Source organism: Rattus norvegicus, chromosome 1 (assembly GCF_036323735.1).
Source record: "Rattus norvegicus strain BN/NHsdMcwi chromosome 1, GRCr8, whole genome shotgun sequence".
Classification (NCBI taxonomy): domain Eukaryota; kingdom Metazoa; phylum Chordata; class Mammalia; order Rodentia; family Muridae; genus Rattus; species Rattus norvegicus.
The window spans coordinates 231,293,314-231,364,944 of record NC_086019.1 but is presented as its reverse complement, the minus strand read 5'-3'; the positions used below and the strand labels follow the sequence as shown (position 1 = coordinate 231,364,944).

General features: G+C 45.5%; 2 protein-coding genes across 6 annotated transcripts in view; both read left to right on the top strand.

The window, feature by feature from the left end:
• Positions 1–33,109, top strand: part of Pip5k1b (phosphatidylinositol-4-phosphate 5-kinase type 1 beta) — a 278,257-nt gene extending 245,148 nt beyond the window's left edge. For 2 of the 5 annotated variants that reach the window (NM_001012743.1, XM_063264723.1), the window contains exons 14-15: positions 12,624–12,738; positions 23,598–24,341. In NM_001012743.1, the coding sequence (NP_001012761.1) occupies positions 12,624–12,738; positions 23,598–23,600 (118 nt within the window). In that variant the 3' untranslated portion in view covers positions 23,601–24,341. Of the gene's footprint in view, positions 1–12,623; positions 14,696–23,597; positions 24,342–31,085 lie in introns of those variants that run through there. The other 3 variants (XM_063264717.1, XM_063264730.1, XM_039080207.2) reach the window with 2 other exon arrangements.
• Positions 33,110–40,955: 7,846 nt separating this feature from the next.
• Fxn (frataxin) lies at positions 40,956–64,488 on the top strand. The gene is made up of 5 exons (NM_001395132.1): positions 40,956–41,139; positions 43,146–43,243; positions 47,485–47,605; positions 61,458–61,555; positions 64,191–64,488. The coding sequence occupies exons 1-5, from the start codon at positions 40,981–40,983 to the stop codon at positions 64,339–64,341; spliced, it is 627 nt and encodes a 208-aa protein (NP_001382061.1). The 5' UTR covers positions 40,956–40,980; the 3' UTR covers positions 64,342–64,488.
• Positions 64,489–71,631: the final 7,143 nt, after the last annotated feature.

Genomic DNA, 71,631 nt, shown 5'->3' with positions numbered 1-71,631 from the left:
TTGCAGCAAGGCTGGCCTAAGCTCTCGTGATTACCACAGGCCCTGGGTTGCTCTTGGCAATTGGTAGAGAGTCTTAGACAGCAATATTGCACCAAGGGGAGCTATTTGAGATCATCCTTCCCTCAACGGGAGGAAACGTCTCGAAGACAAAGTAGCTCGTTAACACGAAGACAGATGAGTTCTTATTCATCAAAAAGCCTCAGGGTTTATTTGCTCAGATAGGTTATGTCCTGTGTGTGAAGACAAATTTTTAAGTTTTGAGTTTTGAGAGCTGAAGAAAAAAGGACGAGCTATGACTTTTAAAAGATGGAAATGTCAGTGAGTTTTGTTCACTGAGCCGTATTCTTAGCACCTGTTAACGAACAAATCCCACCAGCCTATGGATGTGGGTGCCTTCTGGAGTTCCATCAGGATCTTCGGCTCCCTCACCAATATTCCCCTGTTCCGCCATTTTGCCAGTAGCTGCAGTTATTCTAATGGAAGCCGAGACTTCCAACAGCTTGTAGTAAAATTGACGCCTGATGTTTTCTCCTACCTTTCCTGCCACGGTGTGCCGACTGACTCTTCTCTTGACTTAGGAGAGTCAACTGTCACTTGTTTCAGTGCGACAGCTGTTACCCTCTGCTGCTATTAATCCCTATATGGCATGAACTTTCATTTGATGAATTATTACGTCTTTAGAAGGTAGGGCTCAAAACTGATCTCCTGCTAAGTTTCTACTTTATTTCCGAAACTATGTGTATGTGTCTATACAGAAGAAATACAATGTCATTGTGGGGGGTTGGGGATTTAGCTCAGTGGTAGAGCGCTTGCCTAGCAAGCACAAGGCCCTGGGTTCGGTCCCCAGTTCCGAAAAAAAGAAAAAAAAAACAAAAAACCAATGTCATTGTGAGCCACCCTGCATTTCTTCCTAGCGTTCGGTGACATGGCACTGAAGGGTTAAATTTAAAATTTGGTAAGCACTCTTGAGCCAGGGGTAGATTTATTGTCGTTGATTATCTGCCGTATTAACTTGGAAGCACCCTGTTTCATTTTCAATGTCACACACGAGTGGAGGAAATAATCTTCTAGTATTGGGAAATGATTCTCCCCTGCATCAACGCAAGCACTCATACCATTGGTGAATGGTATGGTAGAGTTCTCTGAGAGTCATTTATCTTACTTCCCTCTTGTTAAGGTAAAGTAAAACGCCAGCCGGTATCTTGTCGGAACTAGACACTCATCAGGGGCAGGCATGGTCTAGACACAAATACAAAAGTTCTACAAAGTATACACAGCACTCTGACACTTAAGGGGACCTTATAGGAAAACCACTGTGGATACTACTGTTAGTAATTTATATAGTATATATTTACAATAGATATATATAAAGTGGATAAGTGATATATACAATGACTATTTAGAACTTGTATATTTCACTATTTATAATTCACTGCACGATCCTTTTTAGCAAAATCCCTACATAGTAATGGTTTCGATAATGCTAACAATGGCTATTGCGAATTGATCCCAAGTGGCAGATATTGTAAGAGCTCACTTCACTGGATCTTCACAGAGGTTCTTATATTGCTGAAGACAAGGAGGTGACGATGGCGCTAAACCCAGGGACTTCTAGCAGTAGGTGGGAAAGAAGGCATTTGTTTACTGGATCCTATTAGCAAGAGACATGGCAGATACTGGGACTTATGTACTTTGTATCAACCCTGTGCTAACGAAAAGGATGCCCTACTCAGCTTCTGTCACGTCAGCAACATACGTTAGAAGGAAAAAAGATGGAGCTGGAGAGACGGTTCCATGGTTAAGAGAAATTCAGTTCCTCTAAGGGACTCAAGTTCAGTCCCAAGAACCCATAATCCCCTGTAGCTTTCACAGGAGGAAAGCCGATGCCTCTCTCTGTCCTCCACAGCCACCAGCATCCATGTGCACATCCCTCCACTCAGATACAAACATCTACATGTAATTAAAAATAACAAAAATAATTTTTTAAATAGAAAAGGTACCCAAGATGAGTCGGTTCCATTGCTCCGGTGGGCTTGACATGTGGCAAAGACAAAGAGCATAAGATAGAGTGATAGAGTGATGGCCCTCCCGGAAACAGCAACAACAACAACAACTAAAACAAAAAAAAACCCCAAAGAACCTGGGTCCAACTACCTCCTTTAATGGTTTGCTCAGAAAGAACTAAGGACCTCCCACTGTGTTCCGCCTTCCAAAGGTTCCACACTTCCCAACGCTATCCTGGGAACCAGGCTCTGGACACACGGGCCCTCTTCTGGAAGTTTCCATGCAAACCATAGCAAAAGGCGACTTTATCCCCCACTCCATGGACATACGGCTAGAGCGTGTGCTCCCAGTGATGGTGTAACAGCCTGTGTCCAGCTAAATAGCCCTGTAGGTGGGCACCCAGGAGACAAGCGCCAAAGCTTCTGAGATACTTCTAAATTAACTCATCCGTGAGGAGACAGCCTCTCTGAGGACGTGCTATTCTGGAGCTTCAGTGTGGATATTTTTAGAGCACTTGGATTAATTGCCAGCAAGCTATTTCATGCAAATAGGACGTAAACACGTATGTGAGTGATACGCAGTTATTAAACGACTAGAGTTTAGATCAGACTCAGAAACAGATACCCAAATGCTCCTCAGATACATGAGCATATGGGGTAATTCCAATGACAGATTTTGGGGGTTGGGGACTTAGCTCAGTGGTAGAGCGCTTGCCTAGCAAGCGCAGGGCCCTGGGTTCGGTCCTCAGCTCCGAAATAAAAAATAAAAAAAAAAAAATTTTAAAAAAGGCATTTGTCCCCACACCTGACCAATGACAGATTTTAAACTGAGCACCATACATCATGAGATACAAGATGCTCAAAGACAAAGGCAAGGCCTCCTCACTTCAGCATCAACCCTAGAGCGCCATCTCCCTCCCCTTTCTTGGCCATGTTCCCTAAGACAGCTCTTCCTGGCCCTGCCTCATTCTCAAAGGTGTGCCATAGCATTTCCAGACTAGACGTCACTGCCTTTTCCATGCTCCCTCCTGCTTTAAAAGCAGTGGTTCTCAACCTTCCTAATGCCGCAACCCTTTAACACTGTTCCTCATGCTGTAGTGACCTCAACCATAAAATTATTTGTTGCTCCTTCGTCACTGTAATTTTGCTACCGTTATGAACTGTAATACAAACATCTATGTTTTCCAATGGTGTTAGGTGACGGCACCCCCCCCCCCAAAGAATTGGTTGAGAATCACTGGTTCAAAGATTCTAAATTCACCTGCTTCAAAACCTCATTATTAAAAATGCATCTTCCTGGGGTTGGGGATTTAGCTCAGTGGTAGAGCGCTTGCCTAGCAAGCACAAGGCCCTGGGTTCCGTCCCCAGCTCCGAAAAAAAAAAGAAAAGAAAAAAAAATGCACCTTCCTGGGTCAGTTGGGCATTTCTGATGCACATTAAAGTTTGGGAATCTGGCTTATTAAGCAACTGGAATGAACTGACCTCTGATTCAAACATACCTGCTTCTGACCCGTAACTCACAGCTAATACTTTGCTCTATAAAGAGTTACAATCAGAGATTATTAAGGCTCGCCCGTAATTCAGAAACCAGAGCAAGTTCTCCATTCTTCCCAGCACAGACCATCTCTGCTGTGAGGGAAGCCAAGGCAGGCGCCCCTCCCTTTGTGGTCACCAAGAGCTCTGTTCAATTTATTTCCCCCTAAACTGTTTATGTCCCTAATGATTCAGGACACGGTTTTTGACATGCACCTCGGAGACTAGCAGTTACCGTGATATTTTCCCATTATTCAAGTTGGAACCCGTAATTAGTGTGGTGTTGGCCAAGCCATGCATGAGAAACCCTCCTGTCATTTTGCGCCTCTTTGATGCTAACAGGCTCAGTAAAGCCGGGACCTGCATATGGCGTTCCAGTAGCGGTGAACCGTTATAATTGCAGACCGAGTCTTTGAGAGCCATGATGCCCTTCTAATCTGATCTCCAGTTGTTTCTTCCAGCAGCTTTTGCAATCTTAGTATTGACAGACTAAATGATGCCCCCTCTGTGTGAACATCTCATCTTACAATTAGAACCAGAGTAAAGTCTGAAGTCTGAGGCATAAGCACAGAAAAATAAGAGGTTTTGTTGGGTTTTACTGGGAAAAGCTTTATGTTTTTAAGAACAAAAAATATATAGTGTTTAACACGGGATAGGAGTTGTACTTTTTCAGGTACTTAAAAATACTATTTTTTTCTTATTAATTTATTTGGTTCACATACAAAGTAATGGGTTTCCTTGTAATATTTTTACACAGTGCGTTGCAAAACTTCATTCTCATTCCTTCCTTCCACTGCCGCCCCCCATTTCCTTGCCCTCCCTCCTTTCTGATCCCTTCTCTCCCAGGTCACCCCACTTCTCCTTTCTTACCACACTGCAATACAGGTTTTCCTAAGGTTTATGTCTTCTTTCATATGTGAATTCATATCAGTAAGAGTTCTTCCCAGTCTTGCATGGGAGCACATGCCTTTAATCCTAGCACTCAAGAGGCAGATACAGCAGCAGGTAGATCTCTGTGAGTTCAAGTCCACCCAAGGCTACATGGTGCACTCCAGGCTGTCAGGGCTCCTGACAGTGAGGCCCTGTCTGGAAAGGAGGGGGAGGAGGATGTTCTTCCCCCAATTGGTGCTGTGAGTTTCTGGAAGGAGGGAGGGTTAGTGAATCTTTCCATTTCCTGAGTCCAGGCTTGGTATTAACCATTTAACCCACTGTGACTCGTGTGTGAGTCTGTCAGATAAAGTACCACTGACTCGGTGGCAGTAACGTGACAGAAATGTGTCATCTCTCAGTTCTTCGAGCCAAAAGTCCTCAATGAAGGTACTGGCGGAGTCTGTTGCTTCTGGAGACTGAAGAAACTTTCCCAGCTTTTGTCCCAGGTTTCTGTGTGGCTTCTGGGAGTGTGCTGGAAAGCTTTAGCATTCCTGGGGTGTAGCCCTTTTCTTTTATCTCCACGTGAAGTTCTCCTTGCATGTGTTACAGATTTCTCACTTGTATAATGACACAGGTCATGTCGGAACAGGCTATCTCTATGACTTCATCTCAACAACCCTGTGCCCATATAAGGTCACACTCTGAGGCACGCTGGGCTAAGACTGTTAACATACAAAGTGAGAGAGGTGCATCGGCCTGTGACGTCACCTCAGGAAAAGCATGCACGGTCTGGGTTGATGGAAGCTGCAAACTGCCACCCAGGAAAGGTGCACCTTGTGGCCTAAACCTGAGGGGGTAGGGAGTGGGGGTGGTTCCTAGCGTGGGAACCACTTCCTGCTCACCTGTCTTAAACTTTTATGGGTTCAGTTTGGCCAAGCAAAGGTGTTCTCAAGTCGGCATGTTGCATTTCTGAAAGGCCACTTTCCTCTCACACTTTGTGAAGACAGAACATCTAAGGCTAAGAACCAAAATTCTTGGGGAGCCAAAGCACCTCATCAAATCCATACCCCCGGTTTTACAGAAGAGGCAAGCTGGGGTCCAGGATGGTTCCGTGTCTTACTCTGTTTGGCATAGCTGGCCCCTCAGAGCACTTGTCTACCAGAGCTCAGCTACCCAGACTCTCACTCTAGCTCCTTCCTGTGACCTACTGCGTTAAAAAGTCCATGACTGATTGCCTTTGCATCCTATCTCTACCTGGGGAGGGCAATCATGTCTGTTTTCAGAGAATATCTCCCTTCTGAGGTATTTGGGGAAATTCCTGAGTTCAAGACTATCAGATACTTCTAAGCCTCTCCTACGGGACCCACTCAAATAGATCGTCTCTCAGCGCCACAAATATGTGCTCTGGCCAGGAGTCATATTTGATTGTTATGAAGAACACACTTTCCTAGACACCAGAAGCTATCCATGTTGCAAACTGTGATAGAAATTAATTTAATAACCGAGTATACATTTTGGTTTGTAGTTATTCTTGGTCTGGTTGGGGGCTGTAAAGATGTTACAATATCTTTGTTTATCTAATTGTTATGTGTTACAATAAAATACGTACCTACTTGCCTTCTCTCATTAGCCATTTCCCAAACTCTTTTGGTTTGGGTGTTTGGTCTCCCAGTTTTAATGAGGTATTAGTGCTTTAAATGTGCAACATCGTAGTGTGATGTGTGTCTACGTTGTGAAATGCTGCCATGATCAAGCCCATGATATCACATGGTTAGATTTGGAGGTGACAAAACAACAGGCAGTTCTCTCATCAAATCTCAAATGTACAACAAAGTATTAGTAACTCTGGCCTCTGTACTGTGCACTGAGTCTCTAAAGACTGTGCATCTGGCCTAGCCAAACCTTGGTACCAAATGACCAGCATCATTTCTCCATGTTTCCTTTTCCTCCTACATCTAAAAACCATCGTTCCAGTCCCTGGTTTTATGAGTTGGACATTTCAAAATTCTGCACCAAGGCAAAGCCATTCTGTATTTCTTCTTCTATGTCTGTCTTATTTCACTATGCATAACACCCAGTAAGTCTATCTGTGTGGTCATAAATGCCAGGGTTTCCTTCTTTTTCAAGACTGTATAATGTTCTGTAGTATGCATATATAGTGTGTGTGTGTCTGTTTGTGTGTGTATGTTTGTGCATATGTATCCATCAACATTTAAAATGTTCTTCCAACTTTTTTTTTGAAAGTTTTCTCTGCTGAAGGCCTAGCCATGTCCGAACTATTTACCAACTCGCCTTTTGCTTTCGTACCTGGTGTGAAGTAGACTATCAATATGTCTTTGAATGGTTTACAATTTTGTAAATCAAAAAGTAGAAACTTTTTTAATGTTGATAGATCGTTATTGAAATGTAATTAGAGAGCGATTGATTATTTAAGAGAATTAAGAAAATTCTCATTGGTAGCCAGGGCTAGCCCCAAACCCAGTATGCAGTCAGGCTAGCCTTGAACTCATGCCTCCCAAGTATTAAAGGTGTGCAGCATCACCGTTGAGCAGCCCCTCTGGCCCTTAGCACGTATATACCCACCTTGAGGCGGTCTGTAGTCCGTGGTAGAATGCTTATGTCCCCCTTTTGAAACCCTCGCTTCAATTCCTAATATTCTTAAAACCAGAAAGCATCATTTATTCCTACTGCTTTTGACAAGGCCCAATAAGATGTCACTTAGAACAATCTGTCACTTGCCCGTTTTTCTCTTACTCTTCCTTATTAATGGAACCATTGTTGCTGGGACCCAGAGTCTCTTAGAAACACCAGACAGACGGGCTGATTCTCAGCAGAGACTGGATGGATTGAGACCAGATTTATTTATTGTTGCTCCAGGGTTGGACCTGGGTTTAAGTCCAGGTGACCTGTGTTTAAACAGCATAGACTTAAGGCTGCCAGGTACAAGTACAGAGCAAGCAGCTTGGCCTTAGCGGGGTCTTTATAATGTAAAACATGATTACAGCTATGTAGCTAACTACCAGCTTTAATGGGCACGTATGTGCGTGCACGTGTGTCTGTCTGGGCTGGGCTGCTAGAAAGACCAATGCCTGTGAGATGGTGAAGTTCCCGGAGGGGTCACCATCCACACTGTGCTGGCTCCTCTCAAAGGGAAGCAGCTCGCTTCTGAGGCCAGCTCTCTGAGCAGCAGGCCCTTCCTGTTTCGTTCTCTTTCTGTCTGTCAGTTCTAAGCCCCAGCTTTGTGCTGTCTCTGCAGCAGGCTTTATGCCCTGTACACAGGGAGGTTAAGCCATGCCCTGCAGCCACAGGCAACCATCAATCAGTACTTGAGGTTGCCTGCTGCTCTGCACTCTGGCTGGAAACAGGCAGTCTGCTGGCCTAAAAATAGCAGGAGCAGAGCTGAGGAACAACAGCAGCCTTGCTTCTGACTGCAGGAGGAAAAAGACAGGCACTCTCTGAAAGGCAGTGCCCCCACCGGCAGAAGTGATTTAGGGGTCTGGACAGTAGACAGTGTGGAAGCTGCAGGCACTGTCAATGCCTCCCAAGTTCCTGGGTCTTTTGGGTAACCCTGTGAACATTCCTCCTCTCTTAGCTGAAAAGCACCGCGTGTTGGGATTCTGTCTTGGAGGGACATCTCCCAGCATGCAATGGGAAGTCTGGTGCCAGTCCCAGAGAAAAGCAACAGCCTCTCCCCTCCCCCATCAGAGTATAGCTCAGGGTGGCATTTTTGACCCTCCCTTCCCACCTGGGCATTATGGAAACAAAAGCAGCATGTGGCTCTAGGACTGAATGAGATTTGGCAGCCAAGGGAGTCTCAACTATATTTCAGGTTTTCCCTGTACAGAGAGCTCTCTGCTCCCAGTGTTAGTGGTTAATGTTACAGTAGCAAAGCTACAAATACCAAAGCAGGAGTCCCTTCCAGGCCCTTGTGATAAATCCATCCATGCAAAGAGACCTCATCAAAGGGCAAGGCATGATTCCGGAGCTGAAAGGATGGTGCTGCTTCCCTCCCTATGTTGGGAACGAAAGGCCTTCTTTCCAGTTGGCCTTTCTCTCGCACACATAGTGGGGCTTGGTGCCTTGAGTGATTCTGTGAGATGGGCTGGCAGGATTCCTCTAGAGGTGAGGAGCCAGGTTTCTGTGCCCAGATGATGACCCGCCCTGCCTCATACCAAGCCTTCACAGAAGCAGGGCCTATGCTCGGCTTCTACACTTCCTATAGAAACCTTGGGGGTTCCCCCCCCAGTACAGTCAGCTTTAAAAGACAAAAGCTCTATAACACAGGGCAGCCTTAAGGGTGGCACGAATTTTTTATGCAAAGGTGAAGAGGAAGCCAGAGTCTCAACTGAGCCTTGTAGCCTTGACACCAGCAACTTTTTTCTTGGCAGGGCCCAGCAATCATGATACTGTGCCCAGAGACAAAAATATCATGCTAACTCGCCATTGGCCTGGCATTAGCCAGTATTTACATAGCCTCAGTAGCATGAACTCTGTGTATGGATCTCTTAATTTTGGAGGCAACTCACGGAGGAAACAAAATTCTAGGTGTCATTGTAAGATAGAATATAAGTTTTAGCAGCCGTTATGAAATGGGTGAAGATTTATCTTTTAAGTGTCCAATACAAAGTGAGAGACAGAAGATGAAGGGAGAGAAGGCAAAGAGGGGGTAATATGGAATGCTAATGGATATATGATGTGTGCGTGGTGGGATTAGAACTCAAACACAATTTGTAGTTACAAAATAATATATACATATATTATATGGCATATAACATATATAATACATACACGATAACATATATGTTATATAATGTGTGGTGATATATACATTATAATATAGCATATATATTATGTGTTATATAATATATAATGACATGCACATCATAATATAACATATATGTTGTATAATATACATGTATATATTATTTTGTAGCTACAAATTATGTGTGTTTTAATGTATATAATGTCATATACATTCATAATATAGCATGTATGTGTGTAATATACAATATATAATGTGTTGCATAGTATATGTGTATGTGTGTATATACAGATATGCAGGTGTTCTCAGGAAACAGTGTGAGAAAAGGTATGGGGAGCCAGGGGATGCCTCCATCGAAAGCCTTTTATTCCAAGGTTCGTGAAAAGATTTGAAGGGGATCGGAGCGTTTGGCAGGGTAAGAGCGTTTGCTGCTCTTGCAGATTCCCAGCACCCACTTGGCAGCTCACAACTGTCTGTAACTCCAATTCCTGTGACTCTGAGGCTCTCTTTTGACCTCCAAGGACACCAGGCATGGGCATGTGAACAAAGTGCTCATTCACAAAAAGGGAAAATAAACCTTAAAGAATTTTTCACCAAAAAAAAAAAAAAACCCTAAAAAGATCAATGTTGATGGGAAGGAACTTCCTGGCGGAGGAGGGGTGCTGGCCACAGCTATAGCTTCCCACCCTAACTCACACATGTCGTGTGATATGGGATTCTATTTCTGTTTTAATCAAGGCAGTGCCAAGGTGGCTTTTAAGAGACAAGCACTGTGGCTAGTTCTGTCTGTTCCCTGAACGCATGTGCCCAGGAGAATGGGCTGTAAAAACAGTCATTAGGTCAGCAGACAGAAGTCAGGGTCCTGGGCTTTGGAATTATTGATGACAGTTTGCATAGTCCAGGCAGACTAATGCTCTGTGTGACGCTAAATTGATGTCACTTGCCAGATAACAGCCCTCGTGGCATCAAAGGACTGTAAGTGTCCACAGCCAGAGGGACCACAAGGACCTGGGTCCCCTGCTCATCTGTGAGAAGCTTAAGGATTATCAAGAACAGAGTGGCAGGGGCTATCAGGACCTCCTAGGTTTGATGCAAAGCCCGGTGCAGCTCCCTGCACATTAGACAAGACGATTTGGACCTCAGAAGGTCTGGGTGAACGGAAGAATGGCAGAATGGATGGGACAGAACCCAGGCCGGCTGCCAGGCTCCTAAAACAAGTCACGAAGCATCTGTTTTAAAACAAATCTTCCCTCTGACCGCTAGATTCTGAGAGCCTTTCTCCCAAGAGAGAGGCCCTCACTTCCAAGTAAATCCTAAAACAGAACCTAGGAAAATCATAGGCTGAGAAAATGTAAACTGATTACAAGTAGATGGGTGCCTGGAAAATTAACAGTGGTGCAGGAAAGGGAAAAAAAAAAGGCAAGAATGAGAATATTCCCAATGGACATTCTATTAGCATTTGAGCTAAATCCTTTGGGGGACGGATTTTCTTCTGCATGGAGCATCATTAAGGGATACAATTTGCTGTGGATGCAGTGACTGCATCATCTCTTCATGCTTCATAGTTAAGTTTCACATCTCATTATTTTTAAGTGGCAGTGGACAAACACCTATTCATGCCTGTCGCCCGGGAAGACCACAGATGGGATTCCTTACACCTGTACGATGGCCTGACCATCACCCACAGTCCCAACACCAGTGTCACCCTCCTGCCTCTGGTGTTCTGTCCTTGAAAACCATGGGAAATGTCCACTGCTTAAAACCATTGCTTTTATTTCGAATGCGGAGGGATAATTGTGCATCCCTGGCTGATACCCAGTTTAAATGCTGTCGAGACAGACCAGCTCAGTCTTTAATCCCAGCACTGAGGAGGCAAAGGCAAATGGATCTCTGAGTTTGATGCCAGCCACCTACGTTGTTCGGGCTTTTATTGGTTCCCTAGGGAGTCCACACAGGGCATCCTCATAAAGTAAATGGTAGCAGTTCTCTATATTGTCATTTTGGGTGTGGTCCTTGGACCACAGCATGAACATCACCTAGGGCTTAGTCAGAAATGCAATTCATGGGCTCTACCAGACCCTTTGATTCATACATCCTAATGGAAAGGTCTAAGAAGTTGCATTGTGGGGGCTGGAGAGATGGCTCAGAGGTTAAGAGCACTGTCTGCTCTTCCAGAGGTCCTGAGTTCAATTCCCAGCAACCACATGGTGGCTCACAACCATCTATAATCAGGTCTGGTGCCCTCTTCTGGCCTGCAGGTGCATACATGCAGGCAGAAAGCTGTATGATGTATACATAATAAATAAATGTTTAAAAAAAAAAAAAAAAAGAAGTTGCATTGTGACCAACCAACCTTCCAGAGACCATATATGTACAGTGACTCTAAGAACCACTGGGCCATTGAACTTTTCAAGTCCAAAAACAGGAAGAAAAGAAAGAGAAGGAAAAAAGAATGCTGAGAGGGAGGGAGGGAGAGAGAGAGAGGAGAGGGGAGGAGGGAGGGAGTGAGAGGAGAGGGAAGGAGGGAGGGAGGGAGGGAGGAAGGAAGAAAGTGGAAGGGCTGCTCCCCAATCCATTTCGTAAACTATCAATGTATGGATACATGAGAGGGGCGGAGCAGTCAGGCGTGAAAACAAACCGCTCAAAGTCAGAGCTAGCCGGAGGCTTCGAGATTCACAGAAGCCATGATTCCCAAGACATGGGACCCACAAATCACCTCCTACAAACATCATGAACTGTCACACATGTAAGTGGGAGGGAAAATGATCTTATTGGTAACACTTTATTTAAACTAACAAAGCTACTTACTAATAGAATAAAACAGTTTTTAAAAACTTAAACCTAAATAGCCACATTTTCAGGGTGACTCACCTAGATAGATACATAGATACATAAATACATAGATTAGATAGATGATAGGTGATAGATTCGATAGATAGATACATACATACATACATACATAGATTAGATAGATTAGAGATAGATAGATAGATAGATAGATAGATAGATAGATAGATAGATAGATAGATAGATTGATTAGATAGATGATAGGTGACAGATTCGATAGATAGATAGATAGATAGATAGATAGATACATACATACATACATACATACATACATACATACATACATACACACACACATACATACATAGATTAGATAGAGATAGATTAGATACATAGATAGATAGATAGATAGATAGATAGATAGATAGATAGATAGATAGATAGATAGATGGATGATAGGTGATAGATAGATTAGGTAGATGATAGATAGATAGATAGATAGATAGATAGATAGATAGATAGATAGATAGATAGATAGATAGATAGGCAAGCAGGAAGGCAGGCAGGCAGGCAGGCAGGCAGGCCGGCCGGCCAGAATCCACCACCACAATCTGTCCTTGGATCTGTTCTGCAAACCACAAACTCATTGTTCACCTTTGTTCTTCCAGCAAAGGGTTACCTTCCAGTTCAACCTTCACCTTGGAAGAGGGGACCATCTACCTGACTGCTGAGCCAAACGCCCTGGAAACGCAGGATGACGCCTCCGTGCTGGATGTCTATTTAGTGAGTGACCTTCCTCCACTCTTCTCAGCTCCCTGTTGGCAAATGGGTTGGGGCCTTGACTTACACAAGACTGTAAAGGCAGGCATGTTTGGGGTTTTTAGAGAAATGATTGCCTCCTGTCCCTTCCACAGGTCACAAGTCTTCCCAAGCCATGTGGCCCCCATAGTTTGTTCCAATGTTGGCAAGATTGGTAGCTTGATAATACTAATTCAGCAAATCAAGGACCAGTCCCCTAAATGACCCCATCAGTGGGGTCTCTAACCATTCCCTGCTCAAGCCAATGTGGGCTGCCCCAGGTGGGTATTGATCGGAAACAGTGGCATTCCCACTGCCTCTCTGGATGGGGCTGGATTCCAAACAACCCAGGGTACTGCTAGTGGTCCCTACACAGCTTGCCTAGGCTTTGAAGATACACTCTTCACCTGTTGCAAAGTCAGATGAGTTGTCAATCAGAGGAGCGGGTTCCTGCTGTCCCTACCTGTCTCTGCTTCTCCTAGATCACTTGCCTTGAGTCATCCCTTCTTTGGGCTTTAGTGTTCTCATCCATTAAATGGATGACTGAATGCTCTCGATGCCCAGGGCGACTTTAACAGGATCATTCATTCTGAATCACAGGGAGTCGCACACGGTTGGCTCTCCAAAGTAGGTCCAGTCGTTCTCCAAATTCTGTAGCTTCATTACCTCCTCTACCATTACGCCTCACGTAAACTTTAAGGCAATACATCTGGAACATTTGACGCTATTAATTTGTAGTTCTGGGGTGTGTTTTCTTGCTGGAGATGTTTTGGTTTTTTTTTTTAACATCGTCCTACATCTGGAAAGGCTTCTTGCCTACTCTTCAGTGTTTTCATTTGCCTGTACATTATGGAAGAATGATAAAGAAAATCCAGTCTGGCCTGGGCAATGTCTCTCTTCTTTCTTTTTGACCTAATTCAAAAGCTCTGGGTCCCAGCCATTTTTTAATCCTAGCCATCTTTAATTGGAAGGCCCTGGAGGCTTCTGGGTTGACTTCTCTTTGATATTGTCACCCAGTGTAGTGTGAGGTCTCTCGTGAGGTTTATCCCTTGAAGTTTCTTCTTAGTACTGATATCCTAATCCACTTTGGGCTTTACTGATCCGCTAAGTATTTAATTTATATCCCTGTTAAATATGCAGATTTGTGTATATCAGGTAACATGAGATTTCCTCTTAGGGATCCACCCAAGCTTGTGCCTGTGGGCTACGGTGGCCTTGTGACTTTCCTCTGTAATTTGAACTGGAATTTAAAAGGATGGTTGACCTCAGAAGAGAACAACAGTTTCATCATTCAGTATCCAGGCATTTAATTCAGGTCCTTCCGATGTTTCCTCCCACACTGCTCTCCGGAGGCCCTGCACCTTCACACCGTACAGCCCCAGGCTTTCTGGTTCATTTGCAAATATTCAAACCAAAGGGAGATTTTTTTTTTAAGATGGCATTCAGTGACCAAAGATGTTTCCTGTTGAATGCTAAGCTGATGAGCCACAGATTGGGGTATTGAAAAGCAAACAACAGAACTGAGTAGGGACGAACTGATGGGATGGGCGCTCCTGCCATCCTCCTACCACGATAGTCTCGGATATCCTCAGACACCCATGCTGCCTGTCACCCTCAGATCCTAAGGCAGTCCCTGCCTGCTGTAGAATTTGATGCGACTGGGGAGAACAACAAAAAGCCATTCGCACTAGGAAATGGAGTGGGAGAGAGTGCCCTTTTATGGCTCCCAGGGAATGGGTTGTCAGAGAGAGATGGAGGAATTGCATTTTTCAATAACAGAGAAATCTAAAGGATGGCTGCCACCCAACAGCCCCTTTATACTTCTGTTACTCCTGTTGCCTTTACACTGGCCACATTAGCATCCTCTCAATAACTCGCCCTTTATCTGTGAAAGTGCTTCTGCAAAATGGCTGCTTGAAGTGCAAAAATAACTGCATATAAGGGAAAGAAACAGTTAAGCCTTTTTTTTTCTTTTTGCCATACTCTATTGGAGATTAGCGTGCTGACCGGCAGCCCTTGGACAGCGTGATTATTCAGTGTGTTTGGGGTGGTTAATGGTACTCTTTGATCATAGGAAGAAGGGCGGCAAAGAAGCGAGAGAGATTATATAAACAGCTGCCACACCATGATGTCTGAGGAAAGCCTGAGAAAATACCAAGACAAACACTCAACAAATTAGGTCACAGGGGTCTTAGAAAACTCACGGGGGCTTTTGGCAAAAAGAAACTGAGTTTCTGGACTTGAAACCTTAGGCTTGGAGATGAATGACCTCTACACAGCCACACTGCATCTGTGAGGGTCTCTCCAATCATTACCTGCTTAAGCCGGTTTGGGCTGCCCAGGGGGTGGGGGTGGGGGTTGATTGGAAATAGTGGCATTCCTACTGCTTCTCCGGATGAAGCCGGATTCCCAGCAACCTGAAGATGCTGCTCGCACGCCCACTGGGGTTTTGTGAGAGCAGGATATGGAGAAAAGGCACACAGTATCCCAGGTTGACATTCCAAACTGGAATACCTTTCCAGTTTGTCACCTGCTAGCACCGTAGGGAACTGAGATTTCAGAAAGTAAAACAGGGCTCTTGGCCCAAAGTGCTTGATTCCTTAAGTTATTTGACCAAATAATGCTTTTAAGACCCATGAAAGAACTGGGGTGGGGTGGGGGTGATAGGTGCAGATGTAGTAGAGATGGGCAGATCTCTGTGAGTTCGAGACCAGCCTGTTCTACATAGAAAGCCTCCCTCTATGTCCCAGCCCCTCTGGCCCTATTGTTTCTCTTTAAGGGTCTGTGTCTGTTCCCTTCTGTGTCCCAGGATGCTAGGGTTGTCTTGTCTCCTAAGATTCTCCAACTCTTGAGAATGAAAGTGCTGAGAGGAAGCTAGCACTACCGATATGAACTCGATGTCTTCCAGGCCTAGAACCTGCAGGGATCAGATGGTGAAGTTATGCCAGGCTAGACCTTGTGAACATTTCATGTCATACCCTTAGGCCTTTGAACTTGACTCCACTTATGCAAATTTCCTCCCTGATCTCTGAGGTATAAGAGGAAGGTGCTCAAGGACCATTGAATAATTTTAAAAAATAGGGATTGGGAAGATGGCTTAGCAGTTAAGAGCACAGGCTGCTCTTCCAATGGAATTGGAAGTTCAACACCCAACACCCTCATGGCTGCTCAGGACTGCCTGTAACTCCAGTTCTAGGGGATCTAGTGCCCTCTTCTGGCCTCTACAGGCACCAAACATGCATGTGTTGCACAGATACACCTGCAGACAAATACATACACATATAAAGTAATAAAATAAAATTTAAAAAAATATAAACAAAGCTGACCAAGTCTGATAATACGTGAGGGGGTGTCCAGAGGAGGAGCCTGAGGGCCTGGCTTTCCCTCATTTGTCTGCTGTAAGGAGTTACCACAAACTGTGACTTAAGCAACAGAAATGTGTCACCTCCTAGAGGCCCCAGGTCAGAACTCAACATACCCACAGTGCCTTGTTTCCAGAGCAGGTGTGAGGACAGATCCCTACCTGTGCATGCAACCTCTTCAGCCTTCACATGTTTCCTGGTAGCCACATGCACTTTCCCTCTGACTCAGAAAGCCAGCCAGAATGACAGCCACAGACTCACTGATCGGTGCCCCTCTTTTCCATAAACCCTCTGCTGCCACCTACTGGTAATGTGGCAGCTCTGCCCATGGTGGTGGTGGGGGTGCGGGGACTGAAGGCTTTACTGATACCTAATGAAGAATAAATACGGGGCTCAATAACCTGTCTCCTCTCTATGCACTTGTCCATATCCCTCCGGCATAGTGTGTCTCAGTTTATCAGGGACCAGGGTCTTTGGGCATCAAAGGCATCTCACACCACAAACCCAGCATCTGCCATCTCAGGTTGGCCTAGAGGCTGCAGTTAGAATCATGCACAACAGAGAGGAGCGGCTCATCTCCCCTCAGGTCCCAGCATGCACTTCTCATCCACTCGAATCTCTTTGAAGGCCACCTCTTGGCAGTTTAATCCAACAAAGAAAATGCTGCTTCTGTAGTTCAGACAGCGAGGGTAACAAACTATCGACAAACTCCGGGCGCTACGGCTTCCGGCTTCCTTTCCTGTCTCTGCCCTATCCTGTTTCCACAAGCTGATGAACTGATCATAAAGGGGCATAGGATTACGTATACTAAAATGAAAATATGGAGGCTTTAAAGACAAGAGAACTCTTTAAATCCTTGCGGCCCCTGTTTCAGTTTCTGTTTGCTAGAGCTGTCACAACAAGCACCAGAATAAGTCACTTAAGAGGACAGAAAATTCTTCTCTCAGGTCTCTATAGACTGAGGGTTCAAGGTCCCTCGCTCTATTGCTGGGGAATCTGCCCAGGCCTCTCTACTTGTTACAGATAGCTGTCTTCTTCCTGGGTCTGCACAGCATCCACTCTGTATGTGTCTGTGGTCCAAACTTCCAGTGTCTAGAACAATGATTTCCAACCTTCCTAATACCACGATCCTTTATTACGGTTCCTCGTGTTGTGGTGATGCCCCAACAATAAAATTATTTTTGTTGCTACTTCATAACTGTAATTTTGCTGCTGCTATGAATTGTCATGTAAATATCCGTGTTTTCCGATGGTCAAAGGCAACCCCTGTGAATGGGTCATTTGCCCCCCGCCAAAGGGTCATGACCCACTAGTGAGAGCAACACTCTAGTAGGACACTAGTCCTGACGAATGAAGACCTTCCATCTCATTTAACCTCATCTCCTTTGTGAAGTCCCAGTCTCCAGACAAGGCCATGCTCTGGGTGACTGACAGTTAGGGGCCTCCACATTAGAGGAACACTGGTTAACTCGTGACATCCACCACTTTCTCTAGGAAAAAGCAGTACTACCTCTCTGTACTTACACAGAAAGTGCTGGGAGAGGAGGGCCTTGTGAGCCTGGAGTTTCCAGTTTTCTTAGCTCAGGTGTGGCCGAGGAAGGCCCTCCATGCAGATGACAAAGAAGCCAGGAACCCGGACTCCTTGTCAAATGATATCAGCACTATATTCAGCTCCCCAGATCTCGAAGCCAAGGTCAAAAGAAAAATAGACTCCTGAGCTGCAGTCAGTGTGCTCTGAGGTGCTTGTGAGCAGGCTCAATTGAGTACCGGAAGTCCTGTGTAAAATAATCAGGATGCATTGATGTCCTCGATCACCATCCCGCCCTTTGAAAACGAATGAATGAAGCTGTGAATTGTGTTAAAATATTACTGCTGCGCTAACAGTTTTGAAATGAGAGACCTTGATCTCAGTCTATCTTCTGAGATATGGGAGATGGTGCAATTTCTGTCATCCACCTGCTGCGGGAAGAGGGCTCTTTGATGGAGCACTGGAGGTCGACAGGGGGCCTGATAAACCAACATTCAAAGCTCCAATCAGTGACATTCTACCAGATTAGCCCAAAATGGAGGTCTTCATCCAAAGTGTGCAAGTCCTTCAAAAACAGCAATGGTCCTACCTTCAACCTTCTACAGCAAAACTTCTCAGATGAAGTCTGCAGCCTTGATCCTTGGAAAAGAACAAGTGTACTAAGAACTGTAGCTGTGGGTCCTAACATTTATTTAAGAGGACTGGTAGGAAATGTGGACTCAGACTATTATAAAGTTTCTCTATTGCTATGACAAAATACATGAGATAACCCTTTAAAAAGAAGAAAGGAAGGCCCAGATGACTTAATAGGCACAGGCACTTACTGCTGTACCTTATGACGTCATCACTACCCCTCATCCCACATAGCAGGAGGAGAGAACCAGTTTCCACAAGTTGTCCTACACACACACACACACACACACACACACACACACACACACACGCTCACTAGCTCACTCACAAAGTCAATAATTGTTTTTAAAGGAAAGGAGGGTTTATTTGGGGTTTATTTGTGTTTCTTGGTCCCAGCCCATAGTTCCTTGGCTCTGTTACACTGACTGCATGTGAGGTAAGACATCATGAGAATGCACACGGCAGAGGAAAACTTCCCACATGGCTTGAGGTCCCAATATCCTTCCTTTTTTTTATTGGCTATTTTCTTTATCTACATTTCAAATATTATCCCCCTTCCCAGTTTTCCCTCTGAAAAAGTCCTATCCTATCCGCCCACCCCTTGCCTCCATGAGGGTGCTCACCCACTCACCCACGCACCCACTCCCTCCTGCCTCCCTGCCCTGGCATGGAGTCTTCACAGGACCAAGGGCCTCTCCTTTCATTGATGCCCAACAAGGCCATCCTCTGCTACACATGCAGCTGAAGACATGGGTTGCTCCGTGTGTGCTCTTTGGTGGTTTAGATCCTGGGAGCTCTGGGGTGTCTGGTTGGTTGATAATGTTGGTCTTCCCTCAGCTACCTCAGTCCTTTCTCTACCTGCTCCACTGGGGACCCCGCTCTCAGTCCAACGGTTGACTGCCAGCATCTACCACTGCATTTGTCAGGTTCTGGCAGACATCTCGGGAGACAGCTATATCAGGCTCCTGTCAGCATGCACATCTTGGCATTCCCAATAGTGTCTGGGTTTGGTGGGATGGATCCCCATGTGTGGTAGTCTCTGGATGGCCTTTCCTTCAGTCTCTGCTCTCTACTTTGTCTCCATATTTCCTCCTGTGAATATTTTGTTCCCCCTTCTAAGAAGTACTGAAGCATCCACACTTTGGTCTTTCTTCTTCTTGAGCTTCATGTGCTCTGTAAATTGTATCTTGGGTATTCCGAGCTTTTGGGCTAATATCCACTTATCAGTGAGTGCATACCATGTGTGTTCTTTTGTGATTGGGTTACCTCACTCAGGATGATATTTTCTAGTTCCATCCATTTGCCTAAGAATTTCATGAAGTCATTGTTTTTGATAGCTGAGTAGTCCTCCACTGTGTAGATGTACCACATTTTCTGTATCCATTCCTCTACTGAGGGGCATCTGGGTTCTTCATAGCTTCTGGCTATTATAAATAAGGCTGCGATGAACAGAGTGGAGCATAGTCCTTGTTATATGTTGGAGCATGCAGAAGGAGAACACAGGCAGATCTCTGTGAGCTGGAGATTAGCTGTGAAGTTTGCACACATGAGATTCCATTCCATTGCCCTGCCATGTCCTGATCTCTACAGCAGTGATGTGTGTGTTTATCATGCCTAGCAAAATGGTGTCAGGTCATTTGTGTCACAAGAGTGAGCCAGCTGTACTCTGTCCCCAGGTGATCAGGTCTCATGAAATAATAACCAGCGAAGGAGGTATATGAGTAAAATAAAATGTACCAAGTGAAAATTACTACTTTAAAAAAAAAACCTGCTGTGGTAGAAAGCTGAAGCCAATATATCAACAAGACACAAGTTCAAGGCCAGCCTGGGCCACATAGCCAAGACCTTTTTCAAGAACATTAAAAAGAAGGAGGAGGAAAAGGAGGAGAAGAAAGGAAGGAAAAAGGAAGGGCAGGCAGGAGGGCGGGAGGGCAGACTTTAGACTTCCTTGCTAAGTAATAGCACCTTTGGCCTTGAAATTCTGGGATCTCTTGGAGTACAATCAGGAGAATCCAGACAGGGAAGAGTCCTCAAAGCCCAGGAGACAATGTTGAGGTGAGGCACTGGAATGGCTCGCTACAGATTTGTAGTTATGCTGTGAGTGATTGACAGAAACAGGCCGAGTGACCCAGGACGAGGTGATGTGCTGTCGTTGGAAAGATACAGAAACAGCAGGAAATAGAAAAATACAGAATAGGACTTGGGGAAAGCAGAATTGAGGAATTGCTAGGAGAAGGGGGGACTTGATATAAGAATATAAAATTGGGGAGTTGGGCATATGATAATTGGAAGGAAAAGAATGGCTTCCTCCAAGGCATTTTGGTAAGTAGCTGCAGCTTGAAACCAAATGAGAATGCTCTGGACAGCAGAGGGTGTGCAGCATGGGTAGCAGAGGATGCCCCATGATTAGCAGAGGATGCCCCATGAGTAGCAGAGGATACCCCATGATTAGCAAATGATGCCCCATGGATAGCAGAGGATGCCCCATGATTAGCAGAGGATGCCCCATGAATAGCAGAGGATACCCCATGATTAGCAGAGGATGCCCCATGAGTAGCAGAGGATGCCCCGTGGATAGCAGAGGAGGCCCCGTGGATAGCAGGGGATGCCCCATGGTTAGCAGAAGGGTGTAGCAGGCCTGGGGGCAGAATACTTGCTGGAATTGTGCGATGTTCTACATTTTACCCCAGGGGTATCACTAGTAAGGTTAAGATACGTAGGACCGTGAGCATCTTGTGATGCTGTTTAGCACAGTTTGTCTTGACAAGTCTTCAGTGATGTGAAGTCTTACCTTTTCCTTCACCTCTGACCAGAGAATCCCTCACAGAGAATCCAAACCTTCAGATGATCCAAACAGTAGGTCTGGAGTGGGGACCAAGGGAGGAACTGATAAACAGAGTCACATGAGCCAAGACAGGAGACACCAGGAAAGACTTGACATCGTCTGTTGTCTTGCCCACACGTGCTGTGCTATCAAGAAGGAGGCCCTGTCACCTTAGGCTCAGCCGGGGGAGAGAGAACTCTAAAGTGAAGTAGTGAGGGCTAGAGATGTGGCTCAGAGTTAGAGCATTCGCTTAGCATCCTGGAGCCTTAGGCTCAATTCCCAGGACCAGAGGGGAAAAAAGTAAAGTTATAAAACTGCAAGTCACAATTGGGTCAGATTGTATGATGAATTTCAATTATTTATTGCCAAATGGGATTACCCTTGACATTGTTTTTTTTTTTCCTCAAAAAAAAAAATACCATTTCAAACTCTTTATTCTGAATTGGGCTTTTGTTTTGTTTGTCTCTTTTGAAGGTATTAGATAGTACCATGTCTGTGACCCAGCTCTAACCTTCTCTCCAATTTGGGGGTACCAAATCTGTTTGTTTGTTTGTTTGTTTGTTTGTTTCTAAGACTCAAACTCAGGACCTCACAGATGTTAGGCATATACTCTTATCATAAGGCTACGCATCCACAACCCCAGTTATATAACTTTATATAGAAGCAGATCACATGTTTGCTTATTTCCAGTCACTGTGAGCTTGCGAAGGTGTAGGGAGGTCGTTTAAATAAAATAATTCCTGCAGTGAGTATGCAACGATAACAGAATAGTGTATGCATCTGTGTCGGTATGTGTATATATTTGTGTGTCTTCTATGTGTGTATATATGTGTTTGTGTGTCTATGTCTGTGTGTATGTGTTTGTATGTTTGTATGTGTGTGTATTAGTGTATTTGTGTGTTTGTGTGTCTGTGTGTTTGTGTGTCTGTGTTTGTGTGTCTGTGTCTGTGTGTATGTGTATGTTTGTGTGTAGTGTATTTGTGTGTTTGTGTGTCTGTGTTTGTGTGTATGTGTTTGTATGTTTATGTGTGTGGTGTATGTGTGTCTGTGTGTGTATGTTTGTGTGTCTGTGTCTGTGTGTATGTGTATGTTTGTGTGTAGTGTATTTGTGTGTTTGTGTGTATGTGTCTGTGTGTATGTGTTTGTATGTTTATGTGTGTGATGTCTGTGTGTGTGTCTGTGTTTGTGTGTCTGTGTTTGGGTGTCTGTGTTTGTGTATATGTGTTTGTATGTTTATGTGTGTGGTGTATTTGTGTGTCTGTGTTTGTGTATGTTTGTGTGTAGTGTATTTGTGTGTTTGTGTGTCTGTGTTTGTGTGTATGTGTTTGTATGTTCATGTGTGTGGTGTATGTGTGTGTGTGTGTGTGTGTGTGGTATGTGATTTTTAGCATTTTATTTCACACACACACACAAAGCAGAGTTTGTGACTACCAGTTGTAGTGACACACCTACAATCCAAGCTACTTGCCTGGCAGAAGCAGGAGGATCACTTGAGTCTGGATTTCAGGGCTAACCTGGTAATGTAGTAAACCTTCCCTAAAAAGGAAGGAAGGAGGAGGTTTGAGGAGGGAGGAACAGCCTATCCCTCACAACTGCTCTGTGAGAAGGGTTTGTTATTGCTCTTCTCCTGCCCTAGTCCAACCGAGCAAGACTGCTTACCTCCAAAGCCACACAAACTCGGGTGTACCCCGGGTGGTGTGGCCATCGAGTGTTATTTCTATTCTATAGATGAAACAGGGCTTACAGTCTGGGAAACATACATAATGTTATAGAGCTTAGATAATTAGAAAATAAATTTAACCCAATATATACCTGTACAGACTAAACTGAAATGCTTTCCCTCATATGTACCAGAATATGTCTATCAGACTAACAAGGCTGCCTCTGCCTTCTTTTATTTAATTGGTTTCTTCATTTTGCTTTGCTTTGAGTTAGGGTTTTATGTACTGCAGGCTAGCCTCAAACTGAGGCTGAGAATGACCTTGAATTCCTGATTGTCATCCTCCTGTCTCTGCTTTCCAAGTGCTAGGATCACAGGATGTACCATCATGCCAACCTTGCCTGGCTCTGATTTTAATTAGCATTTTTAGGTTAGATATCTGATGACTTGCTGTACTGCTGGCCACCAGGATACTGTTTGGAAAGGAACGTAGAGTTCACTAGTTTGGGACTATGGCCAAGTCATACTTTTTTGGCTTCAGTTCTCATATACCACCTGAGTTCTCTTATACCCTCCAAATTACGGAGGGTATAAGAGTAATTTGGAAGACAGTGTTAACATTGCTTCATCCTAAGTCATTGCTGTGATGTAGCTGGGGCTGGATCTCCATAAACCTAGGGCAATGAACATGCCACAGGCCCCAACCTTAACGCATGCTTCATCAGACACAAGTTGCTGGGAGAAATAACAACTTAAGGTCCCACTTACAGGCAGGAGGTCCAAACCGATGCTAAAGCTGAGGCTCACCTCTGTTTCTTTCTTCTACTCTTCCTCCAGTAAGTGAAAGTGGTAACCACCTGAGCACAGGAATGGGACCTGAACACAACTATGGGAGAGAACTTCCCCCACTGCAGAATTCTTCAGAAGAGCTGGGCCGAACCCCAGCACACATAGTGAGAATCAGCAGGACCTTGAAGCTTGCGAGATGTCGGGGAGCCTGGGTCCATGGCCCGTCAGCAGATGGATGTGAAAAGCCCACACCGTTCTGTGGGTGCTGTTGCTTGCTGACTGTGAAGAACTGCATGAACTCTGTCTAAGCTGCTTTTCTCTACCATTGCTGATCACCCCCTTGGACTGGGAAGTGCTGTTTCCCCATAGGCTCTCTCGGTGTTTCATTCTGCATGCATAGAGTAATTACAAATAAGCAACCTATGGAACCTGCTTCTATATTTTTTAAAAATCCATCCATGCCAAATGATGAATAAGATATAAATCCTCTCTCTTTGTTTCAGAGATTCGAATCATAACAAGCTTCGATCTGTTTTCCTTTCAAGATCAGTATAATAGGTCTGCCTTTCCTTTATAGAAAGCTAGCTTCTATAAAGATTTTTTTCACTGTTTACTAGTGAAGTGAGAAAAGCAAAGCTGTTTATAAAAGGCCTTATGTCTTGTATATACATTGTCTTTGAAAATATTTGTGATTTAGTTTATTGCTCGTAAAAGAGAAATTATATAATTTATTTAGTAAATACGACTGTAAACTATAGTTTTATTGAAAGAAATAAAATATTTTGTTCTCAATTCTGGTCATGCGTTGATTCAAATGACTTAAGAGTCGTGTGTGTGTGTGTGTGTGTGTGTGTGTGTTGGGGGTTTGGAGGGATCAAACCTAGGGCTTTGTATATACTAGACAAGGGCTCTACCACTAAACTATAACCTCAGTCCACATTGATAGATTGATTGATTGGTTGGTTGATTGGTTGATTGATTAAAAGAATAAATAAGTAAATCTTTTAATAGCAATAATCCTGGTGTGGTAGTCTGAATAAGACCGACCCCATAGGCTCAGATATTTAAATGCTTAGGGACTGGTACTATTTGAAAGAATTAGGAAGTGTGATCTTGTTGGAGGAAGTGTGTCACTGGGGGTGGATTTCGAGGTTTCCAAAGCCCAAACTAGGTCCAGCGTCTCTCTTTTCTTGCTGCCTGCAGACCTGAGGGTAGATCTCTCAGCTCCTTCTCTAGCACCATGTCTGCCTGAGTGCTGCCAGGCTTAAAATGGACTAAACCTCTGAAACTGTTAGCCAGGCCCAATTAAATGCTTTCCTCTGTAAGAGTTGCCATGGTCTCTCTCCTGAGAGACACAGCCAGAATACAGCAAATACATAGGCGAATGCCAGCAGCAAACCACTGAACTGAGAATAGGACCCCCGTTGAAGGAATCAGAGAAAGGACTAGAAGAGCTTGAAGGGGGTTGAAACCCCATATGAACAACAATGCCAACCAACCAGAGCTTCCAGGGACCAAGCCACTACCTAAAGACTATACACCGACTGACCCTGGACTCCAACCTCATGGGTAGCAATGAATATCCTAGTAAGAGCACCAGTGGAAGGGGAAGCCCTTGGTCCTGCTAAGACTGAACCCCCAGTGAAGGTGATCGTTGGGGGGAGGGCGGTAATGGGGGGAGGATGAGGAAGGGAACACCCATAGAGAAGGGGAGGGAGAGGGGATAGGGGGATGTTGGCCCAGAGACCAGGAAAGGGAATAACAATCAAAGTGTAAATAAGAAATACTCAAGTTAATAAAGAAAAAAACGGAAAAAAAATAAATAAATAAATAAATAAATAAATAAATAAATAAATAAATAAATAAAGAGTTGCCATGGTCAATGGTGTCTCTTCACAGCAAGAGAACACTAAGATACCTTGCCTTAGACAGATAGAAATGGAATAATAAAATTCAGAGTTCTAAGACAACATCTACCCAATAGCAGATTCTGATCAGCTAGTCCAGTGACCATTCCCAAATATGCTGGCGTATTCATCATCACCCTGTTGTGCTATGGTAACCAACGATCCCCAAATTGCAATAGGACAGTTTTCTTTCCCTCTCACCTATGTGGGCCAGATACAGCTCAGCCCCGAGGATTGTCTTCATCTGGGACCTGGAGCAGCCCCTGGGCGTGCCACTGTTAAGGCAATGGAGGAGAACGGTGGGAGCACACACACAGCCTTTCCACTTGCATGAAGTACTTTTCCTGTCACCTTCCTTTGGCCAAAGCAAGTGACAGTGATGTCCGAAGCCAATGGATGTTGGAAGGTTGCTACTTCCCACATGGAAATGAAGCCAGCAGAGGTGGGCAGTGAATACTGTAAACAAGGAATTTGCACCATCTGGTAACCAAGGCTACAGACATCCCTGATGAGATGCTCAGAATAAAATACTTAATGTTAAAGCAGGCCGATTCGTGTAAACAAACACACGAGTGTGGGCTGGAACCAGCTTATGCTTGTTTATACACTCACGCTCAGTCAGCACAAGTAGCAATTCAACTGCAGAGTTGATGCTGGGAATCCATCTTGGGTTAGGACCAATTCTAGGATTACGGGTTCTCGCTGCTGAAGCAGATAACACAGGCCAGGTAGTTAATCAAGAACAGAGACCTGCTCGAGATTCTAGAGCCTGGATCATCTGAGACTACACACCCATAAGACCCATGACGAGGCAGAAGGGCAAGAAGAGAGCCAATTCCTTCCTCCTTTTTAGAGAAGCATTGACCACACGTGAGGACCGAGCCTTGGTAACACAAACATATCGAAAGGCCCCAGGTCCCAAAATGGTCACGCTGGGGCTTGAGCTAGCAGTGTATGGAGTTCTGTGTTGAAAATCAAACCATGTCAGAGGCCAACAAGAAGTTCTGAAGCGATTGAGGGTCCCCCCTGCCTCTCTCCCTACAGCAATGGTATGTTCTAGCAGACCATGTGTCTGCCTACAGGACTCCCCTTCTCCCCCTCCCATTTGTAAATCCACTCATTTATCTCAACTGGGTCCACAGCAAGGGACCCACTGGACCCTGGAAGTGTGGACTAATTGTTCTGGGTTTCATTTTTTCCTTATTCATGAAGAAAGAGGCTATAGTTCCCATTAAATTTATAGCGGCATTGGCCCACGAAATGCTAAGAACTGCTGTTTTAAGGCCCACCTCAAATATTTGAATGCCATGAGTTTGTCTCTGACTCTAACCCTCCCCTCTGACTTAAATACTATATGAACCTATACCTACTTTATCCTTGACCTGATTGGCTAGGTCCACGCCCATTGTCAAGGTCATTCTCCTGCACTTAGACATTTGTTTTCTTTACCCATATATTCAAAATTCTTTGACAGCGACAGCCTCTTCTTGGAGAAACCTTGCTCAGAGCTATCTGCCCTGCTGCAATTCCGGCTGATGGATTTCTGGGCTTTCTCCGTCTTTGGCATCTTGGCATCTCTGTTCACCAGACCCCTTCATCCCTTCATCTCCATCTTCAGTCTTCTTTTTTTTCTGGATGCTGCAGCTTCCTTTCTTTTGATTTACTGTCTCCATTTGATAAAGCACATCAAAGGATGTCAGATGGCTCCAGGGGAGCCAAGCACTTTCCCCTTAGCAACTTGAAACTTAAGAAGGGGGGAGGGGATGAATGAGGCATCAAAGACAGTGTCTCAGAAGGCTCTGTGTGTGTGTGTGTGTGTGTGTGTGTGTGTGTGTGTGTGTGTGTGTGTGATCAATCCCAGGGCCTCTTGAATGCTAGGCAAGCACAGTATCACTGAGTGACACTCCCAGTCACCTCACCTCCTTTTGGTGAGTAAAGCAAACAGGAGGTGCTGGGGATGTGTTTACCTGCAAGTGCTTGCCTAACATGCATTGGGTTTGAGCTCCCACAGAACATAGCCTGGGCAGTGCATGCCTGTAACCATGACGTTTGGGAGGTGGGGACAGGAAATTCAGTGTCACCCTTAGCCATGCAGCAAGTGTGTGAGTCCAATTTGGGACATGTAAGACCTGGCTCACAAAACTGACATCAGTGTGTGGTGCACCCCGTTGTGCATCGCAGTATTTGAAAGGCAGGGGCAGTTCACGGCCAGCCTGATCTACATAGAAAGTTCCAGAACAGCCAGAGCTACCCGCTAAGACTCTGTCTAATAAATACAAAGTCACAAATACAGAATTAACCACATTGAGTCTTGGTTTCTATAAGACATTCAGGCTGAGAGTGGTGGCTCTCACCTTTAATCCCAGCACTCATGAGGCAAAGGTGGGCAGATCTTGGTGAGTTTAAGGCCAGCCTACATTCTAAGGGCCTGCGCTACGTAATAGTGAGACCCTTTCTTGAAGAGGAAAGAAAGGCATCTTAGATTGATGACACATTATGAATCCAAACCCTGCCTAGACTACAGATTGAGCTCAAGGAATGAACTCAAAACCAACCCAGGAAACTTAAAAAAAATCTTTGTCTCAAATAAAAAGTTTAATTTGGGCTGGAGAGGCGGCTCAGTGGTTAAGAACACATGTGGGGGGCTGGGGATTTAGCTCAGTGGTGGAGCGCTTACCTAGGAAGCGCAAGGCCCTGGGTTCGGTCCCCAGCTCCGAAAAAAAGAACCAAAAAAAAAAAAAAAAAAAAAAAAAAAAAAAAAAACCACATGTGGTCTTACTGAGAACCTGAGTTCCATTCCCAGCACACACATCAGGCAACCCAAACAGAGCTGCATATATATATAATGTTAGAAAAGTATAATATATATATATATATATATAATGTTAGAAAAGTATAATATATATACATATATATATGTGTGTGTGTGTGTGTGTGTGTGTGTGTGTGTGTGTGTGTAGAGACAGCTCTGTTTGGGGTATCTGTGTTTGGTTTGGGTTTTTTTTCCTGGAATGGGGGTTTGTTATTTGGTTGTTTGGTTGTAGGGTTGGTTGGTTTTTGAGATGGGGTCTAACTTTGTATTCCCACCTGGCTGGCCTATGTAGTCCAAGTTGGTTTCAAATTCACAGTGATCCACTCATCTCTGTCTCTGACTACTGAGATTAAAGTCGCTTTCCCCTATGCCCTGCTAGAGACAACTCTTTAGGAAAATCACTCCAAGGATGAAAAGATGGCTAGTGGTTGAGGAAAAGCCCTCAAAGCATCACACACACACACACTCACACATACACACATACACCCATACACTCACACACACGTACACACTCACACACACACATGTACATACTCACACACATACACACAACTCACACTCACACATACACACACTCACACACACATACACATTCACACACACTCACACTCACACGCACTCACATACTCACACACAAACACACACACATGTACATACTCACACACATACACACAACTCACACTCACACATACACACACTCACACACACATACACATTCACACACACTCACACTCACACACACTCACATACTCACACACTCATACACACACATACACACACAAATACACACTCTCAAACACACATACACACATGCACACATGCACACTCATACACATGTACACACACATACACACATGCACACACACATACACACACACTCATACACACACGCACACATAATCACACATACACACTCATACACACACTCATAAACTCACACACACAGTGTGTCACCCATTATGCTATCTGCCCCCCTCCCTTCTGTAGTCTAAAGGCTCTTTCCACATGCTCTGTCCACTAGACAAAGCCCAGGTGAGCAGGGACCTCAGTCATCATCTCAAACTGCCTTCATTCCTGTTGATCTTGATGTTTCCATTGCTAGTCTCTCCTGTCACTGTAGTGATTCTCACAGAGCAGACAGCGAGAGCATTCAGGTAGTCATTCCCATAGAACACAGTATCCAGGCCACCGAACATCCGGGATGGGGTGCTGCAGAAGGAAACAGTGGGCGTCTTCTGCCTTCGCCCTAACAACTGCACTTCCTGGGGAAGCATTAAGACCCCAAGAGCACTCATGTTTTCCTCGAGAGGACCCCCCAAGGGCACCTAGCTTCTGGTTGAACCATTACACCTGCCATTTGACACTCAAAAAAGATCCAGGGGTTGGGGATTTAGCTCAGTGGTAGAGCGCTTGCCTACCAAGCGCAAGGCCCTGCGTTCGGTCCCCAGCTCCGGAAAAAAAAGATCCAGCTGGAGCAAAGTGGTCATGTCCTACTGCCAAAACAGACCTTGTAAGCCAGAGGTCATACGTGCATGTGCAGAAAGCCCAGGGGTTCTCAGCCTTCAAGACACAGTGGCCGGGGCTGGAGAGATGGCTCGGTGGTTAAGAGCACTGGCTGCTCTTCCAGAGGTCCCGAGTTCAATTCCCAGCAACTACATGGTGACTCACAACCATCTGTAATGGGATTCAATGCCCTCTTCTGGTGTGTCTGAGGACAGTGTACTCACATACATAAAATAATAAATAAATCTTTAAAAAAAAAAAAAAAAAAAAAGACACAGTGGCCACATGTGGAACGGGGGACCTTGAAACAATCCTGATGATTGACTGGTCCTGTGTAGGATGTCATACAGGTGAGGGTGGGTACAGGATAGAATGAGGCCTGTCATTGGACGAGAAGGAAGAATGGCCGGGAGAAAAGTTTGAGGGAAGAGGAGGAGACTGGAAATGAAGAGACCGGGAGAAGAAGCCTCAGAGAAAACATGGAGGCTGATGTAAAGACTCCACTCTGTATTTACAGGTCGTTATGAATATTCTTAAGGGATGAATTGTATAGGGCTCTGTATGTTTAGGTGGGCAATTATATCTTATCAATTAGATCAGAGGTTATTGTATTGTGTGTTCTTTTATGTGACAGTTTGAGTATGGGAGCGTGTGTGGCCGCAGAGACACTGGGCCACCATGGAGTTGGGATATATATTTCTGGCATGGTAAAGCCTGCCTTGGGAACTGGATGGGTAGAGATTGTTACCAGGCTCAGAGAGAGGCCTTCGGCAGTGTGATATGGTATGGAGCAGAGCAGGTGAGACTCTTTGCTGACTGAGATTAAGATATCTACCAGATATCTTAGGGCACTGCAATGCTGAACCAAGTGGGGGATAAAAGACAGATATATTTTTTATAATTTTACAACAGTAGTCCTGGCTCCAGAAGCAGACTTAACTGGAAGACTTGGTTACAGGACTCACAAACTCTCCCCAAGTAATTCTCCTGCAGACAAGGTTTATTAGAACCATGAGTAGCCAGTAAACACACTTGCTTGACCTGTGTTGGAGTGGCCTCTAAGGTATACTTGACATTTTTTTTTTTGTTGCTGCTAATTAGCCTTTTTTGTTGTATCTTTTTTCCTTTTGTTTCTTCCTTTCTTTCTTTCTTCCTTTCTTTCTTTCCTTCCTTCCTTCCTTCCTTTCCTTTCTTCCTTCCTTCCTCTCTTCCCTTCTCTTCTCTCTCTCTCTCTCTCTCTCTCTCTCTCTCTCTCTCTCTCTCTCTCTCTCTCTCTCTCTTTCTTTGTTCATTTCTTTCATTCCTTAATTGAAGATCCCTTCCTGGTCCTGCTTCCACAAGTCCATGAGTGCCCAAGATCAAGGAGAAAGAGAAGACAACCAGGTAGGCAGGAAAGGTCATTTCCAGAACATTCCATTTACACAAGAACTAAGCAAACAAGTCACTATTGCTCCTAGAAGTAGGCAGCATGGGACAGGGAGAGGTGGGGAGTAGGGGTGTCTTTAAAAATAATACAGGGTGGGCTGGAGAAATGGCTCAGTGGTTATGAGCACTGACTGCTCTTCCAGAGGTGCTGAGTTCAATTCCCAGCAACCACATGGTGACTCACAACCATCTGTAATGGGATCCGATGCCCCCTTCTGGTGAGTCTGAAGACAGCAATTGTGTACTCACATATATAAAATAAATAAATAAATAAATCTTAAAAAAAAAATAGGCTAAACTTGGTGCCAGGATAGTCTTAGCTTGCTTCAACCCAAGATAAATCAAAGTGTCAAAAGCTGTTTGGGAAGGCCAGACCATCAGGGATGGAGGGAAGATAGTACAGGGGGTGAGGGAGAAGAGACTGTACTCCCTCTGCTGAGAATCCCCTACCCCTCAGGTCTGGGGTCCAAAGCCAGACCGGGCCTGCAAGACTTATTAGCAGAATGCTCACCTTGGGGGTTTTATAAGGAAAACAGAGTGTTGCAAGTCCAGCAGGCAGGAAATTGTACCCTCACTCCCAAGAGCTGGAGGAGGCATAGTCCGGCTTCTTTCTTTCTTTTTTTTTTTTTTTTATCTTTATTAACTTGAGTATTTCTTATTTACATTTCGATTGTTATTCTCTTTCCTGGTTTCTGGGCGTCTGGCTTCTTTCTACCTGAACTATCCTGTCCCTGTCTTTAAGGCTCCAGAGCATTAGTACTTTCCTCAGGGACCCTCACAGTCTGCAGGGACACAAACCCTGTGTCTCCATTTGAGGACCAGGCCTGGTTTTGAAGAGAAGGCCCTACACGCCAGCTCCAAGGACTGACCATAAAATCCAGAAACAAAGTCTTAAAACCCCCTCCCAGGGGAATAAAATCTGGAGTGAAAAAATAACCCTCCCGAAGAACAGCCTGGGAATAATCACAAAAATGGGGAAATACCACACATACAGAGACGGATGCTTGCAGTCGAGAATAGGGTCCCCACTGGAGGAGTTCGAGAAAGGATTGAAGGAGCTGAACGGGTTTGCAACCCCATAAGAAAAACAATACCAACCAATCAGAGCTCCCAGGGACTAAACCACCACCCAAAGAGTACACATGGACAGACCCATGGCTCCTGCTGTATATGTAGCAGAGGATGGCCTTTTGGGCACCAATGGGAGGAGAAGCCCTTGGCCCTGCCTAGGTTTGACTCCCCCAGTGTAGGGGAATGCCAGGGCAGGGAGGTGGGAAGGGGTGGGTGGGTGGATGGGGGAACAGCCTCCTAGAAGAAGGGGGAGGGGATGGGATAGGGGGTTTATGGATGGGAAACGAGGAAAGGGGATCACATTTGAAATGTAAATAAATGATAGCCAATAAAAAATGGGGAAATGTCTTCTCTCAGGAAGGGCCATCTGCACCGGGCAGCCCTATCCCATCCTGTGGGTAATTGTTTATGACACAGGCAAGCAGACCACTGACCTCCCTAGCATCCATCAGTGAGGTTTTAGATTACCCAATCCTTCTAGAGAGTTCCCCAGTTCCCTATAAGAAGGCCTGCACATCTTTGTCTGTGGTCACCATTTCTTTTTCTTTTTTTTTTTTTTTTAAGCCAGGTGTGGTGGTGGACATTTTTTTTTAATTAATTCATTTATTATGTATACAGTGTTCCACCTGCATGTACACCTGCAGACCAGAAGAGGGCACCAGATCCCATTACAGATGGTTGTGAGCCACCATGTGGTTGCTGGGAATTGAACTCGGGTCCTTTGGAAGAGCAGACAGTGCTCTTAACCGCTGAGCCATCTCTCCAGCCCTGTGGTCGCCATTTCAAAAACTGATTGACCCCGAATGCTGGCTGTTTCTGCAGATAAACACTCTTTGTCTTTGCATACCGAGTCTGGGGTCTTCCTTTCGTGACTTCTTACATGTCCACCAGGTTGTACCTGTCAAGTCCCAAAGAAGCTCAGAGAAAACCGTGGTGTGAGCATATCAAAGATGGAGCAGGGTGCCCACTCTGGCTCCTGGCTCCTCCCAGCTCTTCTCACCCCACCCCCTACCGTAGCCCTCCCCAGCTTCCCTCCCCGCAGCCTCTCTCTGCTATATAATCAACCCGACTGTTCCTGTCTGGGTTCCTTTGACTCTCCTCTCATGCTCAAGTTCAGTCTGGACTCTTCTAGCTGTCTCTTGCTGTACTCTCCCTCATACCTGTAATAAAAACCTTCTCCTCAGCCCTACCTTGGATAGGTCATGCCCTCAGTTCATTCAGTCGCCTCTACCTGTTTGGCTCCTCCTCTCTACTCTCCTTTGCCAAGCTCTGTGCCTTCGTCACACCTCAGATTAAGGCGGGGCCAGTCCTGTGATTATTCCTTTCACAGCACTCCCACCGGGGTCCCCGTGGGGGAGCTGGTGGAAGGACTGGAGGAACTGAGGGTGATTGCAACTCCATAGAAAGAACAACATCAGCTGGCCGGACCGCTCAGTGCTCCCAGGGACTAGACCACCAACCAAGGAGTGTACAGGGAGGGATCCATGGCTCCAGATACATATGTAACGGAGGATGGCCTTATCTGACATCAATGGGAGAGGGGGCTCTTGGTCCTGTAGAGGTTTGATGCCCCAGCATAGAGGGATGCTGGAGCGGTGGGATGGGAGAGGGTGGGTAGGTGGGGGAGCACCCTCATAGAGGCAAAGGGGAGGGAGGAGAGAGCGGATGTGGGATGGGAGTTTTGTGGAGGGGATCCAGGAAGTGGGATATCATTTGAGATGTAAATGAATGGAATGATTAATTTTAAAAAAAAGTTCTCTCCTTCCTTTGCAAGACAATAAACTCCACAAGAACATGTTGACTAGCATCCTTACTCAAGGTATCTTCAGCAACCGTGAGGCCGGGATCTGTAGACACTGAACCTACCTGTGGATGGTTAGGTAGCTGGACTAGGGTGGGGTGGGGTGGATAGAAAGGCAAACCTGAGCAAGAAGAAAGAAGACCAGTGAGGAGGTCACAGGATAGAGACTAAAACCAGAGGGCAGATTATAAACAGACACTCCTGTAGTTGATGGTAGCTCTGGAAGAAAAACTTAAGATGACTACAAAGTCCAGGATAGAGGCACAGGTAGCCTGTGTGGTCCAGCCTGGAAGACAATTGTGGTGGGGATCTATACAGAGATTTCACCACATCCATGCTTGATGTGAAAGAAGAAAGTGTGGAGGCTCATAAAAGATAAATGAAGCAAAAGCCATTCTGCCTGGTATAGCCAGAGACCTCAGCAAGGTGAGGGAGAGATTATCAAAGCATGGGAACTGCGGCTAAAATCAGACGGCTTGTCCAGTCAGAAGGGGAACCACGGGGGAAACCCAGTCACTACTACGAATGCTACCTGTATGGGATGGTGTAAGACAAGAAAGAGGGGGAATAGCCAGCCTTCTCTCCTACACATCACTGCCCTCCAGGCTCCAGAGTCTGTTATTGTAATTAATGTACTGTAATCCTCATCCAGCATCCTCATCTAGCATCACAGTCCACCCACATCACTCCCGCCCTCTCTCAAAGAAACGTCAGGACAAACTCAAGGGAGTTTGGGAGTGTACTTGGCAAGGATGAGAGTCCCCTATAAAATAGAGCAAAACAGTCCAGGAATAAGAGATCAGATCTAGATGTGAAGAATAGCAGAGAGGAGGGGAACTAGGAGGCTGCAGTCACTGCCTGACTCTCCTTCCAGGGCTGAAAAGATCACAGCAAGGGAGACAGAGTCCTGTGGCCTGGGGCCAAGCAGATCAGCACTGGTCACTACTTCCAATGACTTAGAGGGCTAAGTCAGGAACGGAAAGGTGTGCTGTGCTAGCTGAGTGTGTCAGCTTGGAATGGCCAAGGATCATCGGGGAAGAGGAAACTTCAACTGAGAAAATGCTTCTGGGCTGGAAGGATGGCTCAGCGGTTAAGAGCACTGACTGCTCTTCTAGAGGTCCTGAGTTCAAATCCCAGCAACCATATGGTGGCTCACAACCATCTGTAAAGAGATCTGATGCCCTCTTCTGGTGCGTCTGAAGACAGCTACAGTGGACTCATATACATATAATAATAAATAAAACTTTAAAGAAAAAGAAGATTCTCCCATCAGATTGGATAAGTCTTTAGGGGATATTCTTGATTAATGATTGATGTAGGAGGGTCTAGCCCATAGTGGGAGGTGCTAACCTTGGGCAAATAGTCCTGAGTTGTATTTAAAATAAAAAGCCAAGAGGAACAAGGCAGTAAGCAGTCCTCTTCAGTGGCCCCTGTTTCAGTTCCTACTCGACCCCCGACTTTCCTCGATGACAGACTCTGACTAGGAATGTAGGGTGAAATAAACACTTCCCTCCCCAAAATTGATTTTAGTTTCTATTTATCGCAGAAAAATTAACAGAAAACAGACTAATATGGCTTTGTGGTGGTTTGAATAAAAATGACCTCCCTAGGTCCGTAGGGAGTGGGCAACATTAGGGGGTGTGGCCTTGTGGGAGGAAGTGTGATTTAAGCTCTTCCTGTTGCCTGCCAATCTGGATGTAAAATAAAACTCTACGCTTCTCCAGCCCGAGTCTGCCTGCACACTGCTGTACCTTCCCACCATGGACTGACCCTCTGAACCTGTAAGCCAGCCCCGACTACACAGTTTCCTTTATAAGAGTTGCTGTGGTCATGGTACCTCTTCCAGCAATAGAAACCCTAAGACACAGCTCTTGGTGTTTCCCAAACCCCTCCAGGAAAGAGCAAAGGACAGGTAGACCCAAGTTTGTGTCCTAGCTCAGGTACATGCTTACTAACTGGAAGATTAGGGCGAGGGAATTTGCCTCTGGGCCTGACTCTAAAATGGGGGCGATACTGACCTCACTGTGACTGTTAGAAAAACTGAGAGTATTTATAAAGCGTTGCACCCAGTGTGAACATTCTCTATCCTACATTCACAACCGAAGGTCCTAAGAAAAAGGAACCTCTGAGGCTCTGGGCCATGCTCTCTGCTAACCTGCAGTTAGCTGTCAGTCAGAGGCTACAACCATTGGAGCAAGAAGGTCCGCCCCCAAACATGTGCATACGGTTGTTGGAAGATCCATTTCCTTCCGAGTTCTGGCCAGACAACTCAGACCCCTACCATGTGAGCCCCATCTGCACAGCATTAAAGACTAGCATACCCCAGAGTCACCAACATGGAAAATCGATCGGGGAGTAGTCTAGTTACATCTAGAAGAGAAGGCGATACATCATTCAGTGATTACCGAGGGTGGGGGAAGGGCTATGGTCAAGACCACCCCGTCCATGTCTGGTCCAATGAATGCCTACTTCCAGCTGTGGACCACTGGCTTCTCAGTGATCTGCCCCAGCCTGAAGTCTGCACCTGCCAATCTGAAGAAACCCGAAGAGTGCTTTCTGTGCACAGGTATAGAACTGTGCCTCTTAAATGCCACCAAGACCAGCCACCTGACCATGTATGTGACCCACACTTGAGGATTCACATGTCTCACATTCATTCTGTCTTTATGTAAAGCCCTGAGGCATTCGCTCTATTTGACAGGGAGGAAACTGAAACTCTGAGAAATGAGAAATAGAACCAGGTATGCAGGCACAAGCCTATATATAACTCCAGCACTCGGGAGCTGGAGGCAAGAGAATGGGGGGGATTCCAAGCCAGCCTGGGCTTCCTATCAAGACCCTAATTCAATACATACACACACCAAGGGATGTTTGAAGGGATTTGGACAATGTCATGAAAATTATTTCAAACTTGGAAACAAGAAGAGATTGCTGTAGGTCTAGAGCTCAAAGTTGCACAAAGATACCGAAGGGGACAATTTTTGTCCCAGACACTCCAAGAGATAATAATGTAGTTTCTAGAAACATTAGAGTATAGCAACTTAATCTGGAGTGGACACTACTGCCACCTAGTGGTTGCAATCTGGGATTGCTGCTAAAACTCAGACTGGGCCAAACAACACACCCCCACCCCCACAGCAAGGAGGTCAAAGGGTCACTATTGAGAAATCCTCCTTTGGGAGAGTGTGACCATACTTGACCTGTCACCAGCTATTAGTTGTGTCTCCAGCACATCAACATGTAGAACACTGTTTCCAGGCCTTTGTCCTCTGACTTGGAAGCTATCCCTAGCGATACAAAGTGTGTGTAATCTTCAACAATAGGGTCTTCTGCTGGCCAAGTTCTGGTAGACAATCAGGAGCAATGACCATTGTCTGTATTGTTGGGGGAACTCTTTGGACCTCTCTTACCAACGACTTGTGGGGAGGTATCTTACATCTGCCTTGTTTTTTCTCTTTGTGATATCAAACCCAGAGCTTTGTGTAAGCTATACCCCCAACCTTACCCTCTCTTCATAAATACTGATATACTCTGAATATGGGGCCTTATGACCTTATAAAACCCTAGTCACTTCTTTCAAGGTCCTGAGTGCAAATGCAGTTTTGGTCAAAATGTACTGGGGACTGGGATTTTCTGCAAGGCACTTGGAGGCCCATTTCAGCCCATTGTACCTCTCTGGTTCTTTGTTAACGCCTGCTGGGCAGGTGGTCCTGAGCTGTATAAAAAGCAGGCTAAGCAAGCCATGTGGAGCAAACTAGTAAGCAGCACTCCCACCCCCCCACCCCCCCACCCCCCACCCCCCCACCCCCCACCCCCCCACCCCCCCACGCCCCCACGCCCCCACCCCCGTGCACCTCATGCAGTCTCTGCTTCGGTTCCTGCTGAGTTCCTGAATTCCCTTGTGCCTCCATGAGAAGTATGTTTCTCGCCTGTTGAATGCTGTGCTGTATAGATACAGCTGCTGAGCCCACAAAGCCATGCATGTTTCTACCACACCGCAGAGCTTCCTTGAGGGACAGGCGCTACATCTATGCCAACTCCTTAATCAACACAAGCCACCCTCTAAGGCTGGTATCTCAGAGCCGAGCATGGGGCTCAGTGATACAGCATTTGCCGTACATGCTGAACGCAGTGGCAGACATACTTAATCCCAGCACTCGAGAGGCAGAGGCAGATGGATCTCTGTGAGTCTGAGGCCAGCCTGGTCTACAAAGCGAGATAAATAACGTTATTCCAGCCACACTACCTGCCTCTATCTTTGTGACCCCTGAGATAAATCTCCAAGAAGAATTTTGCTTTTGTAGAAAGCGCTCTCCCAAATGCTATCACACAGGGCCCCAAGGCACATGTCTGGAAGCCAAGCCCAGCAATTAAGTGCTGACCTCCTTCCTTCTGGCCATCTCACGTTTCATAATAAGCAATTATTTAAATTAGTGCTGTTTCTTACTTAGTCTCAAAAAACACTCATATTGGTTAACTAATTCAAACTAACTAAATTTATTAATCAATAAGGGGCTTTTTGGTTTAGTTTATCTTTGGTTTTCTGAGACAGGTTTTCTCTGTGTAGCCCTGGCTGTTCTGGAACTCGATCTGTAGACCAGGCTGACCTCGAACTCACAGAGGTCTGCCTGCCTCTGCCCCCTGAGTGCTGGGTTTAAAGGCGTGAACCACCTCCATCTGGCATGAATCAATTCTATGTTAAGCTCATAGCAGGGTCTCAAAGTCAAGCCAGAGTTTGGACTCAGGATGCTATCAATTCCCTGGGACACAAGGAGCTGTTCCAAGCTCCTCAGTAAACAATGATCTGTCCTTGGCAGATGTTAGGGAGGAACACCCTTGAACCTCTCTTATCAATTATTATCAGTAGATGAAAAGGCTTACAGTTCCCTAGCATAGAAGTCATTGTCTTGGGAATATGTATAGCATCCCTTCTGGATTGGAAAAGCTCTCCCTGGACTTTCCATACCTCTTCACCAGAATGTGCCCCACTCTGGTACTGGCTTCTATGGTTTGAATGTTTTTGTCAACTCCATTTTGGGAGATGCTGCCCTTGGATGAGTCTGTGTCATGAGGGTTCAACCCTTGCTATACACAGGGCTTGTAGGAGGCCTTACTGTTGTGTGAGGAACAGCATTCTTCTCTTCTCCAGAGGATTCATTTCTGTTCTTTATAAACTTACCAGTCTCAGGCAGTACATTACAGCAGCACAAAATAGACCATGACACTGACCGATAATGTTGCCCTCACTTTTTTGCAGAATATTTGCTTCATGGCAGGCACATGATTCCAGAGAGCCAATAAGAACTGCAATATTGAAACTAAGAAAAACTCCTTTTCTAAGGGTGTAAGAGCCCTTGGGTCAGAAATCAGGAGGCCTGGGTTCTAGCTCCTCTTCAATCAGGGGTGTGTTACTTAAATGTCCGGGCCTCCAATTCCACATCTGAAAATTAGCTACAGTTCCGAGAGGGAGGGGGAGGAGGAAGGGAGTAGGAGGGACAGGAGAGAGAGAGAGAGAGAGAGAGAGAGAGAGAGAGAGAGAGAGAGATTACATTAGCAGTCACTACAAACCGCCCTTTCCTTTGTGCTTTTTTGGGAAATCAGAAACAGGAGTATCCTAAGTCAGATGGTACATGGAGGATGTTCTTAACGCCTATACAGTTCCCATCATTCAACCCTTTTTGAAACCCTAGAGGTGAAAGATTTCTCGGACACTTTCTTCACTCTTGAAGCTCAAAGAGTTCTCCACAGCGTCATAATGGCAACCCCAAATAATGCGCAGACTCTTCAAACTGACACAAAAGCCAGGAGAGCTGCCAGTAGTGTGAGGAACCTGTTGGGGCTGCTGAAAAAAGCTATGAGGAGACCCAGTCACTAGTTCTGATTACTCATCCAGGAGACAGCCGGGCACCTCAGCCAGGCACCTCTTTATTACTACTGTTGTTTCAGAACCCCGTACATGTATACAATTGTTTTCTGATCAAACTCACCTGTCACTTCCAACTACAGAACCACCCCACCCCTTCTCCCAATTTCATATACTGTTTAAAAACAAAGTCTCACTATGTAGCTCCGGCTGTTCTGGAACTCACTATGTAGCCCAGGCTGCCCTGGAACTCCGTATACCTGCCTCTGCCTCCCGAGTGCCGGGATTAAAGGCAGACACCACCACCGCTCGGCAACTTTTTTTTTTAAGATTTATTTATATGAGTACACTGTAGCTGTCTTCAGACACACCAGAAGAGGGCATCAGATCCCATTACAGATGGTTGTGAGCCACCACGTGGTTGCTGGGAATTGAACTCAGGACCTCTGGGAGAGCAGTCAGTCCTCTTAACCGCTGAGCCATCTCTCCAGCCCCGGCAACTTTTTTTTTAAACCCTGAATCCACTTAGCGCTAACGGTATATGCTCCAGTGTAGGACCATCCATTGGAGCAAAAGGACAGAGTATCAGAGACCACACCCCTGAAGAAAACTGACCCTCCCTCATCCTGTAGCCAATAGCAACCAATAACTCTTCGGCTGATCCTGGGGCTACGGAAGCTCCTCCTCTGTTCTGATCCATTCTGCCTGTTATTTCCATTTCCTAAGGGACGCGGCAGTTGTAGCTGTTAGGTTTTTTAAAGCAAGGCTATTTTGATCATCCGCGTATCCTCAGAATCATCTACTGTCATTCTGTAAAATTGTTGTCAGTGAATAAACTCGCGGAGGTCAGTGCTTACACACTCGTGCTGCCCAAGGACGCGTCCCGAGTCTGGCACAGAGCAGGCTCTGGGTTCTGGTTAAATGTATCCACAGTGCAGCAGTGCTGGACCTGCGCTCAGGAGCCCAGCCGCGGCGCTCGCAGGGCATAGCCACCAGGTGTCGCCACCACGTCCCCGCGCGGGGCGGAGCGGCCGCTGAGTGGGAGTAGCATGTGGACGTTCGGACGCCGCGCAGCCGCGGGCTTGCTGCCCCGGACGGCCTCCCGGGCCTCCGCCTGGGTCCGGAACCCACGCGGGAGGGAACGGATTGGAACCTGCGGCCGCCGAGGCCTACATGTCACAGCCAACGCCGACGCCATCCGCCACTCTGTGAGTATGCGCGCCGCTGGGCTGCATACCGGAGCGCAGGCCGCGTCCGCCCCTATGCCGGGGACGCGCAGCGCGCACGCGCCGGGCCGCACTGCGTGGACGCGCGCGCGCAGGGCAGAGCACGCGCGGTGTTTGCGCGGGGTTAGATCCTTGGCGGTGAAGATGAGAAAAAACAATTTCTGTAATTAACACAGGATGTGCAGCGAGTACAGCAGGGTGTGTTTATTACTGTATGCACACCGCAGGTGGCAGGCAGAAGCATGGAAGGAACCTGGGCTTCCGCGAACCAGTTGCCTTTTTCGGGGCAATGGGGTTGTGGAGTTTCTCAGAGCACGGCTTTTTGTTGTTTGTCTCACCCTGTATCCCTGGCTAGCCCAGGATTAGCCACGTACCCCAAAGTGGTTTCAATCTTGTGATCCTCCTGCCTCTTCACTAGTGCTGGGATCACCGATGTAGCAGTAGGGCCCAAGACTCCAGCTTTTGGAAAAGGAGGGGACCGCAGTTTCACATTCAGACTGCGCGGCCCTAGAGAGCCCTTGTGACCTTCGGAGACCCTAGCTCTCTGGAGGCAGGGCTTGGTTCTCTGTTCATGGGTGATTAAAGGGTAACACCCACTTTGCGATTTTGGCGGGAGAGTTAAACTGTAGGGAGAGTTAAACTGTAGTCGCCAAGGCCTTAGCACTTCAGATAAGTCTCGGTTCCTATAAGAGGCAAAGAACAGAATCTGTTACTCCATGGCTTAAAAAGATAGCCCAACGAGTAGCAGTGGGGTGAATGAAGGCTTCCCAGAGAGGGTTGTGATAGATGCTAAAGAAGGGGCCTGGGGGGAGCATTCCAGGAAGGGGAGAGCACCTGTCATCTCAGCTAAGGCTACACCACTTTCCCCTGCCTCTCCACTCAATCTCATCAACACACATGCCGTTGCCCAGCGCCTGGCAGTTAAAGACTAAGAGAAATCAACAGGTCACACCCTGCTGACGGGCTCCATCCAGCAGCCAGACAGCTTTTTTCTGGACTTCAACAGAATTCTACCTCTTTGCCATTTTTTTTTCTTTTAGTTAAATTCTGGGCTACTTCAAGGTGTCCTTGTCTCTGGCGAACCACCAAATCTCCTGAACAGCTTGCAACAGCACCACCCCGGGGAAATGTTCTGTCTGGTGCTACCTAATCATGGCCACTTGAGATACAGCCGCCGCAGCTGTCTCAGCCAGTGTCCTATTGCTGTGAATAGGCACCATGATCAAACATTTCACTGGGACTGGCTTACAGTTCAGAAGTTTAATCCATCATCATTGTGGCAGGAAGTGTGGTAGCACACAGGCAGACATGGTGCTGGAGCAGGAGCTGAGAGTGAGACGCTGGGTCTGGCTTGAGCATCTGAGACGTCAAAGCCCGCCCCCGGTGACATACTTCCTCCAGCAAGGCCCCACCTACTCCAATAAGGACACACCTCCTAATAGTCTCACTCCCTGATGAGCAAGCCTGCAGATACCTGAAGGGGCCATTCCTATTCAAACCACCACAACCAAGGACTAAATTTGGCCTTATCTTAATAAATTCAGAGGCTATGTCTCATGACCATCCTATTAGATGGCACAAGCTTAGCAGAAAGACAGGGAGAACCCATAACAAAGCATGAGGGGTAGAGCTGGGGATCAGCCCCTTGGAACTGTACCTCAGATGCTGTAACTGGTTACTCTCGAATACAGGAGGGCCGATCTATGAACCATGTATCGCTGGATCAGAGTAGACTAAGATGTGGTAATTAGTGAGCTTTTTGTTTTGTTTTTTAAAGATTTATTTATTTACTTTTTTTTTAATGAGTGTACACTGTTGCTCTCCTCAGACACACCAGAAGAGGGCATCAGATCCCACTACAGATAGTTGTGAGCCACCGTGTGGTTGCTGGGAATTGAACTCAGGACCTCTGGAAGAGCAGTCAGTGCTCTTAACCGCTGAGCCATCTCTCCAGCCCCTTAACTAGTGTTTTTAACTTTGTCTTTTAGCATTTGAACCTCCACTACCTCGGTCAGATTCTGAACATCAAAAAGCAGAGTGTCTGCGTGGTGCATTTGAGGAACTCGGGGACGTTGGGCAACCCAAGGTGAGATGAAAACACCTTCCACCTCAGGCGTGTCTTCTTCTTCCTCTCGCCTCATATGGAAACTATTTCTCCCTGGGAACAACCTTGAGTGACACCTTTCCCATTGCTAAGCATCCGCCATGTTACTTTAGATGAATGGTGTTACTGTGTGAATATCCCAGGCTTCCTTGAGGTCATTCCTATTGTTTAAGTTCTTTCCCCCAGAGTTTTGTTATTCCCTCCAGAATCCTAGTTGAAGAAGACCATATAGCTATAAAAAAACGCAGCTTCTCTCCAGGCTGCCCAAGGTTTGTCGTCCAAGTTAGAGCAGCCCGCCCAGGTTCCATCTGGTAGGAAGAGTTGGAAGCTTTGAAGGGCTAACACTGGCACTGGCCCCTCACTCTGGTTCCCGTGGGCCAAGCTCAGTTGCATAAGGAAGCTGGCAACGAAAGCTAGCAAGTGTCTTCAGGAAAGGGCAATGGAGTCCCTGTAGGGTCAGCCTTGCCTCCGTTTACACCTTTACTACTTGATTGTCTGTAGAGCCCTCTTCCACATGCAGGGTTGTCCCCAGCCCCAGAGATACCAACCAAAGGCACACAGGGGTGCTGTATCCTCTTTGAAGTCCAAGATGTCTGCGTGACATTCAGTACTCTAAGCTACAGAAATGCCTTTGTGTCTGCCAGTCTCTCTCCCTGTCTGTCTATCTCTCTCCATCTGTGTGTGGATCTGTCTCTCCCCCTTTCTCTCTGTCTCTCTGTCTCTGTCTCTCTGTCTCTGTCTCTGTCTCTCTCTCTCTCTCTCTCTCTCTCTCTCTCTCGCACACATGCACACGCTCACACACGCATACACACCTTCTTGGCCTAACAGAAGGCTTTGGTGTTCCAAGCCTTCGAGTCTCCCTTTGACTCTAACAACTTTAAGCAAGTGTTCCGTCCAGTCCATTCCGTGTCCTTATAAATAGGCCCCTTGTCTCCTGGCTCATCATTACTTTGGGCGAGCCTACTGTGCAAGCCTGGCTGCTTGAGTTTGACCTCATGGAAAGGTGGAAGGAGAGAGCAGTGGTACATGCACATGCAGATGCTAATAAATAACAAATAAATGTAATTTTTTTTAAAAGTCTATTCCGGGGTTGGGGATTTAGCTCAGTGGTAGAGCGCTTGCCTAGCAAGCGCAAGGCCCTGGGTTCAATCCCCAGCTCCGAAAAAAAAAAAGTCTATTCCAACTGTCCTAAAGAGGTCCTCAAGACACCCCAACCCACCCTCCATTTCAACCTCAAAATGTGAATCGCAGCCTATCAGATCAACCACTGTATTTAGAGAGCAGCCCCTACCATTCTGGTCAAGCCTGCAGCCTGTCCCTATTGTGCCCTTGCAAGAGGATGAGCTGGGTAAAGGATGGATAGATGCTATTGGCAGCCACTGGTGCCTTGCTATAAGTCCCTGGTAACCTCTTGGTAGTGGAGTGAACATCTTGTAACTATGTTTACCATCACTGGGGCACAAAAGCCCACAGAAGGAAGACTGTTCCTGCAGTATAATCCTTCATCCTGTTGTTGGGGGTGGAACCCAGGCCCTTATACTTGGTACATTCATATCTAGCTCTGAGACCAGTGTAAGCAATGGTTTTATCATCACAGTTCTGATGCCATAGGAATCATCAGAGGTGATAATACTCTTCGGCATCGACAGCTGTCACCACTATTTAATGCCAGGAAATGTTCACCACTTCCGAAAGAAACTCTGTGCCCTTCAGTAGTCAGTAGTCAGTTCCTCCCACTCCCTGCTCCCAGAACCTGCTAATTAACTCACCTCTATGGCTTCATAGCAATGTGCAAGGATTTGGGGAGTCATGTTTGTCTCTTTGTTTTAGACTTCGTCTCTCTGTATTGCCCAGGCTGATGTTGAACTCAATCCTCCTGCCTCAGTCCTGGGGATTGTGCGAGTAGAAAAACAGGCTGGGGCTGGGGATTTAGCTCAGTGGTAGAGCGCTTACCTAGGAAGCGCAAGGCCCTGGGTTCGGTCCCCAGCTCCGAAAAAAAGAACCAAAAAAAAAAAAAGAAAAAAAAAAAAGAAAAACAGGCTGGATTTTGATGGTGCCATCCTGCAATCCCAACGGTCAGCAAGCAGGGCAGGAAGTTTGCCTGCACTACGGAACAATGGCCTGTCTCAAAACGAAAAGAGATTTTAATTAAAAATGAAAATCGACAAACAGTACCTATAGAGAAATGTCCTATAGGGTTTCAGCTGCATACTTGTCCCAATTTTAAGAGAGAGAGAGCACACCATGAAATCAGTTCCAGACCAAGAAATAGACACCAAGGACTAGAAGATGGCTGGGTGGTTACAAGTACGTGCAGCTCCTGCAGAGGACTCTAGGTTCTAGTTCTGTTGCTAGAACCTATGGATGGCAGCTCGCATCATCCATAATCTAATTCCATAGGATCCGACTCCCTCTCCTGGCCTCTGCAGGAACCAGGCAGACACGTGCACGTATATACATGTGAACAAACACCCATACACATGCTATAAAATAAATCTTCAAATTAGAAAAAAAAAAGAGAGAGAGAGAGAGACCATCAGTGACTTGGGCAAGCACCCTGCTCCCTCCAAGGCTAATATTAACCCTTTAGTGTGCTGCCATTCCGATTTATAGCTGCTTGAATTGGCTCCCGTGATTGTCTACTTCGTACACACTCTGTGTGACTGAGTATCAATATGCTCGTATGCAGCTCGTCCCACTACTGCTGTATTCGTGACATCCGTTCACATCGCTCCCAGAGTCTTAGACGATTCTACCTTATTAGGTGGTGGTCTGGAGCTGGAGCTTAGAGCAGTTCTTCTGCCCTGTTACTTTTATACCTGGGCATTTTCTGCTTTGGTGCTATGAGATAGCGTCAATCCAACCATGCTAAAATAATGCGTGCCTATAGGACCCTGAGAGTTTCTTTCTGTTGCGCATGCTCCTGAGGGTGGGCCTGAAGGGCCACGGGGCAGGCCGCGGCCTGTAAGCATACTCAGCTTCGGCGGCTGTTGTTGCACGTGGCTTTCCAAAGCGATTGATGCTGCCTGGCCCCTCGGTAGCATCAGAAAGCCCAGCTTGCCCCTCCTCCCATGCCTTTCATGACCTATCCCATTTTTAAATCTTATTGTTAAAATATTAACGAAGTTAGCCATCTTTTCATGTGCTTGCCAGCCATGCGGCTATCCCTGATGTAATCTGTATAAGTATTTTATCCATTTTTCTGTTGGATATTCTTTTCTATTGATTTGTATTCCAGATTAGTCCATTTTCAGATATATGTAATACAAACACTTCGTGTCTTGACCAACAAAAATTTCGTAACAAAAGCAATGGAAACAGCCTCAGTGTCCGGCAAGGGTGGCTGTGTGGAATGAAATATAATGAGCTAGGCACAGGAGTACATGTCTGTAATCACGGCTGCTCGGAAAACTGAGGCAGGAGGATCGTAAATCCAAAGCCAATCGGAGCTACCCAGGAAGACCTTGTGTCAAAGGAAAACAAACAAGGTCCTTCATTCTTATATTTTTACTTTTTAAAAAGACTCTAGAAGAACATCGAAAAGTCTTGGCAGATGCAGTTGCCTCTGGCAATGGTAGTCATTTGGAAAAGAGGCTCCTTTATGCAATTAAAATTTTTGCTTCATACATATTAGATATTTTCCATCAATTTAAAAATATAAATGAAGGGCGGGAGAGATGGCTTAGTGGTTAGGAGCACTGGCCGCCCTGCTAGAAGACCCTGGTTCAATTCCCAGCCCCAGGTGGCAGCTCACGACTGTAACTTCAGGTCCAGGGGCTCTGACACCCTCACACAGACATACATGCGGGCAAAACACCATGCACGTAAAATAAAAATAAATTGTTTAAAAACCAATAAAATCGATCGTCATTTAAGAACTAAATATAAATGAAAGGTGAGTGAATGAGGAAAGCTAGGCACAGTGTCTCTCACGGGTGTGACGTCAACAGTCACGAGGCTGTGCACTTGAAGCCTCTCAGAACTACCTAGCCAAAGGACAAAGGAAAGTCAGAGGTGGATTCATCATCTTGGTACCAACACCTTGGAGAACCAGGGTGACTGACAGAGCAGAGCTGTCGTGAACCCCACTGCTTGGGCCTCACCCACCCTCTATGTTGCTAGCTGGTTACTTCTACTGGAAGCCATTTTTTTTTCGGTTTGTGTGTATGTATTATGACTGTGCAGTTGGTGACGCGCTCTGGTGGGTCTCTTTCCCCCTGCAGCTCTCTAGACGAGACAGCTTATGAAAGACTTGCGGAAGAGACACTGGACGCCCTGGCAGAATTCTTTGAAGACCTTGCAGACAAGCCCTACACCCTGAAGGACTATGATGTCTCTTTTGGGGTACCTCTTGGCTTTGTTATTTTCTGTTTCCTCCTTGAAAACTGTAACTTAGGCTGGAAATGTAGTTCAGTTGGTAGAGTGCTTGCCTGGCATAAACAAAACCTTGAGTTCAATCTGTAGCACTGTGTACAGTTAAACATAGTAGCACATCCCTGTAATCCTAGTACTCCGGAGGCAGAGGCAGGAGGATTAGAAATTCAAGGTCATCTCCATCAACATGGCAAGGTTGAAGGGACCCCAGGCTACTCTGAACTTCTCTTAAAAAAAAAAAAACACGGGCTGGGGATTTAGCTCAGTGGTAGAGCGCTTGCCTAGCAAACGCAAGGCCCTGGGTTCGGTCCCCAGCTCCGAAAAATAGAAAAAAGAAAAAAACAAAAAACAAAAAAAAAAACAAAAAAAACAAAAGCTGATAGTGGCAGACACCTTTGATCCTAGCACTCGGGAAGCAGAGGCAGGTAGATCTCTGTGAGTTCAAGGCTAGCCTGGTCTACAGAGCCAGTTCCGGGGCAGCCAGAGAAACCATGTCTTGGGGGTGGGGGAATCCTCACATACACACAATTAATTGCGACTTATAACTAAAACAAAGAGTGACCTCCAGGCAGGGATGGTGGCTCACAGCTGTAACCCTATACTCTAGAGTAGATGCAGGAGGATCACTGAAGGTTTGGTCTATACAGTGAGGTCCAGACCAATCAGGCTACATAGTGATATCCTGTCTCAAAGAAAGGGGGGACTGGTGGAGGGCTCAGTGGGTAAAGCTGCTGTCTCTAAACCTGATGACCTCACCTTCAATCCTTACCCCACATGCAGGTGGAAGGAGAAAAGGATTTCACACCATGCCATGGACACGGACACACACACATACACACACACACACACACACACACACACACACACACACACACACACACACTCTCTCTCTCTCCAGACATATACATTCAGGATAATAATAAATGGATTAAAAAAGAACAGCCGGGGTTGGGGATTTAGCTCAGTGGTAGAGCGCTTGCCTAACAAGCACAGGCCCTGGGTTCGGTCCCCAGCTCTGAAAAAAAAAGAAAAAAAAAAGAAATTTAAAAAAGAACAGCCCCCAAGAGCAGTACCCATCTCCTAACATAGACTGTGGTTGGGTTATATGGTAGGATCATGTGACAGCCCTGCTCTGCCAAGGGACCTTGGGCCAGTCACTCTGCCTCACTGAGCCTCTCCTGCTTAAAGACAGATTCTCAGGGGACAGTGTCTGTGTTTGTTCACTCACATTGGGTAGCTCCATTAAAGGAAGAGCCCTGAACTAGCATGGCTGAAGCCCTGGGTTGAGTCTGCAGTACAGAAGAATAAGAAATAGAGTCCCGAACTCTACCTGATAATTACAGAGGTCAATTCCAGGATGCAGCCTATGGCAGTGTCTGTGGGAAAATTCCTCAGGAGTAGCTCAGCCTCCAAATGTGAACCCTCATTATTGCTGTCTTCTCCTGTAAGAAGCAGTCCATTCTCATTTCTTTTTCTTTTTTTTATTGGATATTTTTTATTTGCATTTAAAATGTTATCCTCTTTCCCAGTTTCCTGTCCATGAACCCTCTATCCTATCCCCTCCCCCTTATTCTATGAGGGTGCTCCCCCACCCACCCACCCCTTCCCGCCTCCCCACCCTGACATTCCTCTACACTGAGGGGTCCAGCCTTGGCAGGACCAAGGGCTTCTCCCATTGGTGCCCAACAGGGCCATCCTCTGCTACATATGCAGTTGGAGCCCTGAGTCAGTCCATGTGTACACTTTGGATGGTGGTTTAGTCTCTGGGAGCTCTGGTTGGTTGGTATTGTTCTTATGGGGTTGCAAGCCCCTTTAGCTCCTTCAAACCTTTCTCTAATTCCTCCAATGGGGAATTTCATTCCATTCTCAGTTTAATGCTTGGCTTCTAGCATTTGCTTCTGTATTTGTCATGCTCTGGCAGAGCTTCTCAGGAGACAGCTATATCAGGCTCCTGTCAGCATGCACTTCTTGGCATCAGCAATATTGTGTGGGTTTGGTGGCTCTACATACTTGGGCTGGATCCTCAGGTGGGGCAGGCTCTGAATGGCCATTCCTTCAGTCTCTGTTCCAAACTTTGTCTCCATATCTTCTCCTATGAATATTTTTAAGAAGGACTGAAATATGCGTACTTTGGTCATCTTTCTTCTTGAGCTTCATGTGGTCTGTGGGTTGTATCTTGAGGAATTCGAGCTTTTGAGCTAATATGTATTTATCATTGAGTGTATACTATGTTCTTTTGTGATTGGGTTACCTCACTCAGGATGATATTTTCTAGTTCCATCCATTTGCCTATGAATTTCATGAAGTCATTGTTTTTGATAGCTGAGTAATATTCCATTGTGTAGATGTACCACATTTTCTGTATCCATTCCTCTGTTGAAGGGCATCTGGGTTCTTTCCAGCTTCTAGCTATTATAAATGAGGCTGCTATGAACATAGTAGAGCATGTGTCCTTGTTACACGTTGGAGAATCTTTTGGGTATATACCCAAGAGAGGTATAGTTGGGTCCTCAGGTAGTTCAATGTCCAATTTTCTGAGGAACCTCCAGACTGATTTCCAGAATGGTTGTACCAGTCTGCAATCCCACCAACAATGGAGGAGTGTTCCTCTTTCTCCGCATCCTCACCAGCATACTTAGTCACTTGAGTTTTTCATCTTGGCCATTCTGACTGGTGTGAGGTAGAGTCTCAGGGTTGTTTCGATTTGCATTTCACTGATGATTAAGGACATTAAACATTTCTTTAGGTGCTTCTCAGCCATTTGATAATCCTCAGCTGAGAATCCTTTGTTTCTCTGTACCCAAGTTTTTAATAGGCTCTCTGGAGTCTAACTTCTTGAGTTCTTTGTATATATTGGATATTAGCCCTCTATCCAATGTAGGATTGGTAAAAATCTTTTCCCAATTTGTTGGTTGCCATTTTGTCCTCATGACAGTGTCCTTTACCTTAAAGAAGCTTTGCAATTTTAGGTCCCGTTTGTCGATTCTTGATCTTAGAGCATAAGCCATTGGTGTTCTGTTCAGGAAATTTTCCCCAATGCTCATGTGTTCAAGGCACTTCCCCACTTTTTCTTCTTAGTTTGAGTGTATCTGGTTTTATGTGGAGGTCCTTGACCCACTTGGACTTGAGCTTTGTACAGGGTGATAAGAATGGAATGACTTGGGGTTCGGGATTTAGCTCAGTGGTAGAGCGCTTGCCTAGGAAGCGCAAGGCCCTCGGTTCAGTCCCCAGCTCTGAAAAAAAGAACCAAAAAAAAAAAAAAAAAAGAATGGAATGACTTGCATTCTTCTACATAGTGACCTCCAGTTGAACCAGCACCATTTGTGGAAAATGCTATATTTTTTTCCATGGGATGGTTTTAGCTCCTTTGTCAAAGATCAAGTGATCATAGGTGTGTGGGTTCATTTCTGGGTCATCAATTCTATTCCACTGATCTATCTGCCTGTCTCTGTACCAGTACCATACAGTTTTTATCAATATTGTTCTGTAATACTGCTTGAAGTCAGGGATGGTGATTCCCCCAGAAGTTGTTTTATTGTTGAGGATAGTTTTTGCTATCCTGGTTTTTTGTTCTTCCAAATGTTCTTTCTTTCTTTTTTTTTTTTTTTTTTTTTTTTTTTGGAAGTTGGGGACCGAACCCAGGGCCTTGCACTTGCTAAGCAAGCACTCACCAAATGTTCTTTCTAAGGCTATGACGAATTGAGTTGGAATTTTGATGGGAATTGCATTGAATCTGTAGATTGCTTTTGGCAAAATGGTCATTTTTACTATATTAATCCTGCCAATCCATGAGAATGGGAGATCTCTCCATCAGATCTTCAATTTCTTTCTTCAGAGACTTGAAGTTCTTGTCATACAGATCTTTCACTTGCTTAGTTAGAGTCACACCGAGGTATTTTATATTATTTGGGACTATCGTGAAGGGTGTCATTTCCCTAATTTCTTTCTCAGCCTGTTTATCCTTTGAGTAGAGGAAAGCTACTGATTTGTTTGAGTTAATTTTATATCCAGCCACTTTGCTAAATTTGTTTATCAGGCTTAGTAGTTCTCTGGTGGAACTTTTGGGGTCACTTAAGTATACTATCATATCATCTGCAAATAGTGATATTTTGACTTCTTCCTTTCCAATTTGTATCCCTTTGACTTCCTTTTGTTGTCTGATTGCTCTGGCTAGGACTTCAAGTACTGTATTTAATAAGTAGGGAGAGGGTGGGCAGCCTTGTCTAGTCCCTGATTCAAGTTTCTCTCCATTTAGTTTAATGTTAGCTACTGGTTTGCTGTATATGGCTTTTACTATGTTTAGATATGGGCCTTGAATTACTATTCTTTCCAGGACTTTTATCATGAAGGGGTGTTGAATTTTGTCAAATGCTTTCTTAGCATCTAATGAGATGATCATGTGCTTTTTTGTCTTTGAGTTTGTTTACATAGTGGATTAAGTTGATGGATTTCTGTATGTTGAATCATCCCTGCATCCTGGGATGAAGCCTACTTGATCATGATGATCATTTTGATGTTCTTGGATTCTGTTTGCAAGAATTTTATTGAGTATTTTTGCATCGATATTCATAAGGGAAATTGGTCCGAAGTTCTCTTTCTTTGTTGGGTCTTTGTGTGGTTTAGGTATAAGCGTAATTGTGACTTCATAAAAGGAATTTGGTAGTGCTCGTCTGTTTCTATTTTGTGGAATAGTTTGGACAGTATTGGTATGAGGTCTTCTGTGAAGGTCTGATAGAATTCTGCACTGAACCCATCTAGTCTTCGGCTTTTTTTGGTTGGGAGACCTTTAATGACTGCTTCTATTTCGTTAGGAGTTATGGGGTTGTTTAAATGAATTATCTGTTCCTGATTTAACTTTGGTACCTGGTATCTGTCTAGAAAATTGTCCATTTCCTCCAGATGTTCCAGTTTTGTTGAATATAGGCTTTTGTAGTAGGATTTGATGATTTTTTTAATTTCCTCAGATTCTGTTGTTATGTCTTCTTTTTCATTTCTGATTTTGTTAATTTGGATACACTCTGTGTGACCTCTGGTTAGTCTGGCTAAGGGTTTATCTATCTTGTTGATTTTCTCAAAGAACCAGCTCCTGGTTTTGTTGATTCTTGGTATAGTTGTTTTTGTTTCTACTTGGTCAATTTCAGCCCTGAGTTTAATTATTTCCTGCCTTCTACTCCTCTTGTGTATATTTGCTTCTTTTTGTTCTAGAGCTTTTACGTGTGCTGTCAAGCTGCTGATATATGCTCTTTCCTGTTTCTTTTTGGAGGCACTCAGAGCTATGAGTTTTCCTCTTAGCACTGCTTTCATTGTGTCCCATAAGTTTGGGAAATGTTGTACCTTCATTTTCATTAAATTCAAAAAAGTCTTTAGTTTCTTTATTTCTTCCTTGACCAAGTTATCATTGAGTAGAGCATTGTTCAACTTCCATGTATATGTGGGCTTTCTGTGTTTTTTGTTGTTATTGAAGACCAGCTTTAGTCCATCATGATCTCATAGGATGCATGGGATTCTTTCAATTTTGTATCTGTTGAGGCCTGTTTTGTGACCAATTATATGGTCAATTTTGGAGAAAGTATCATGAGGTGCTGAGAAGAAGTTATATTCTTTTGTTTTAGGATGAAATGTTCTATAAATATCTGTTAAGTCCATTTGGTTCATAACTTCTCTTAGTTTCTCTGTGTCTCTGTTCAATTTCTGTTTCCATGATCTGCCCATTGATGAGAGTGGGGTGTTGAAATCTCCCACTATTATTGTGTGAGGTGCAATGAGTGCTTTGAGCTTTAGTAAGGTTTCTTTTATGAATGTAGGTGCACTTGCATTTGGAGCATAGATATTTAGGATTGAGAGTTCATCTGGTGGATTTTTTCTTTGACGATTATGAAGTGTCCTTCCTTTTCTTTTTTTGACAACTTTTGGATGAAAATCGATTTTATTCGATATTAGAATGGCTATTTCAGCTTGTTTCTTCAGACCATTTGCTTGGAAAATTGTTTTCCAGCCTTTTTCTCTGAGGTAGTGTCTTTCTTCCTCACTGAGGTGTGTTTCCTGTATGCAGCAAAATGCTGGGTCCTCTTTACGTGTCTAGTCTGTTAGTCTATGTCTTTTTACTGGGGACTTGAGTCCATTGATGTTAAGAGATATTAAGGACTAGTGATTGTTGTTTCCTGTTATTTTTGTTGTTAGAGGTGGAATTATGTTTATGTGTCTCTCTTCTTTTGGGTTTGTTGGAAGAAGATTACTTTCTTGCTTTTTCTATGATATAGTTTCCCTCCTTGTGTTGGAGTTTTCCATCTATTATCCTTTGTAAGGCTGGATTTGGGAAAAGATATCGTGTAAACTTGGTTTAGTCATGGAGTATCTTCGTTTCTCCATCTATGTTAATTAAGAGTTTTGTTCGATATAGTAGCCTGGGCTGGCATTTGTGTTCTCTTAGGGTCTATATGACATCTGTATGACATCTTCTGGCTTTCATAGTCTCTGGTGAGAAGTCTGGTGTAATTCTGATAGGTCAGCCTTTATATGTTACTTGACCTTTTCCCCTTACTGCTTTTAATATTCTTTCCTTGTTTTGTGCATTTGGTGTTTTGACTATTATATGACGGGAGGAATTTCTTTTCTGGTCTAATCTATTGGAGTTCTGTAGGTTTCTTGTATGTTTATGGGCATCTCTTTCTTTATGTTAGGGAAGTTTTCTTCTATGATTTTGTTGAAGATATTTACTGGCCCTTTAAGTTGGGAGTCTTCACTCTCTTCTATACCTTATTATCCTTAGGTTTGATCTTCTCATTGTGTCCTGGAAGTTTTGGGTTAGGAGCTTTTTGCGTTTTACATTTTCTTTGACAATTGTGTCAGTTTTTTCTATTGTATCTTCTGCCCCTGAGATTCTCTCTTCTATCTCTTGTATTCTGTTGGTGATGCTTGTGTCTATGACTCCTGATCTCTTTCCTAGTTTTCTATCTCCAGGGTTGTCTCCCTTTGTGATTTCCTTATTCTTTCTATTTCCATTTTTAGATCCTGGATGATTTTATTCAATTCCTTTACTTGTTTGGTTGTTTTCCTGTGATTTTTAAGGGATTTTTATGTTTCCTCTTTAAGGGCTTCTACTTGTTTACCTGTGTTGGCCTGTATTTCTTTAAGGGAGTTATTTATGTCCTTCTTAAAGTCCTCTATCATCATCATGAGATGTGATTTTTTTTATCTTTATTAACTTGAGTATTTCTTATTTACACTTCAATTGTTATTCCCTTTCCTGGTCTCTAGGCCAACATCCCCCTATCCCCTCTCCCTCCCCTTCTCTATGGGTGTTCCCCTCCCCATCCTCCCCCCATTACCGCCCTCCCCCCAACGATCACCTTCACTGGGGGTTCAGTCTTGGCAGTACCAAGGGTTTCCCCTTCCACTGGTGCTCTTACTAGGCTATTCATTGCTACCTATGAGGTCAGAGTCCAGGGTCAGTCCATGTATAGTCTTTAGGTAGTGGCTTAGTCCCTGGAAGCTCTGGTTGGTTGGCATTATTGTTCATATGGGGTCTCAAGCCCCTTCAAGCTCTTTCAGTCCTTTCTAAGATTCCTTCAACGGGGGTCCTGTTCTCAGTTCAGTGGATTAATGATGGCATTCACCTATGTATTTGATGAGATGTGATTTTTTTTTCTTTTTCTTTTTTCAGAGCTGGGGACTGAACCCAGGGCCTTGCGTTTGCTAGGCAAGCACTCTACCAATGAGCTAAATCCCCAACCCCGAGATGTGATTTTTAAATCCTAATCTTGCTTTTCCGGTATCCAGTATTTTTTGGATATCCAGTATTTGCTTTGGTAGGAGAACTTGGCTCTGATGATGCCAAGTAGTCTTGGTTTCTGTTGCTTACATTCCTGGGCTTGCCTCTTTCCATCAGGTTGTCTCTGGTGTTAGCTGGTCTTGCTCTCTCTGACAATGGCTTGACCCTCCTATAAGCCTGTGTGTCAGCACTCCTCAGGACCTGTTTTCTCCCAGAGAGATCTAGGTACAGAGAACTGTGGGACCAGGTCGGCTCCAGGCACTGGCAGAAACAGGAAGGGCCCTGTCCCAGGCTGCTCCTGGGTTTGTGTGTCCTGAGGGCTCCAGGCTGGTCACTCAGGGCAGAAGAGTTGGTCTTACCTCTGCTCTCAGATGTGTCAGTGCTCCTGGTGACTGGCTTTCAGCTCTGGGCGTAGGTAGAGACTGGAAGGATCCTCTCCCTGACTATTCCTAGATTTCTATGTCCAGAGAGCTCTAAGCAGGTTCCTCTTGGGTCTGGAATGTGAGCAGTGGTGGTCTCCCCTGAGCTCTCAGGAATGTCCGCATTTCTGAGAGTCCAGCTCTCTCCCCCATGGGATTTGGGTTCAGAGAGTTGTGGGACTGGGTCAGCTCCAGGTTCAGGCAGAAACAGGAAGGGTCCTGCCCCTGACTGTCCCCAGGTTCCTGTGTCCAGAGGGCACTAGGTGGATTCCTCTTGGGCCAGGAATGTGAGGAGAAGTGGTGGTCTCCCCTGAGCTCTCAGGATTGTCTGCACTTCTGAGAGTTCAGCTCTCTCCCCCTGATTTCTTTTTTGCTTTTTGTTTGTTTTGTTTTTGTTTTTTCTTTTATGGACGCAGAGTGTCTATGTAGCTCTTGCTATCCTGGAACGTTCTGTGTACACAAAACTGGCCCTGAAAGATCCAGTGGAACTAAAAGCATGCATCACCAAGGCTGGCGCACCGGGAATTCTAATGCACATCCCCGAGCCCAGCCCACAGAATTTCTGACTGAATTAGTGTGTAATGTGCCCTGGACGAGGAACTGGTCGTGCAGATCTTCCCTATGTATGGCTAAGACTTCTAGGGAAGTTTACTTGCTGGCCACCAGGTGGCAGGCTATGCAAGGATCTGCTTAGGCTTTTAAAATGGGGAGAAAAATATCTCCTTCTTTTCTTACCCACCCCCTCCACCACACCCCCAATCCCAGCAGAGGTTAATCCTCTTGAGAGCAATTCATTAATACCAGGAAATGTCATGAAGTGTGCATTTTGGAGTAAATCACAGGATTATGTAGGACAGATGGCTGTCAAAGTGATGGGGGCAGTGGTAAAACATACTTTCAGATTCATTATTTTTATTCCTAAATCAGAAGCCACATGTATGTGAGGGTACCTGGTCTAACATGACGTCTCCCATGTGCCTATTTTTACTTCTACAGGCGACCAGGTGACAACAGTCTTTGCATTTTTTGTTCTGCAGGGTCAGGGCCAATCTTTACTAACCCTAAACCTGGCCAACTGGGATTGTTTCTGCTCTGATTGGTTGGTGTGAGGGTCTCCTCTGATTGGTCACTGTTCCTTAACAAGTGCTTAGAGTTTCGTTTCTCTCTATTATGGTTTGATTTGGATGCCCTCTAAGAGTCATGTGTTGAAGGCCAAGTTCCCAGCCAGTGGTGTCACTGAGAGGTGATTGGGTCATGAGGTCCCTAACCTAACTGAAGCATTGATATGGTGCTGGAGTCTCGACTCTGTGGACCACTGAGGGGATAGTGGAGAGTATGGAAGAAGTAGGTCATTGGCGGTGTGTCTTGAAAGATGTTCCCGGGTTGGGGATTTAGCTCAGTGGTAGAGCGCTTGCCTAGCAAGCACAAGCAAGGCCCTGGGTTTGGTCCTCAGCTCCAGAAAAAGAAAAAGAGAGAGAGAGAGAGAGAGAGAGAGAGAGAGAGAGAGAGAGAGAGAGAGAGAAAGATGTTCCTTACCCATGGCCTCTTCCCCCTCTTTGCTTCCTGCCTGCCATGAGGGATAGTTTCCCACTGTACCCTTCTGCCACTGTGGTGCCACAGCCCCGAAACAACGTAGCCAGCCACCCGTGGACCGAAGACTTGGACACCGTGAGCCAGTGTAAATCTTTCCTTATGTTTTCTCAAATACTTGTCACAGCAAGGAAAGTCTGAATAACATAGTCCCCTCCCCTGTACTTAAATATATCCACACTCCCAAAATGGACTCACATTGGCTAAAGAATGGCAGCGGAGAGCTGAAAACCTCCCTGTTGCAGACAGTCCTCAATGCCATAATGCCCCTGGTAAGCCAGCCAGTGTAGCAGCTGGCTTATTCCCCCTGCCTCTGTCATCTGGAATAGTTGAAAGTCCTGGGGGAGGAGTCCAATTACTGTAGTCTGGCTGATAGGAGGTACGAGCTTCCTGACCTCCACCTTGGCAGCCTTGCCCTCCACTTTGGCAGATCGTACCATAGGGTGCGCTTGGTCACTGTCCATTGACTCATTCGTGCACAAATATAATATCATTCCTGCGTGTAGATGCTGACTGAGTATCTGAGATTGGGATTGCATATTCTTAGGAACTCAAAATGGTGGGAATGGGGGTCAGGGGAGAGCAGGCTTCTTCACATACAAGTTGCTGTTGAAGTAATTCAAAGCAGGAGAGAGGCTGCAAGGCCTCTGCCATGTGGAGAGCTCCAGGCCACCTTCCCAGAGACACCTGCGAGGTCCTGGAGCAAGAGGGGACTGCGGGAAAGATGCTGGAAGTGCCTAAGCACTGTGAGCTTGGTCTCCCATGGTGGCTTCTGCTTGGTTGTACTTGGTGTAGGAGCACACATCTGTCTAATTAATATGCACTCGTGGCTCTCTCCATGACTGGGGATCATAAAGTAAATTGAGGGTGCAGCGGTTAGGAGAGCTGTCCCTTATAAGGTCACTAGCTGACAGGTACAGGTGTGGAGCCCTTGAGGAAGCCAGCCAGATGTTGAGAGCCAGGCTAGTTGATGCAGCCTGTGCAGGCCCAGGCTGGTTAGGAAGGAGAGCGGACCTGGAAGTCACATCTGGAGAGTTACTCCTTGGTATTCATGTGCTTGGAGGCCATCTTCAGGCCTCACCATGTAGGGTGAAACACACAGGGGACAGTTACTGCCCGAGTAAGTCAGAGGTGACTGAGTTCAGCTAGAAGCGTAGAGCTGTAGAGTTGGGTAAAGAGCCATGTGTTCGGGGACTGCTGGGCTTGGGGGATTCATGTCTAATGTATACAGTGTTTGGGAGGAATTAGCATTGAATGTGGATACAGGGTTTCAGTTTTACAATGTGGAGATATTTCTGAATGGCTCTAGAGTAACAATATGAACGTACTCAATACCACGCTACTGTGTAGCTCAGTCAAAGGCAGATTTAAGGGTTCTTTCTCACAGATAAAAGAGAGAGAATATATAAGCTAGCAGCTGAGAAGGAAGGTTCAGGAGGAGGAAGTGGTTCCCTACAACAAGAAAAACTGGTTTTGAGCCCAAGCGGCCCTGCCTGTCAGCGACTCTGCTCTTTGCTAATGTTCCAGTTTGGTTTTCGCACTGTGAACCTCGAGACAGTGATTCCTGCCTCCACACTGTGCTTTTAGTTGAAAACAGTTACGTCACCTAGACCCAGATCCTGGCACACACTGGGCCCTAAGTCAGAGGTTCTCAACCTGTGGGTTGTGACCCCTTTCCAAACTTCTATCTCCAAAAATACATTATGATTCATAACGTTAGAAAATTTATAGTTATGAAGTAGTAACAAAAAGTTTTATGATTGTAGGTCACCACAACACGGGTATTAAAGGGTCTCCATATTAGAAGGGTTGTGAACTCCTGGTCTAAATAAAGAAGGGTGAGTGTGTCTACTGAGGGCCTTGCTGTGTTTGTTCTGCCTCTGTGCCCACATCTCCCTCAGGAACTTGTGTAGGTTTAGTTTGTGTATCTTGTTTTTTTTTTGTTGTTGTTTTGTTTTGCTTTGCTTTGCTTTGTTTTTTGATAGAGTTTCATGTTGCCCAGGCTAGCCTCAGCTAGGAGGTAGCCCAGGATGGCCTTGAGTTTCTGATCTTCTACCACCTGAGCCCCGGATTACAAAGCCTGATGCACGTGGGGAGGAAACCCAGAGCCTTCCTTGTGTGTCATGGGCAAGCGCTCAGCATTGGCCCGATTTCTTTGCTTGTTGTTTTATTTGAATCAGAAAAGAAAAGTTACTATTTAAAAGAAGAAGAAAAAGAAAAATAGACAGACGGGTAGGCAGGCAGAAGGGAGTTGGGCATAGTGACATATGCCTGGCACGTGGCAAACAGAGGCACAAATATTGCAAGTTTGTTGTCCTCCTGAACTACCTAGTAAAACCCTATCTCAGAGAGAGAGAGACAGACAGAGACAGACAGAGACAGAGAGATCATTACCGTCCCCTCCCGTCTCCGTCAGTTACATTATCATCAGTCCCAGCCTCTAGCGTTTATATAAGTGGCTGTGTGCGTTTGTGACAGTGTGCTGTAGAATCGTTCCAAGACTCCTGGTTGGATGAGCTCTCTGCAGAGTGCAGAGAAAGGCCGGGTGCATCTGGGCAACAGAGGCTCCCACCTGCTTACCAGAAGCAGTACAGGCCCTGTCCGGGTGTGCTTAGTGCCTGGCCTTTGTTTCATATCCTGCCTTCTAAGGGGACAAAAGCCTTCAGAGTGAAGGGCTCCTTTGTTGAGTGCTTTCAAATTTAAATGTTCTTTTATTGGGCAAAAATGGACCGGCCAGCCTTTTGAGAGTGTGAGGCCTTTTAGAGGGGAATAAAGCCTATGGAGTCTTGAGCACTTGCTGGGTGCCTGGGAAGGGTCTGGAAATAACCCAGGTAGGCTGGGGCCGCGCCTCGCCTCCGTTCTTCTGAGACAAACAAGGCATTGAATGCTTTCTTCTCTTTTTCTGTTTTGAGTTCTGTTGTGCAGCCTGCTGGCCTCAAACTCACCATCTCCCACCTAAGCTTCCCAAACCCTGACCTTACAGGTTTGGCCACCACAACCACTTTCCTTCTGGGTTTTCATGATGGACTGGTCAGGTCTGTGGCTTGGGCAGACGCCGTTAGAGTTTGGGCTGTATTTGTATGTGTTTCCTTCGGCAGTGGAGGCCACCAAGCTAGCGGTCCTGTTTACCATTGCTGAGATCTCAGGCAAGACTTGACTTGACTTGGCGACCACACAGGCAGAGAGAAAGCGCTATGAGCTTCAAGTGTTGCTCCACTCGTGGTGGGTGCAGAGATGACTCAGTGGCTAAGCTCTTGCTGCTTTATCCTGAGAGCCAGAGGTTGGATCCCAGGAACCACATCACATCAGGTGACTTACAGACCCCTGTGGCTCCAGCCTTGGGGCTGTCCTGTGTGGCTTCTGGCCTCTAAGGGCATTCGTGCACATACACTTGGACAGAACACACACATCAGTTAAAAGTAAAGCACATCTCTGGCCCACTCTGACCCTGAGAGTAACATTTTTACTATATAAGCTCCTGGTTTTGAATACTAAATTTTGTTTGGTTTTGGTGCTAAGAATTGAACATGGGGCTTCCCAGATCCTGGACTCGCAGTGCCAGTGCATCCCCAGCCCCCATTTCTTTCTTTTTTTTTTTAAAGAAAGATTTACTTATTTATTATATATAAGTGCACTGTAGCTGTCTTCAGACTCACCAGAAGAGGGCATCAGATCTCATTACAGATGGTTGTGAGCCACCATGTAGTTGCTGGGATTTGAACTCAGGACCTCTGGAAATCACTGAGCCATCTCTCCAACCCCCCAGCCTCCATTTCTTATTGGTGTCTGTTATATCCTTAGATACATGAAAGGCATTGAGAGATGAACATATATATGGGCGTGTGTGTGTGTGTGTGTGTGTGTGTGTGTGTGTGTGTATGTGTATTCAAAAATAGGAGTTTGTATAGTAAAAACATTACTCAAGGTCAAAGTGGGTCCATATTTTTATATATATTTATATATATTATATAATTATATACATATATAATCATAATACTAACTTATCTAATTTTTTCACACTTCCTTATATCTGACCTCCTAGGATGGCGTGCTCACCATTAAGCTGGGCGGAGATCTAGGGACCTATGTGATCAACAAGCAGACCCCAAACAAGCAAATCTGGTTATCTTCTCCCTCCAGGTATGTTTGGAAGTCAAAATCTGTAAGGGGTAAAAACACATCTGGAATGCAGTGTTGGGGACCGTTTGAGACGGTGTCAGTCACTGGCTTTGCCATGGCTTTACAGCTATCTATCTGCCTTGGCAGGAAGCTTGCTTGTAGTTCAACTTCTCCCTGTTGATAACTTGGTGGCTATCCCCAAGCATCAGGGTGTTGGCAAGACCTGAAGCAGAAAGAACTTTGTAGAACCTGGCCCAGACTGTTTCCTTCTATTATATCAGCGTCCAGAAAAGAAAAATCACTGGCTTGCCTTTGAAAAAGATACTTTTGCCAGGCACAGTGTTACATATCTATAGTCTCAGCAGTCAGGAAGTAGAGGCAGTAATTCAAGGCCTGCCTGACAACAAAGCCAGTTCAAAAGCTAGCCTGGGCTATCGTGTAAGACCCTATTGCAAAAGCCAACCTGGTTTGTATAATGAGTTCCAGGCCAGCCAGGGCTCTGCACAAGACACTTTCGTTAGGTACAGTGGCATATGGCTGCAATTAAAAAAATAATAATAATTAATTAGTTAATTAATTTAAAAGCTACTTTAAGGGGCTAGAGAGATGGCTCAATGTTTTTGGTTTTTTTTTTTTTTTTTTTTTTTGGTTCTTTTTTTCGGAACTGGGGACCGAACCCAGGGCCTTGCGCTTCCTAGGTAAGTGCTCTACCACTGAGCTAAATCCCCAACCCCGATGGCTCAATGTTTAAAAGCACTGATTGCGGGGCTGGGGACTTAGCTCAGTGGTAGAGCACTTACCTAGGAAGCGCAAGGCCCTGGGTTCGGTCCTCAGCTCCGAAAAAAAGAACCAAAAAAAAAAAAAAAAAAAAAAAAAAAAAAAAAAAAAGCACTGATTGCTCTAGAGATCCTGAGTTCAATTCCCAGCAACTACTTAGTGGCTCACTACCATCTGTAATGGGATCCGATGCCCTCTTCTGGTGTGTCTGAAGAGAGTGACAATGTACTCGTATATAATGAATAAATAAATAAATAAATCTTGAAGAAGAAGGAGAAGGAGAAGGAGAAGGAGAAGGAGCAGGAGCAGAAGCAGAAGCAGAAGCAGAAGCAGAAGCAGAAGCAGAAGAAGAAGAAGAAGAAGAAGAAGAAGAAGAAGAAGAAGAAGAAGAAGAAGAAGAAGAAGACGCAGCAGCAGCAGCAGCAGCAGCAGCAGCAGCAGCAGCAGCAGCAGCAGCAGCAGCAGTTACTTTGAAGACTCGGGATGTAGTTCTGGTAGAATGCTTATCTAGTAATCTATAAGCCCTGAATTCAACTCCCAAAATGGAAGGGAAGGGGGGAGAGAGGGGGAGGAATTTTTTATATTGTACTGTCTGAGAAAACTTGTACTTTGTCCTCAAAGTAGGTTAAACTTTAACTCCTGGCCTATTTCAAAGGTCTCGGTAGTTCTACTGGCAAAGTTAGGCTCAGACCCTGTCACAATGGGACAGTGATTTTAGCAGCAGCTTCGGGGCCCCCATCCTCATGCCTGCCTCACGACAGTGCCTACAGTTGAAGGAACCGCAGGGTACACCACAGGCAGGCCCTGACTCAGAACCGAGGACAATACAGAGAGAAGGAAAATAAACAGTTTCTCTGTATTGTCCAGCATTTGATCGGCAATATTAAAAGCCTTCATACATTTATACCTATAAAAGATACTTCCCATCTCTTCTTTCTACCCACAGGAGACTGCCTTCCCACCTCACCTCAGTCTCCTGGTTCTTGTGGTGCTGGAGATCTAACAATGCATTGCCCACACAGGGCCCGCTCAAGCACTGTACCACTGAGCTGTACCCCCATTCTTCTAGTCTGTCTTTGAAAGTTCCCTCGAGTGTTCTCAGTCGACTTGAGTGTCCCAGATGGTGAACTCTCAGGGTTCTCTGTTACCACCGTTGTCTGTTACTGTATCTATGGTTCTCTGGGCCATGCAGAGCTAGAATTTGAGACAAGGGTCTTATACATCTGGAATAACAACTCCTGACAAAAGCTAGCTACCGATTTGTCCATGATCCTGTGTACTAGCTTCCCATCAGCTTCACCCAGCTGAATACCTGAGACGAGTCACTGATAAAGGGGAAAGGTTTCTCTATTCGGTTTCTCTATTCGTGGTTTTCAAGGTTCAGGGTTCAAGACTGAGAGCACGCGAGGGACTCTAGTTTAGCCTCTTGTACAGTGGCCCACCCTGATGGGAGAATGTGTAGGACTAATGGCCCATCTCAAGATGGGACACAGAGAAAGATTAGACAGGTCCCCCATTCCCTTTTGTGGACACATCACAGTGATGTCAGAAACTCCCGGCAAGTCACTCCTCTTAACATTAGGAGGTAGTTTAAAGCCACACCCCAAATACTTTCTCCTCACGCCGGAAGACTGGAGCAGATGCAGCAGCAAATAAGGAAGCTATGGGGACACTGGTAAAGCTCTCACCTCACAGGGAAAGCCTGTCTTGAAAACCAAGACATAAATAGATGATACATACATACATACATACATACATACATACATACATACATACATACACACACACACACATACACACCGATTGATTTAGTCCAAACACAGAGGCTCTCCCAAAGAGGGTCCTCACTGACTTACAATGAATTTATTTTGTCCTGCAGTGGCCCCAAGCGCTATGACTGGACCGGGAAGAACTGGGTGTACTCCCATGACGGCGTGTCTCTGCATGAGCTGCTGGCCAGGGAGCTGACTGAAGCTTTAAACACCAAACTGGACTTGTCTTCATTGGCCTATTCTGGAAAGGGCACTTGACTGCTGTCCAGATTCGAAAACATTAAAAACTATCAGGCAAAGACCCCAGCCTCCTTCTATAGCTGAATGTCTGGTTTCCCATACCTGCTTCCGAAGATAATCACACTGTGTGCAACAACTCTGTGAAAAAAAGTGTGTTACCTCCCACCCTGTCCCGGATCTGACGATTTGTTAGAATTGCATCTTTGTTAGAATTGCATCGTTTCTTCCTCCCCAACATGAGACCTCTGGCCTCTTAGAATGTCTTACACCATGCGTGCTGACAACCTCCTGAAAAGGAAAGGACTCAGAGGGAGAAATGAGTCGTTCCCGCTCTTCCATTGTCTCTGAAAAGATACTCTAAGGAGTAGTTTCTAAATGCCCCCCAGATTCCACATACGCACACTTCTGAGCCCTGAGCAGCAAAGTGTCAAAAGCCCTGAGCAGCGAAGTATCAAAAGAAGCCATCTTAAAATGCCTTTGGTGCTTTTGTGACCTACACTGGGTACCTAGGACCTGGTGCTGTTACCTCTGTGCCTTCAGAGATGGGGGTCATTACACAGTCAGCAGTTACAGCATGGACCCGAGATATCTTAAAATTTTGAAAATCGAGCCAGGCATGGTGGTACATGCCTTTAATCCCAGCACTTGGGAGGCAGAGGCATTCAGGCAGGCAGATCTCCTGAGTCTGAGGCCAGCCTGGTCTATAAAGCCAGTTCCAGGATAGCCAGGGCTATTACACAAAGAAACCCTGTCTAAGGAAAAAAGAAAATTGAGCTGGAGATCACTTAGTCCACACAAACATGAAGACTCAAGTTGATCCTAGGTATCCATGTTTAAAAACCAATCATGTTGGAGCTGCTTTGTAATCCTAGCACAGGGAAGTGGAGATGAGGGGTATGCAGTCTCACCAGTACCTGGGGTCTCTGAGAAACACCATTTCAAAGAAAGGTAGTTAGCTGACTTCCGTCGACCTGCCCTCCACATGTGTGCACATGCACCAGAATAGACATGCACACAAATTCACACATGCTAAATAAATGCAGAGATAGCTACAGGCAAGAAGGACAGACGAAAATCCCTACCATAACCCAGAGAATTAAACAGTGTCATGGAGCTGAGGGTCTCAGGTATCCATGCAAGAAACGAACGCCTGTACTAGAACAGAGAGACCCCGCCTCCGTTTCCCAGCTCTTCACTGAGAGGGTAGAATACAGCTCAGACCTGACATCCAGTGCAGTGGTCCTGTCAGGCAGTCCATTAAGCTCTCCCTGTCCCCACTGCATAGGTGGGAGAATGGGTGGTGGACAGAATATTTTCTAAGGCCTGCAGTAACGGTATTGTTCTTGCTACTACTCTTATTAGAATTTCAGATAAATCCCTGGTGAGCTAGTAGCTGCCCCTTGCTCTCTCTGTGCGGAGTCCAGTGCACCTCTGCACTGTTTCAAGTGTTACAGGAAGCAACACAGCCCCACAGCACCCAAACTAAGCGACCTTAAACTCGGGTTCAGTTATTTTCTAACTGAAGGAAAATCGGGAGCTGGGAATGTAGCCCAGTGGTGGCAGGCTTGCCTGGCATGTGAAAGGCCCTAAAGTGCTGGGAGATTTGTCAGTGGCAAGTCTTATGCAAATGTACAGCAGAGGCTATGCAGGGTGAACTGAACACATTACATCATAGACAAAACAATGGAACAGTGTAAACAGGCTAAGTGGGTGTTTAAAATATTTCCTTCTTCACAAATAAATTCTTTTTTTTTAGCATGGTGGAAATTTTTGAGTGGGGTAAGTCAGTGCTAGAGAGATACTAAATAGGACCATGTGTGGACATGCCTATGGGTGTCTCTTTGTCTTCTAATGAAAGCCACACGAGTGCACATGCACACACATACACAACACAACACACCACCCCTGCTTGAAACCGTGAACAGGACCTTTATCCACTTGAGACTACACAGCCGCACACGCACACACACACACACACACACACACACACACACCACCCCCGCTTGAAACCATGAACAGGACCTTTATTCACTCGAGATTTAGCAGGCCTTCAGAATGTGCCCTGTGCTGCTGTATGGAAATTAGGGAGTCTGTTGGTATGGGCTCCTCGTGGAGCAGTTTTGGGACTTCTTTCACTTTACATATTTCTCTGACTGGTTTTCAAGGCCGCAGAGAGCACATTTAAGGGAGGCTATGACCACCCCGCTGGGTGAGTCGAATCTTTCTGAACACCGGGTATGGTGTGCTATTCTGTAGTCCTGGCGCTTTGAACTCCAAGGCTCAAAGGTAACAGAAGCACAGAAGTTTGAACCTGAGATTTTGTTTAGTCATTTGTTTTTGAGACATTGATATGTACCCCGGACTGATTTGGAGTTAGTCTCCTGCCTTTGTCTCAAAGTGCTAGGACGGCAGGTGTGTCTCCATGCCTGAGAAGAGTTAAAATTGTGATAGACGGCCGCCCGAGTTTTCCACCGCACAGTTCAAGATACCGCTATGCAAAGATGGTAATAACTACGATGGGTATAAATGATGCCCCCCTCCAAGAACGGCTCAGACTACAGGGCTGAGACGAGCATCACACATTCAAGTCTAGCCTGAGCCACATAGTAAGACCCTGTCTAACTTATATTCTAGCCAGGCATGGTAGCATACAGCTTTAATCCCAGCACTCAGGAGGCAGAGGCAGAAGGATCTCTTGAGTTTGAAGCCAGCCTAGTCTACATAGTGAGTTCTAGGCCCGCCAGACCCTGTCTCAAAAAAAAAAAAAATTAACTCATATTCTGGAAGCAAGCTGAAAATAGACCCCACCCCGTGAGCTACAACACAAGCCTAAGACCCAGGAACATTTCCTCATAGTCCGGTCACCACAGATGAGGTTGCGACATGTTCAGTGTATAAACATTAGAAAGCTATTTCATCATTATTCAAGTTTTGTTTTCTGTGGTGCTGGGGATTGAACGCAGGGTCTAACATGTTCAGTAAGTGTTTTGTTACTGAACTATGTTCCTAGCGTGTGTGTGTGTGTGTGTGTGTGTTGTGTGTGTGTGTGTGTGTATGACACGTGCATGTACACACACGCGTGTGTTAGAGCTAAGTTTAATAAGTTTGATGTTTTCATTAGATAATCAGTCTGCAATATGTCTTCTCACGTTGCCCCTGCCCCAGTTTAAACCCTGTAACCACCTCCAAGGAAAAAACTGTGTCTGTAAGGATGAAATCTGTTAGGGATTCAGGGTTGCCAAGGTAACTCACTTGAGCTTCCATCCTCTAAAGTCAAAGCCACAAGACATTGTATCCAGTTGAAGTCTTGGCACAGACTTATCTTTTACCAACAGAAGCAGCCGTGTGCACAGAGAGAGGAAGACGGTGCACAGCTATGAGGCAGGCAAATCAGAAATTTCAGAATATAGCAAGTTCAAGGTCAGCTTGGGCTAGGCCCATGAGATCCTGTCTGAGTAAGTAAATCCCTGCGGCTTTCCAAAAGAACCTCACGACAGTGCGTGCATACGACACTCCTTGGAAGGACTAGAGAGATGGCGGTGCTGGTGAAGTGGTTGCCACAAAGGCACGAGGACCTAAGCTCAGATCCTTAGCACTGCCACAGCCTGGCAGCACACAGCTGTCAGAGCAGAGATGGCGAGACAGGTAACTCTGGAGTTCCCTGGCCCTGAGTCTCAGATTCAGAAAGGCACCCATCGTTTTGTCACGAACCTCTCACCTCCACATGGGCACACAGAAACAAGCATCCTTGGCTTGTGCAGTAGAACCAATCTAAGCTTATCCCCAACCAGCTTACAAATAAATAAGACTCAGTGGTTATTTTATTTGGCTTTGACAATTAGGGGAGTAACCCCTAATCCACTCTTCTGACGGCTGGCCTGGCTACCTCTCTGGCAGTGTACCCCAGGTACAGTGCTCGTGGCCCAGCTTCCCTCATGGTCGCTTCCTCCTCTCTCTTGTCCTTCCTGCTCATGGTCTCTCTTCACTCTTCTCTCTTCTCCACCCCCACCCAGGTCACTGAAGACCCACCTGTCTCCAATCCCTCCAGTGATTGGCTCTAGCCAATTTTATTTAACCAATAGTTTTACATCAAGGAACAAGGCTTGCACCACAGAAGCCTATAAAGGAGAGAATTCACTCCTAGGCCTAGAGCTCTGGGTACAGAGTTTGGCATCACAGAGCAACAGACCAAAGCTCAACAGGTTTGGCTTAACTCATAGGAATACTGGAGCATCATTGGGGCCTTGGTGAAGGGCACGGCATGTGCACAGGTACTTACTTTATTGCTGATCCTGTTTTTCTTCAGCACCAGGAACTTACCTCAGGGCGTCACACTCTCTAGGCAAGCCTTAACTTAGGATGTCACACATTCTAGGCAAGAATCTCAGCTACGCTTTCCGTCCAGACTCACTTCTAAGTCTGCATCTGCTGGAGACAAAATGCAAAGTCCAATGTCCCACCTCCCCTGCTCACATCGATGAAGAGATAAAATGTACATGAATAGATTTATCGGATTCTTTATTAGAATGTTGAGAAAAACACTCATACCCACTAGTGACATCGCCTCCCAAGGACTTCTTCCTATCTAAGAGGCAGGCATAGGAGGACATTGTAAGCACAGAACTTAGTTTACACCAGGCCGTTGCCGACCACTGGAGTCTCTCTGGTCTGGTGGTCACTTAGAAGCCCACCTAATGTTATTGTTTATCTCTTTCAAAAATGTGTTTGAAGCTGGACAGTGGTGATACATGCCTTTAATCCCAGTGCTCAGGAGACAGGCAGACTCTGAGTTCCATGCCACCCTGATCTACACAGTGAGTTCCAGGACAGCCATGCCAAGACACAGAGAAGCCCTGTCTTGAAAAAAAAATTATTTGTGGGGCTGCAGAGATGGCTTGGCGGTTAAGGGTGCTTGATGCTTTGACAGAGGACCAGGGTCTTCAATTCCCAGCACCCATGTATAGCAACTCTCAACTGCCTGTAACTTTAGCTCTGGAGGATCAAATGTCTTCTGGCTTCTGCAAATACCCCCGTATATGTGGCAATGTTGTGTGACAAAAAAAAATTTTTTTAAGGAGATACAACCCCAGATATGGAATTCATGACAGACCGAAGTACAGATATCAAAGTTCAACTTGGTGAACAATGAGTTTTATTGGGGTTACTTACAGGAATATGGGGTTATTGTGGGAACAGAAATGACTCAAAGACACTTGCATCACCAAAGCCCACTGTAGCATGGGTGACGACAGCTCACAAAAGCTGGGAACCCCAGAGCATGCTGTAGAGCCTGCAGGCAGCTCAACAGCCTGGAGAGTTCTTTCCAAGAGGCTCTGGTATGAACTCTTCTGGGAAGCTCAGCTGGTTTCTGTTCCTCTCAAGTAGCTGCTCTGGTCTTAGAGTCTTCTTTGCATCTTATCTGAGAGAGATTCTCAGTTTTTATTGTTTACTTTGGCAGAGAGGGGCCCAGTGAATCTGGTCAGTTTCAGGGACTTCCTGAAGCTATTTTTTGAGGTTTTTTTTTTTTTATCTTCCTGTTTAAGGACCTTCCTTACTTACATAATGGAATGTTTTAACCTCAGAGGAAACTGTTACACAACAGGCATACATTTGCACAATATATAGTCACACTCAGGAGGCAGAGGCACGTGGATCTCTTGAGTTTTGAAGCTAGCTTGGTCTATGTATCAAGTCAGAACACCTAAGGCTATACATAGTAAGCCTTGTCTCAAAAACAACAACAAAAATAAACAAACAAAAAAAGAGGTGGTGGGATGGTTCAGCAGTTCCTAGCACCAGTGGTAGCTCATAAACCTCTGTTACCACAGTTCTTGGAATATGACAGCTTTTGGATTTTGTCCAGGGGTGGGTGCACCTGGACAAAGCACAACAAGTCAACATGGTTCCACATGGAAAGTTTTAATGAGAGAAGAATAGAAGAGAGGAAAGGCTGGCCATGGGCACGTAGGGGAAAAAGGGTGGGGAGGAGAAGGGACAGGGACAAAGAGGGCTGGAGAAGAGGAAGAACAAGAGAGAGCAAAAGAGAGAGCAAGCAGCCCTCTTTATAGTCAGGCACAGCTGGCTGTTGCCAGGCAACTGTGGGGCGGAACATACCTAGCAGTTGCCAGGTAGCTGTGTGGGTGGAGCTTAGATGGAATACCAACAGCACCCTCTTTTGGCACTAGACATGAACACAAGCGCACTAGCGTGTGTGCATGCACGCCTCAAGGGCACATACCTAGACAAAAAAAAAAAAAGCAAAACACGGATACACAAAAACCTCTAAAAAGAAACTTATTTGTTACAGAATCGCTTGACTCCATCCTTGAGCTGAACGTGGAATTTCTGTGTTCAAAAGGATTTTGTGGGGCTGGGGATTTAGCTCAGTGGTAGAGCGCTTACCTAGGAAGCGCAAGGCCCTGGGTTCGGTCCCCAGCTCCGAAAAAAAGAACCAAAAAAAAAAAAAAAAAAAGGATTTTGTTCACTTATTTTTACAAACGTTAAAGTGTTAAAAATACAATTTTTTAAATTTATTTATTTATTTATTTATTTATTTATTTATTTATTTATCTATTTATGATTAGCATTCGGCACATCTAGAAGAGGCTAGAGAAAGTTAGAACCATTCAGTGTGCAAAACCAGGGAAGAAATGAACAATTTGTAATTCCTCACTAGGTCGGGGCCTGAGTTGAAATCACATCTGCTACAGGTGTTTTAAGTCAGAAACGCTGTGTTTTGTAACTAAGGACCCAAACTTCGACCTGACTAGTGAAGTTTTACAGGTGCTGTATGAGTAACAAAATTCTAGCAGCCAATTGGCTGGTTCTAGGCATCTAGCTCCTTGGCTTGTGAAATTTTTATAAATATCTCTTAAATCCAGCCTCTAGGTTCTCAGAAATCAGTTGCCTTTATCTGATTCCCAGGACTTGTTTGAACAAATAAACACCTTCTATTTCCCCTTGTAAGATCACTCAAGGCTCAAGTGTCAGCTGCCTGTGGATAGATACAGAAAAAAGGTCCTGCTGTGAATTTAAAAGCCAGCTGGTAAGCCGTGCCCCTGAGCTAAGGTAGGCTCACCCCCAGCCCCCTCAGGCACCTTAAGTAGCCATCACCCAGCAGCTGATGGTGACACAGTCTTTATTCATTGGTTTTCAAAACAGCTAGCTCTTCCCTCCCACGGGCAGTTTGCTGATGGTACCTGTTAAATGGGATGGGCAGTTTGCTGATGGTACCTGTTAAATGGGATGGGCAGTTTGCTGATGGTACCTGTTAAATGGGATGGGCAGTTTGCTGATGGTACCTGTTAA

Coding starts and splice junctions, on each gene's coding strand:
- Fxn (NM_001395132.1), top strand. CDS start 40,981: ATGTGGACGTTCGGACGCCGCGCAGCCGCGGGCTTGCTGCCCCGGACG. Junction 47,606..61,457: donor ACTATGATGTCTCTTTTGGG/GTACCTCTTGGC, acceptor CTGACCTCCTAG/GATGGCGTGCTCACCATTAA. Junction 61,556..64,190: donor TGGTTATCTTCTCCCTCCAG/GTATGTTTGGAA, acceptor TTTGTCCTGCAG/TGGCCCCAAGCGCTATGACT.